General features: G+C 35.8%; 1 protein-coding gene across 1 annotated transcript; it reads right to left on the minus strand.

Annotated features, from left to right (window-relative positions):
• Positions 1–7,103: 7,103 nt before the first annotated feature.
• LOC150104272 (acyl-CoA Delta-9 desaturase-like) lies at positions 7,104–32,529 on the minus strand. The gene is made up of 5 exons (XM_090396259.1): positions 32,268–32,529; positions 24,704–24,876; positions 18,065–18,195; positions 10,948–11,153; positions 7,104–8,161 (listed from the first exon to the last, which is right to left on the minus strand). The coding sequence occupies exons 2-5, from the start codon at positions 24,873–24,875 to the stop codon at positions 7,738–7,740; spliced, it is 933 nt and encodes a 310-aa protein (XP_090252385.1). The 5' UTR covers position 24,876; positions 32,268–32,529; the 3' UTR covers positions 7,104–7,737.
• Between the last annotated feature and the right edge of the window lie 39,560 nt (positions 32,530–72,089).

The raw sequence follows: 72,089 nt of genomic DNA on the forward strand, positions 1-72,089 counted from the left end.
AAGTGACTGAATCACTTAAATGACACCTGTGTATCAGAATACGACCTTTCTCCACACACTGAATGTTTTCTGATTACTTTCAATTCCCATAATTCTTTTAAAAATATGTGACTAAAGTTAAGAGACATAATCTAATATTCCGTTAACTGGAGACTTTTATTAGGATATTATAACTGTTTTTATTCTACAAGCGAGGCTTATTTTAATTAAACCATGAATTCTAGTTTTTATCAGTATATATCGCAACTAAAATTCATTATAAACTAAAATCCTCAAATCTTTTTCAAAGTCTTTCATTTTGTATACGCAAAATCTACCTTCTTACCAAGTCTCATATACATTTCTGCATTTCACATGTAATAATCACTTCCCAGCCTGGTTTTTCAAACTTTAAAACATCTTGAAAAGAACTGGGATCATTCAGGCAATATACTTCTGTACCGTGTTTCCTCTTATCAAACAAAGAAGGAGTTTTATCCTTAATAGTTGAACTTATGTTATTAAGCAACACGAGTCCGATACTGAACCCTGGAATACCATGCTCCTAACTACTCAATCCTGGATATTGGTTGACAAGTTTTCTGGAACTTGTCAAGTAATTCTTATCTATTTCAATCACTAGCTACGAATTGTTCCATTTGAAATAATTTAATTCATAAAAAGAACACTATGAAAAACAGAACCACAACCATCTAAATTTCTCTAATTGGTATCTTCATATAAACTTCGTGAAAATCAACCGACTTTTAACGAAACTATGCTGCTCCTTTCTCAGCATGATCCATGTCAGGGACATTGTGTTTTGAAATCTACTCAGCGGTTTGATTATCACTTCTATAGCATTTATAAGAATTTCTGATCTATGAATGTAGATTTTAGTATTCAAAGTATATGATAAATTGCTGAACTGTAGCATTCCAAGAGGTCTAAGGAAGTTATCCTGTATTTTGGTTTATTTGACATGTTGATAATTGTATCTAATTTGTATATAGAGAAGACTGTATAACACCTTTGTTTCCTTGTACAACGATATAGATACGTTCAGGATATAATGCAATGAATAAACGTTCTTTTATTTTGCATTTGCAAAAAAAGAACAAATCGCAAAATTAGTCACGTACCTCTCAATGAGAGAAAAATTCAGATCTCTCCCCCTTCTTAGAAGCATTCATTTTCAGCCTCCAAGGATATTATCCTATTTTCCTTTCCCCACCCTCCCAAAATATTCCATCAACTGAAATCCTGTATGAAGCTTTCAGATGTCTGTAAGTCTCAATCATATCAACCCTTTTTCTCCTGTTTCCTAGTGTCTCTAGTCTACAAATTCTCAATCTGTCTTCATAATCAGTATGCCTCAATGCTGATATCATTCTTAAAACATCCGACATTCCGTTATATTACAATCGCAATGGAAACCAGTAAGTCTTATCAAGGCCTTGTAAAGTGACAAAATAGCATCCTTAACTTTGCATGTCAAAATTCGTTTCAGCATTGCAACTATCTTTTGAGTTGCATTTGCAATCTTTGTCACATGGCCTCTGAACTACTACTAACACTCCAACATCCCTGGCCTGATCAGTTTCTTCCAGTATAATCCCACCAATATAATACGACATTGGATAACTAATCACGCCAAAGTGCATGATATTTAGTGACATTGAGCTGATATCTATTTTACCATTTCCACAATTGCAGCGAATTGAAATCATTCCATAAGTACTGCATATCAACCGACTTCCTTATTAACCAACCTACCTATCTTTGCTTCATTAGCGAAGAGATGTCGCCAGACAAATTACTCACAATGTTATTAATTGTACATTAGTAGAGAATAACAGTGGACCAAGAACTGATCTTTGTGGTACACCACTGGTTACCACAAATCTCACATCCTCCATATACAACTTTTTGATATCTGTCCGTCAGCCATATTTTTTTATCCACATTAATATTCTATAATCCCATCACATATTCTCCAATTTATGCAACAATCTTCCATGCTGTATTCTTTTAAAAGGTCTTAGCAAAATCCTGAAAAATCATGATGTATCTATTTCCCTTGTTTAGAACAATTGGTAACATTTCTTTATTATAGAATGTGAGCAAGTTGCTGAACATGGCCTTCCCTTAGTAAACCCATGTTGTTCATTGCAAAGTAGAGATTACCTGTCAACCCATATCTGAATACGAGTCCTGACTAACTTTTCCAAAATATTCAAGAATACTTCCGAGATACTAATTGGTCGATAGTTGGATACATCTGTCTTTGCACCACCCTTGTGCAATGTGATTACTATACATTCTTTTCGCTCCTGCGGAATCTTCCCTGGTCTGAGGTTCAACTTATGTAGCATGGCCAAAGGAATACCTAGTTCAGATGAACACTGTTTTAGCAAATGTACTGATATCCTATCAGTCGTATTGCTGAAATCTTATTCAGTTTGTGCAACAGTTCCAATATCTCCTCATACACCCGAGTTTCTTTATCCAGTAAAGCGTCAACAGTGAGCTCAATGTTGCATACATCAGGTTAATAGCATTTAGCAAAATGGAGACTCATTAATTGAATACCCTCTTCTGCACATCTGTCACCATAACATCATCTGCTTCAGTATTCTTTCATATTTATGCTTTCTTTACTTGCACGCATAACAATATAATTCTTTGGGATTGTGTTTAGCTTGCAGAGTCAGTTTATTTTTAGTATGCCTAAAACTTAGCTTTCCGTTACAATTGTGACCCTTTTAGCCTGCTGCTTAAAATTTTCATAACTGTCATCATCCTTATCATTTTCTTACGAATCTTTTGATTGTTAAGATTACACATCCATTTGACTCCTATCCTATTTGTTTTTCGTACTTTCGGGACATATTATGATATTGCATCATTTAAGTATTTTTTAAATGTTTCCTATGCGCAGTTGATATTCTTCCTACCAGCAACCAATACCGGCGCGCTGAACTCAGTAAACACCTCAGTTGGTTATCATTTCCTATTTGTAGTTCAGCATGTAATTTTTCTTGTATAAAACATTCATAAACTTATCCACTTCCCAAGTGAGTACCACATGATCACAGTCACCAACAGGTCATGTTGTCAGAATAGTCACGTCTTTAACTGAAATACCCTCTGACGCTATAATGAAATCTAACACTCTTTAACTCAAGTTCCTTCTGTCACATGCTGCTTGAGAAAATTGTCTCACAACTGCTCAATAAATTTAGTTTTATTCTTCTCATGAGATTTTACTGTTATCCAATCAATATTTGGATAATTAAAGTCCCCCAATTATTATTACTCTTTTAGCGTCCATCGTCTTTATTTGGTGAACATTTCTTCCACACTAGCAAGCGATCCACCAGGTCTGTAAAAAATAGAAAAAAACCTATGTATTTGATCTTGTTAGATTCCACCTCACACCACATGGCTTCAAACTCACTGCCACATTAAAACCTGATACTTGTATTACAATCGGAGGTCTCAACTCTAACTGGATTCAAGTTATTTCATATCATAAGCAGCACGCCTCTTCCTCTCCTAACCTGACAATTCTTCCTAAAAATACTGTACTCTTTACACTCGATACATACACCAGTTATATATGTCCGATTGCGATAGCCAGGTCTCAGTAATTTCTACAATCTCAGGTCCCAACATATTGACCAAGTCAACAAACTTTACCTCATTGTTTCTGATACTCCTCGCATATCGTTACCCGCCTGGTTTTTTGTTGTTTTTTGAATGCTGTTGTCTGTAGTCTGCGTGACACAGACAACAGCATTCAACAGACCATGATCATATCCACTCCCTCATTAATACAGTTGTATAACATTGTTGAGCGTACACACACACAATCTCACCATTCCTTTCATTATAATTTAGGTTCCCTGACTCTCTGTGTTAGGTCTGATACCAATTATTAGTGTTTCAAGACTCCTGATACAAAACGGATTCAAGTGAGGTCGTTCCTTTTTTTTTTGAAATCCAATCTTCCTGAAATTCACTCCATACATCCAAAAGCTCGCGTTCATTTCTTCTGTACAGTTTACGAATTGAATCATCATTGAATCGTTTACCATGATAACCCTTCTTCTTGATTCATTTTTGTCATATGGAGATAATATACTTACGATTTTCACGCTTTCATTCTTCACTGTCGCTTCTTCCAACAACTCTTTCATATCTTCTCGTACTGAATTTATCGTTAGTTAAATCGTTACTACTACTACCTACTAAAATTACTTTCTCGTTTACTTTTATTTTCTGTTTTTGAATTGGTTACATTTTATTTTTAATTTTTGCTCCCTGAAATCTAGGAGATATATCCAGCTCATCAACAGCACATTTTATGATAGATTCACATACCAAATTATATCCTTCTTTTTGCAGTCAACGTTACTTACTAACTTACCTGTTTCTGTGCTTTGTTGTTTCTTAGTTGTTTCTTATTCTGCTGCATAATTTTCTTTTTTACACTTTGATTTCAATTTTACACGAGCGTTAAACTCACCGACCAATCATAATGTAGCCTCGAACCAAATTGCCAATTGTAAAAAATTGAAAGCAACTTTTTTACAAAAACTGAAACAAATATAATTTATAAGGATGTTAGGCCATCATTTTACTATGTAATTGATCCACGATCCTTGTAAGTCATTCAGTTCCTCATTTAAAAAGTGCATGTAATTTGTTTTCCTGTATTTTTATTTTTCATTTATTTTTTTCTCCGTGAAAGGGAAGACGTAAAATTATTATATTTTTTAATCAACATGTTAAGTTCGTGATTAATAACTTATAAATATTTAATAGCCATCCCAGAAGAATAAAAGTAAATATATCGTATAGTGAACCCATAAAACATTTCTTCACATGAAGAAGACAAAAAATACAACGCAAAAAATGCCGGTCTGGTTGGTCCCAGCGGTTAGCGTATCCGCTGTCCAGCCAAAAGGCTGCGGTTTGAATCCCGGTGTGGGCATGGATGTTTGTGATTGTCTGTGAAAATACTAGATAACGTTGGTGTAGTTGATGGATCGAGTGGTGGAGACAGAGTTATAGAGTAGGTGCCCTCCCTCGATCAGTCTGGCCTCTCTGGAGGAATCACGCAATAATAATAATAATGCTTAATCTTCAGTTAATTAAGCCCTCAGAGAGCGATTCGTCAGCGTATAGTGAGCTTCATTTTAACATTTGTTGGTAATTAACTCTTACTAAAATGAAATACTTGTTAATTATCTCGTTCTCCCTCTCTGTCTCTCTATTTCCGTAAATGGCGGAATTGACGTGTGGCGTGTGGATGAGTGTTATTTTGCTCATATTATTATTGAAGTAGGAAGAGAGAGAGAGAGAGAGAGAGAACGAGACAATCATGATGTTACTGATTTCTATAGTAAAATAATGGTTGGTTGAATATGATAAGAATAAATAACTCTTCATATTTATAATTACAAAACAGCTTAAAAATAGATAGTTTATGAATTATAATGATTATTAATTACCATATTCAATAACCATTATTTTAGTATAGAAATCAGTACAGAAATCAATTTGAGTTGAAATTAGCAAGAAAATGGAATAAGTAGTAATGTTTTTTAATCTGCTATATGCATGCAAAATTTCATCCACATCTTCTGCAAATAGTGTTCCACGCATAATCACTTCCTCCAGGTACCTGGCCTTCAGGAAGTGATTATCGATTATTCATTTCCTATAGACCAGGCGCCAATGGCTTATAGGAAATGATCTGAAGGGAAATATTCAGTTATTTATTGTTCATGGAGAATTTGGAAACGTAAATAATTAATCAAGGCGATGTACAAATCTTTCAAGGTGATTTAAATAGGCTCAGAATACGGAGAAAATATAATTGTCAGTTTAATGTGGAAAAGTGTGAAATTATGCATTTGGGATAAAAAATATCACAAGTATTGTACGGCATTAAAGGAACTGTGCTCCATGAAATGATGAAACTATGGAGTTGGAGCATGGTAGAAGTAATAGATAGGCAGTTGAAGTTCAAAGTTGGCTATTTAAGAACGCAATAAAGAACGGAGATAAGGTCGGTTATTATTCCTCTTGAATGAGGTCTTGATACGCCTATATCTATATTACAATGTTAATACCTGGTCACCTGGATTTCTTAAGGATGAGGAGGTAGGGGGACATGGTTCAGGGGCGAATAACCAAGAATATGAGTGAGCTGCGGAATTCATGCTCTTTTTGACGACGGTTTGAGAGTATGTGGGTTGTAAAATTGGTTAATAGACAAAAAATAAGGGATATGATATAAGCATTTAAGTTAATAAGAGGGTTTTATAGAATTGATGCAGAGGAAATATTTTAGCACTTGTCTAGACGAATAAGAACAAGAGGTCATCCCTAGTAATTGGATAGATGTGTGCTTAGCAAGGGTGGGAGGATTAAATTTTTCTTGGGGAGTAGAGGACGAGTGGAATGGATTACCAGAGTTAGTTTTGAGTGGGTGGTCTGTCAGTGGGTTCAGGATAGATACAATAGATATTATGTGGATAGTTTCGGTGTACGCGATAAGTTTTCAAACTCCATGGAAGTAACCACACAATGATAATAGTAATAATAATTTACTGAGCAATAATTCCATGGAATTAAAATATAAGGCGTCCATCACAATTATACTCCTCAGTAGTAAACGTGTAACACTATTTAATTTTCGCCCATAGATTTTCTTTTGTTACATTAACGAAATATTATGAATTTAGAGACTACATTTGTTGATGTGAGGACTATATTCTAAAGTTTCAGTGTTTATACTGGGATTAATTCGTATTTTCACAGATTATTTATTTCTTAATCATAATGAACACACCACTTTTGAGTTTCTTTATGCAGCGTTTATTTCAAAGTGCTATTGACATTAACCTAATGGATAAATTGCACTCGTGTATATTTTAAGCTCTAATTGACCTTCCACATCACTCTTTGTTTTGCTGAGATTATCATAAAAATGAAACAGCAGTATTCTAAGAAAAATAACATTTTTTTAAATCAGTGATAGAACTGTATGTTAATTATTCACCTCAGTGAATATATTAATTAAGCAAAAATAAATAAATTAAACAAAACTTTACAAGGTAATTTTTCTTTTCTTTTATTTTTGTTTCGAGAACAGTAATTACTGGCCTTTATTTTGACTTCCTTCAATAACAAAACCATAAAATTCCTACTGAAATATTTATTCATAAAAAATGATATTATGTAAGCAATAATATTACATTTTTCCAGTTAATAAATTACATCTATTTCATATAAAACGTATTTGAAAGAATTGCTTGAAATTAATATACATATATATACTCGTATATATATTAATAGAAATATATTCAGTGCTTATAAACATACGCATACCCTTCACCTTTAATATACATCACTAATTGCACAGGTTCTCCTTTTGTGGAAGAGAATAGCTTATTATATTACATATCGTGGTCACTTTTGTTGCACTGCAACAGAAATACACACAAGTACACACCATCGCAAATTTGCAAGAATTAACTCGGACATCTTTATGAAATACAAACTGCATGAACTATTTCTCAAATTAGAGAAACTATTTTCTTCCGTTCCCCGATCACCATGTGTACAAAACATTTTAGCATATAGTATAAGCCCACAAAAAAAAAAGGAAATGCAATTTTTCCCGAAAAATAAACATTTTCCATTTTAATATTTAAAATGACATTAAATATTCTTAATAAGTTTTTAATGGAAATGATTTCCTGTTCGCTCTTTTCGTTTCTTGATAACGTCTTGTGGTGCAGTTTTTCTGTCATATGCTAAACCCAGTAAAGCCATAAAGTCAATAAAAGCTGTTGTCAGATTGATTTTTATCCCAAATTCGCTTGTGGAATAGTCATAAGGAAAAGTGTGGTGATAGTTGTGGAATCCTTCTCCTATTGCTCCAATTGACACAAAAATATTTTCTCTGGGATTAATGAAACGATCGTAAGGTCTGCTACCCCACATATGAGCAGCACTATTCACAAGCCAAGTAACGTTTAAGGTGAAACAATAACGAAGAATCGCTGCTACAAGGAAGGCATTGGTATATGTTTCTCCCCAGTACCAAACAGGAATGACCGTAGGCATCACGAAGCAGAAGGTTATGATTAGAGGAATGTAGTAGCTAAAACATAAGAAAAAGATACTATAAACCAATGCATCAAAATTAATTGGAAATAGATCGAATAAATATTGTTATTTGAATCTGGTTAATAACAGATAAAATAGAAATTAAGCGGATAAAAATCCTATGTTGTTATATAGCCAGTAAATGAAACTGAAGATCGAGAACTAAGTTTCGGCATTGAAACTCATATACGATCTATATGAGTTTCAATGCCGAAAAACTATCGGCGAAGGCAATTCGAAGCAAAGGTGGAGCAAGCTCCCTCACTATTCTTGATATTCTCTCATAATGTAAAACACAGCTCCTAGGAGATGTAATACTGTCATTACATTATGAGGAGAGGTCACTACCCTCTCCGAATTGCTTCAAATTGCCTTCGCCGATAGTTTTTCGGCATTGAAACTCATATAGATCGTAGTTCTCGATCTTGAGTTTCATTTACTGGCTATATAACAACATAGGATTTTTATCCGCTTAATTTCTATTAAGTTGCCAGAAAACTAGCCGTTTGGCTTTTCATTTAATAACAGATAAAATATTGGGGGAAATAATTTATAAAATAAAAAACATCAGGTCATGTCCATAAACATGATTTACGGTATTCTTTAAATATTCTTTAAATAATAATGCAGCTACATTTTCTATTTACTAAAATTTTGAACTTGATTCTCTGTTCTACTGGATATTTTTGATAACGCATATCTGTGAAGAATAGGGCAATCCCTACCTCTACAAAATCATTTGTGTTCGCACCACACTAACCCCACAATATATCTTCACTACTACAGTACAGAATTCAAAAGCGTAAAGATATTGTCAAATTCTTGCTATCGGCAATCTGATATTACCGTGAGATCTGTAACAGAATATTATGGGTAATTTATTCCTGAAACTTATGTTTCGTGACGTCATTCACGCAGTCGCATCTCAAATAGAACACAGCATTCTCTGCTGTGATATCAAGAGAGCAGCTGAAGGACGCGAGAAAAGAATAGGTATGTAGGTAGAAAGAGAGAGATAGATAATGATTCGTTGTAAACGAAAAGGGAAGTTGAAAATGATTCTCTTAAGGTAAAAAAATAAAAATAAAATAAATTGTCATTTTTATGTGTTACTGTCAGCAACAACATTTGCATTTATTCTAGACCTTTTTATGTATACTAACTAAAACTAGTTTTTTAGATTAGACCTTCAGTTTTTATTGTGACTGTGTTGGATATCGAGTATATATATAATGCAAAAAAAAAATTGGTTTCATCAGCCCGTTTTTTGTTCTTATTACTTACTAAGAAGTAATAATTATTAATATAATTAACTATATTTAAAAATTATTAATTAACGTTCGTGATCAGCACAAATGCGATAAAATAAAAACATCAGTTATCTTAAAAGGATTTGCAGGTATCTTTTAAAAAGTATTGAAATTTCTCATTGGTTAAATGATATTTGTGTGAAATTTTTTTCTTATTATGTCTGTTGTTAATTTATTAACACCAGCTTACTATAGGTCTTGATTTGCATTATATCACAGAATAATTTTCCTTCAATAGATGAGGCATGCAAAGAAAATTTTATAAATATGGCCTCTTGAGAGGAGAATATGAGTTATGTGTGAATTTAAATTAGTTATTTTATTTATATATTTTTTCATTTTAAAGCAATACTAGCTATAGATTTGGCGTTATGCCACTTTCTTTTACTGGAATTTGTGAACTAGAGTTCACAAATTCCAGTAAAATTCCAGTTCACAAAAAAGCAGAACATGAAGAAATGTTCATTTATTATTTTGCCAAATTTCTGAATTTTTTATGAAATGGATAAACCATTGAAAAATGTTTGCATTTTTTATTTTAATTAGATTGTATGCCATAATGGATATCTTATAGATTCTTTTTCTGCATGATATCTCAAGAAAGCATAGAGAAAACGAACAAGCTTTTGAATTGTTTTATTACTAATAAGATACTTTTCCTAAAGTGCCCTTTATAAGTGGAAGAGAATATGTTTTAGAATTCACCTTTCATTTTTAGCTAATTTAGTTTTCCAGAAATTTTGTCATATATTTGATTTCCTGTTGATTTTAAAACAGAACGGAGTATGTCTGGTATTGTTACATGCCAAATAATCAATATAATGTGTGAAATCTCTACTATACAGAAAAAAAATTATGCATTCCGTATTTTGAACCTTTGAAAAGAATAAGGGTGGTCTCACTCTGGCTATCATCCCTCTCATTTGTCATGGTGTGTGTGTGTGGGGGGGGGGGTAGATGGCGTTGGTGTTGATGATAATTGTAGTTGTGGTTCGTTATAGTTGGTGGAGACAGAGAGCTGTAGAGTAGGTGCCCTCCCTCGATGAGTCTTTGGACTCCCTGGAGGAGCCCACCATAATAATAATAATAATAATAAAAAAATATCCTAAGAAGCAAATCATGAATTACAATGTACAGCTTTAGAACCGGAGTGTGTAGCATACAGCATTTTGAGTAAACTTGGCATCCTTTTTCTCTAAATTTTTTAGCAATTTTTTTTTAAAGAATAAAAATGAAAATCATTTTAATGTAATAACACGGCGATTCGATTTATTATTTATGTGTCTAAACCAACAAGCTTATTTTTTTTAAATGAAATAAAATTCATATATGTAATTTCAAATAGTCGTGATAATCTTTTTTCTTTGCTTTCTTTCTTTCTTTTTTAAAATAAATGTGGTTTATAACATGCATTCTTTGAATTCTTACTTTATAACCACATCTCATATATATTTGACGTTAAAGTACTCACCGTCTTTGAAATCTCACGATAGGATCTGCCAATAAGTCAGAAAGGTCAACAGTTTTCCCCTTTTCTAATACATCGGGATGCTTTCGAACAAGTAACCACCCTATGTGGGAGAAAAAGAAACCTCTCGAGGCATTGTGAGGGTCAGCATCAGTTTCAGAATATTTGTGATGAACTCGATGATCCCTTGACCAATCAAATATGTCATTCTGCAATGGAAAAATAATATATATATATATATATATTATTGGATAATAATATATCCAATATATAATAATATATTAATAATATATATTAAAAATATATAATAATAATATATCCTAATAATAATATATATATATTATTATTAGGATATATTAAAATAACCAAGCATATAAAATTGCTTGGTTATCCTAATATATCCTAATATATATATATATATATATATATATATATATATATATATATATATGGGTACATATATATATATATATGTCAACCCATATATATATATATATATATATGGGTTGACAGTGAATTTGCAATGAACAACAACATGGGGTTACTAAGGGAAAAATCATGTTTTAGCAACTTGCTCACATTCCATAACAATGTTACCATTATACTCGGCAAGGGGAATGGATACAGCATGATACGTTTGAATATTGCTAAGGCTTTTGACAGAATACAGTATAATAGACTGTTGCATAAATTGGAGAAAATGGGTTTGGGCTAGAGAATATTAGGATGGATAAGAGGATGGCTGACTGACAGATATCGAAAAGTGGTACACGGGGGATGTGAGTCTGAAAGATTTAAGGTAACAAGTGGTGTACCATAAGGATTAGTGCTTGGTCCACTGTTATTCAATCTGTACATTAATGATATTAGGAAGGATTTGTCAAGCGACATTCAGCTATTTGCTGATGATGCAAAGATATGTAGGGGTGGGGTAATCATGAATGCTGCTGATATGCAGTACTTGCAGAATGATTTGAAATAGCTTGGAATTATGGGCATGGGAAAATGGATATCAGTAAATGTAAAATCATTCACTTCGGCGTGATTAAATAGCCAATGTCGTATTATATTCATGGGATTATACTAGAAGAAACTGATGAGTCTAGGTATCTTGGAGTATTAGTAGATAAGAAGTTGAAGTTAAGGGCCAATGTGACAAAGACTGCAAATACAACTCAAACAATCTGAAACGCACGTTCACATGTAAAGATAAGGATGTCATTTTGCCTCTTTACAAGGCCTTGATAAGACCTCACTTGGACTATTGTGCGCAGGTCTGGTTTCCGTTGTGATTCTAATATATTGGAGAGAGTACAAATGAGAGTGTTAAAAATGACATCAGGATTTGGGGAATACTAATTATGAAGATAGATTAAGAATTTGTAGACTGCAGACACTAGAAACCGGAGAAAGAGGGGGGTGATATGATTGAGACTTACAAACTTCTAGAAGGTCATACAGGATTTCAATTGATGGAAGTTTTCAATTTATAGACGGTGGGGAAAAGACAAGAGGGCATCCTTAGAAGCTGAGAATGAAGGTGGTTAAGAAGGGGGTGAGGGCTAGATTTTTCTCTCAGAGGGTGGTGCGTGATTGGAATCGATTTACTCGATGCGATTTGATGTTGTGAGTGCAAGCAATTTAACAAGCAAAATAACAGATTATATATATATATATATATATATATAATCTGTAATAAGTAATAAATACCTACGAATATTAGAAGCCAGTGATATTCTCAACCACTCGAAAGTTAAAAAACAGGCAGCAGCAGAATACACCATACACCAAAAGAGTTATAAATATTCTGAAAACAAAATTAAATGGTTTAAACAGAATTAGAGCAATGAACTCTTTGGCTATACCAGTGATCCGATACATATCTGGCATAACAGATTACACAAATTACAAAAGAAGATCTGGAAAAATTAGACCACAAAACTAGAAAATTAATGAGTATGCATCATGAATTATATCCACGAAGTGATGTTTACGTTGTACTTGCCAAGGAGAATAGGTGGACGGAGTCTCTTGGAAGTGAGACAGAATGTGGAAGAAGAAGAAATTAGTTTAAAAAATTGCATTAACTATAGCGCTGAGCAAATGCTTCAAGCAATTACACAAGAGGCCCTCTAAAACAAACAGGAATCAAATCCGATTACAAAAATGAACAGGAAAAGAGCCTTCATGCGCGCTGTAAAAATAAACCCTTGCATTGCCAATTTCTTCGAGATAGTGAGGAAAACATTAACGTAAACAAGACGTGTCAATAGCTACAATATAGATATACTTCCATGTCAGTGCTTGCTGCAAGATATCTCAAACTGATTATAAATAACCCCATGATCAAGTGGCCAAAATAATACATTGGCATTTATTGTATGCAAAAGAAATGACTTTCCAGCATATAGTAGAGAAAGTATTGGAAAACGAAACAGCAAAAATTCTCTGAGACTTTAGAATACAAAATGATCGGCATTTGGAACACAATAGACCTGACATAACAATTATTGAACAGCGACAGGTTTGGATTATTGATATCGTAGTACCCAGTGATAACAACATTAACAACAAAGAACTGGAGAAAATTACTGAATAACGAGATCTGGCAATAGAGGTTGGCTGGCTGTGGCTTAAACACACCAAAGTCATCCCAATAGTTTTCCGTGCACTTGGTTCAATTTCAAAAAAGCTATCCAACTAGTTACAAGAATTAAACATCAACGAAGTGACCCCCATATGATCTATGAAAAACGGCATTACTTGGACCAGTCCATATTTTATGACTCTACCTAACAGACTATTCTTATATTTTTGGGCAGAATCTGAATTGCTCTGTATCACCAGTCAACTTGTTGTTTGAATGATACCTCGTTACTGTGTATTAATTATATGAATATAATAATAATAATAATAATAATAATAATAATAATAATAATAATAATAATAATAATAATAATAATAATAATGAAGCTCTGAATTTCATTCAGTTCACTAAAGTAAGAAGAATAAAGAAATAGAGGCAGGCTACTATAAAAAATAAATTGTGATACTCATCGAGACTACTGTGGAATACTCGTTCAGTTCTTTTAAAGCGTACGAGATTACCAGAAATCACAAACAGTGGCATTAATATTGTCCTCATTAAGAAGATAATATTGAGTACAAAATCACAATCAAAAAAAGAAACCAGTTCGAGATAAAAATAATAGCAAAATACAAGTCAAGTTCTGTAATTCATCATTAATAATAGTCTCACTTAAATTATTATTCATTATAATAACCTACAATTCCACTGTCCCTTCTTTCTTTCTTCCAAAACTAAAAACATGGGTAAGTAGAATTAATATGCATTAGTCTGTACTAGAGATTACGATGTCAAACATCGTAATCTCGAATATTAGGTCGTATCTTTTTCGGTAATAAATAAATATCAACGAAATCACACGATATCAGTAAAATATTGAATTAATCACACACGCCGAATTAAAGTAAGAATGTTAATTAAAGCACAATAGCTAACAAAAAAAAATCACATGTGCACTACTACTGTACTGTAACCAGCTTATTAAGCATGAGTAAATCCTTATGCGTATTAATGGATAGGTATATATCTTTATGCTTATCGATGAATAAGCATTGAAATATAAAACAGGTAAAGGGATTTCTATTACCAGCATGGTTGGTTAGCATATCTTTCTTTTACAAATGGACTGTGAGTTAGAATCTGACCATTACAGTTTCGCCGTCTTTAGACGGTGAAGAAATTTTGTAAACGTTTGGAGACCTGCTGCCTAGTCTAATAAACACCCAGAGTGGCATTAAACAGTTTAGTCGCTAGAGAGAGCACATTGCTTGGATTACATAATTAATATAATTAATAATGTACTATAGCCTAATTAGACAGATTAATTGAGACATTTTCCTTTTTGCGAATTTGCAGAATAAAATTTAAATTTTTCAGAACTTTGAAAATTTTCACTGATTTTCCTATTAAGGTAAAGCAATGAAGAATCTTCTTCGTTGGCGTTTTTCTCTATCATCAAACAACTTCTCTGCTAGTGTTTCCCCCCCATTCTGTTTAATGGGTTATCATACCCATCTCTTTAACCCATACCACCTATCGTATGGTATGGGCTATCATACCACCTCAGATTAACTCTGTTAACACATCCCTGAATGCTAACAATGTCAAGTTCCTCTTTAATATAATCAGTTTTACTATGATCCTTCTATTAACGTAATATTTGTTCACTTCTCTGATTTTTCTCAGAACTCTCATACTTCCTGTCTTTGATCACCGGTTTTCATCTAACCTAGATCTATAAATGGAAATTAATTTGAAGACCGTCTTGTACACAACCAATATAGTGTTTTAAATATTTTCTCTTTTATTCCATCCAAATGTATTCGATTAGTTCCTTGATATACGAGCTTTACTTATTCTGTAGTATATTTACATATTCAATTTTCCATTCACTAAAACTCTGCCTTAATATATGAAAACTTTTATTTGTTCTACAGGTTCTCTATTCAGGATATGATAATGATTTTAATGTTCGTGTATAGAGGCTTAAGTGCTGTGAAGACATAATGTTGGAGGTTTAATGGATTTTTTACAACACTCAGAAAGGATTAAAAATAATTTAATACTTCCTATATTTCGTCCTAGTCACTGGGACATCTACGGGAATTACAAAAATAACTAATGTGACATAACACAAATATCATACAATACTAAGCCCAACCACGTGGGTGACACTAAAGTCCTATCTAGGTGGAGCGCCCTCTAAGGGCGGTTGTAGGTGGCCTGGAATATAAAGTAGGATCTCTGGTGATGAGTGTTTCCCAAATTTTCGGAAGCTTAATGCAACCGTATTTATTAAGATTTGGTTGATTTCTAAGAGCTGCTGCTGCTTCCAAGAATAGTCTCTTTTTCTTGAATTTGCTGTGATGGAGCATGGGATTTTCTTCCATGATACTCTGTGGGTGGTGTCCACGACATGGTCAGCCAAGCCTGAATGACCATGGTTGTGTTTACAGACTTGTGTTCCTCTAGGCGGATGGATGCTGATCTGCCTATCTGTCCAAAGTACGCCAGCTTATAGGAACAGGGTACTTTGTAAACTCCAGGTAGAGAGAGAGGAGGGAGCTGATCTTTCGTAGAACGGATAAGGGTAGCAAGTTTGCGGTGGGGTTTATATGCTGTGTGTAGGTTGTACTTTTTTAGAATCTTGGCTATTTTTTCGGATGTGCCACGGATGTAGGGTATGGTGATGGCATTTTTAAATTCTTGTTGACGAGAAGGACCGGGAATGGGAGAGGAAGAACTGATTATTTTTTTGATACTGTGATCGCTGTAGCCATTGGAGAGGAAAGTGTTATGCATGTAGTTAAGCTCAGTAGTGAGGACGGTCCCATTGGAACAAACTTTGTTCATTTAATTAATATTTTCTTCAGAGTCTGCCACTGAATCAATCTTCATTTCTTTAGTTTTGTGTTCAAACGCTTTCATTTTTTCTTGAATAATATTTGTATATTTCAGTCTTTGTATAATTCAGTCTAGAGTTCAAATCTAAAATATTCTCGACTTTGATTCTTTTTAAATTTTGTACATTTTTTTCACCATGAAATTAATTTTTATCCTGTTCACATCTGAATGAAATCAGTTCTGATTTCAAATCCTCCGTATACTTTTACGTTCTGATCCACTGGGAATATTTGACTATCAATCAACTATAACATAGTTAATTAAATATTAAACTCCATATGAATTTATGGACATCTTTATGTTGGAACATGGTATTGCTAATGATATAGACTAGTCATTTCTGAACAGAAATCCAAACATACTTACCAGTATTATTAGATTGCTGTTTATGTTTGCCCATTGTCACTATATTACCAGACATTCAAGAATATTATCCTCACTGTGGTTGCCCCTTAATATTGCTGATCATTTTTACCAGAATATAACACCATATATTTGTCATTTTAATATAATTGTCATTATAAAATAAAATAAAATAAAATATATAATATAATATAATATAATATAATATAATATAATATAATATAATATAATATAATATAATATAATATAATATAATGTCGTTTTAAAATAATTTTTTTTTTTTTTATTGTGCAAGCTTTTTGTGACTGAAGAAAGGTGGAGTTTGGCTTCGCCAAAAAAGTGTACGCAGGGCTAAACGACCTCGCCTACTCACTTTGGGAAATAAGAGGCGTTAACGGATTTTTATATGAACATTTCATTAATATTTTCATATAATGAATATGATGGAACGGTAATCAATATTCACCAATGAAAAAGTGGGAAAATCCATAAAAGTACTTTTCTACAGAATACAAACGAAACGAAACGATTTAAATGTAATAATTTCCAAACTCCTATGACAGTTGTAATCGCAAGTCAGAGATCGGGATGACTTCCTTTCTCCAAATTGCAAATAACCAATAAAAAAAAAAACACCAGTTCCCTTAGATAGTTTCAGCATTTCTACTCAAAACTTGCAAAAAAGAAATAGGTGCTGCTCTCTCTTAAACAAATTTATATTTTGCATGAGAGAATACTCCTTTTCTAACTGAAAGATGTTCGTTGTTTTTCATCTGTTCTAGAAACGCAATAAAGCAAAGAGCGGCTTCATTTTTAATGACAATATTTAGTTTAACTGTCAGGACACCAATATTTTATGGTCTTCTGGCAGATTTCCAGAATATTCAACATGTTCCCTATTTGTACGTCCCCAAAGCGTTCACGTTTTCGTTACCTAATAACACCTTCCTACTTTCATAGGTCAAAAAATAATTTACTATCAGTTCTCTCTTTTTCACAATTCTCTTGGTTCGTGTATGACCTACTACCCGAAAGTCAAGTTTTTAAAATTAGGGTGCGATAATGTGTTGACTTGAAGACCTACTTCTTGTGTTCTCTTTTTTGTGAATTTTGTAAGTCACGTATATAGCGCGATTTTTTTTTTTTTATAATTACGGTCAGTAGGGGGCGACATTATAAAGCCATTTTAATTGGCAAATTCTTAAAGAAATTTTTATTACAAGAAATAATTTCTATATCATTTATTTCATGAGTTTATTCACTTACCTGAAAAGCAGTTGTGTTAAAAAATGCTAGCAGAAGACGTAGAGGCCATTTTGCTTTGTAAGTGCGATGCGCCCATAATCTGTGAGCACCAGCAGTTATTCCCAGGCCGGAAATTACATACATGACAAAAGCTGAAAATAAAATAATAATAATAAAAAGAACGATTGAATATTTTAAGTAATAATTTTTGTTTGCTTAAGCATTACAACGTAGTAATTGAAGATTACTGAAGTTTATTTTTCAATTGCCAGTTTGGACACACAATCAAAATTCAACATTTCTCTTTATTTCGAAATAAATTATATTAAATTATATATTAAGTTATATAATATATTATATTTAATTATAATTTAATTTAAAAAATATTTGTAGCAATAACCATTGAAACGTATCCCTAATTACACAAGATCAATATTTTAAAATTACATCTAAAATTTCTTGAGAGGAATTCTTTCTTTAATTATAAATAAATTTATAAATAAATTACAAAAAATGGATTAACATGATTTATAAGTGGATAACTTTGATTTCAAAATTAGAGAACTACTAACTTCCCTGTATAGGAAAAAAAAAGTTCCCGTAAAAGACGCATTCATTTCACTCGTGAATGGTAAGGACAATATATTATCTTGGTACTTTCTTCGTTCTAGGAGAGACATATTGCATACAAATATTGCTGTTTAAATTAGTCATATATAAACAAAACGGATGAGCCAAAAAAAAAAAAAAAACCATCAAGCTAATCTAAAAGAGAATAAGGCGATCATGATTTATTACCAGTTCAGTTTTATTATATTAAACTGATAAACATCATGTGTAATCATAATATTAGGGTAAGCATTTTAAACTTAATTGCTCAGGCAAGTAGAAATACTAAGAAAAGAATGAGGAGGATTAGTTGTATATGACATAATTCCAAAGCATTATTAATTTCATCAAGAATATAATCTTGATGAAATTAAAATTAAAACCCTTTATTTCTTTTTGAAATATTCGCAATAGCGGTAGGATATGAAACTTCATTCTTTATGTCAAGTGAATTACAATTACGATATCATGGTAAACTTTTCGACTACAGTTTACTTTATAAATAAGAATGCCACTGAACTAATGAGGATACAATAGTGGATAAATAAATAATGCTTATTCGATTATTGACTTTTAATCAGGAAACGGTAGACTTAATAAATTTTAAATTTTATTTTCTTTAAAATATCGAAAATAAAGTTAGAATATACAATAATATCCATATTGGAGGGCGTGTGCCTGCTTAGCTCAGTGGAAATGGTATCTGTCACCTACGGCGATAGATGATCCAAAAAAAAAAAGGGCATCGCAGTTAAATTATAATCGCCGACTATGGCAACTTTTATTAATCATTATTCTCGACGGGTTGCCCAGTTAGTCAATATCTGACACGAGCAAGCGATTTTTTTTCTCGGATTTTTCGTCCAGTGAACTCAAGAAAATTGACCGTAGAAGCCACACTATTTTCAGACAGTAAACAGTGTTAGGGATTAGGGACCACAAGATGGCGGCACTTGTAAGCTGCCTCTCTTCATCGGATGCCACATGTAATTAGTGACAGCATTGGACCAGCTATCTCTGATTGGCTACCGGTGGAGAATCAACTGTTTCATCTCCAAACGTTATATAGAGCTAAAGTGGCCTCGCCTACTCTCTCTACATGGAAATAAAGGCGTTAGCTGATTTTTTTTATTTTAGTTTAGATCATGGACCATAAAAAGGAAAGATGAAAAACGAATTCAAACAGCAGAAATGAAGTTCCTTAGAAAAACAGCTGGATATACCAAATGGGACCACAAAACAAATGAAGAAATCTTACAATCCCTGAAAATAAACCCAATTAATTACTACATAAGACAGTATAAACAAAAATGGCTAGAACATTTAAATCGAATGGACAACAGCAGGCTACCAAAAATATTATACAAATAAAAAATAAGTGGGAAAAGAAGAATCGGAAGACCAAGAAAGAGATGCCATGAGACCGAAACAGGCCACTTGGCCTAAATTCCATTTTAGGAAGAACAAGTTTAGGTCATATAGGCAACTAATGGTTCTTCCACTGTAAAACTTTTAGAGACGTTTTGAAAGTAGTCTAAGGAGCTTACATAACATACATAACATCGTGTATAAGTAGCTGAATAATTCGAAACTAAACTCATCATACCCACTTATTTTATTACGGCATTTGAGAAAATGTCTAGTTATATAAATTCTGAAAGCTTCTAGAAGCTATACAACAAGAATATTAATTTGCTCACTTGTTATACACATGCATACTTAACATTTATCTTGTATTCTTAGTATTTGTATGGTTTTTATTTCCATGTGTGAATAAAGCCTAAAAAGGACCACTAGACTGCTTTAATCATTTAAGTATCTTTTCACATGTATAAACGACCTGCTACAGGCGGTGTCCGGCTGAAATGACTGCGAGAGGGCAACTGACAGCATTTGAAAGAGACGTTGTAATAGGATGCAATGTTGGAGGCCTCTCTTATTGGCAAATTATTGACAAATTGGGCCATCCCAGATGAACTATAACTGATTCCATAGTGATATGGAAGTGCAGGGAGTCAAACGCAAGTTCTACCCGCAATGGGCAATCACCGAACGTGACAATATGGGTGCCAAGAAGGATAATATGTAAAAACCGCCATTCGAAGACCGACACGTTGAATGCGGAGTTCCGCGAATCGACTGGAACAGGAATCTGCACAAAACCATTCAGAACTGAGACTCACAACTTGGGTTTCCTTTATAGAACCGCAATATGCAAGCCCACATTACCAGAACCATCTTGCAGAGTCGTATTCAGTTGTGCAAAGCGCATGTTCTCCAGAACACAGCTTGGAAAGCTGTGTTCTGGAGCGACGAATCATTCTACACTTTCTACCGAGCAGATGGACGGATGTGGGTGTGGCGTATGACCGGTGAACGTCTCTTGCCAGAGTGTGTAACCCCAACTATGAGATTCGGAGGTGGCAGCGAGATGGTTTGTGCTGTTTTCTGGTTTGGCTCCAGAATTCTGTTTGTGGTGTCACCAACATTGAACTCCAAGAGGTATTTGAACATTCTGGACAATGCAATGCTTCCTACTTTGTGGCATTTCTACATAACTGACCATTGTCTCTTTCATCAAACAATGGACCATGTCATAACTCTGCTGCTGTAACTGTGGTGTTTGTAGACATGAACGTCACCACAATTGACTGGCCTCCAGAGAACCCTGATCTCAATCCCTGAATCGGATCATGGAATCATATAAAGACGCTTCTTTCAAACTTCGACAGTTCCCTTCTCGCACACACATATCACCACGAGATAGTTGCACTGTCCTGGGAGCATCATATTCCTTCAATTTATACTACCGGCTAGAAACACGTTACTCGTTACATGGTATAATACACCTTGCACGTGGGGATGTCCGTTGACTTCTTTCCAAGCAGTGTAGAAATAACATTCATGTAGTATATCGTTTATACATGTGAAACGACACTTAAATGATTAAATAGTCTAGTGACCTTTTTTAGGCTTTGTTCACTCAGAGAAGTAGAAGTCCAAGCCATAAAAATACTAAGAGTGCAAGATAAATATTAAGTATGCATGTATATATCAATTAAACAAATTAATATTCTTGCTGCATAGCTTCTAAAAGCAATAGCTTATGGAAATTATATGATGTCGACATTTTCTCAAATGCCGTAATTAAATGAGTGGGTAAGGATTCAAGAACGAGGTTTAAGTTTTGAATTACTCAGCTACTCATACACGAGTTATGTAAGTTCCTTAGACTACTGATTACTTTCAAAACTTCTGTGAAAGTTTCACTCCTCTCAATATCATCATGCTGCTATTTACAGAGCGTATAAATCGTCCCAAAACGTTGATGATAGCTATAGGTCAAAGTAATATTAATCATGCAAAAAAAAAAACGTTCGATTTCGAGCCTCCGTAGCTTAGTCAGTACTTACGATGCCTTTTAAAAAGACCGAGGTTTCAATCCCGTCCAGGACACGAAAAACCTTTAGGTGAGTGAAGATGAGTTAGCCAGTCTAATACGAGGTGGAAGGTATTTTACACTCTGAAACTGGAAAGTTTTCATCCCTCAAAACAGAAAATCACCATATGAACATACGCAATTTTTACTGACATAATACACTGGCCTTAATTGCTTTGGCCGCAAGTCCAAAACAACTAACGTTCGATTGTACACGGCATCATAGGGACAAAGTTGGATTTGATGTCACAACTAATTTTGTAGTTGTCAAGGATAAAAAAAAAAAAACGATGTAAATGATTTTAGTGTTAAATATGTTATGTCAAATGAATCTGTTGTTATTTTTTGTTTCTTACGAAAGATTCCGAACGACAATGGACGTATGAACATACGTCCGCGAAACTCTAAATCTGACGTCGCATCAAAGTCATATTCAAAAGTCTACTAGCACGCAATGCAATGAACATTTCGTGTTAAAAGTACAGGTGGAACAATTTCCGATTAGTAATGTTTCCAACATTTTATTATTTTGACAAATGGACTGTTATTTGAAGCTTTAATAGCTCCGAAATTATTATGTTTAACATACATTTTCTCATTTGATATTTAGTAATAATTGAAGTCTAAACGATATAAAAAGCGATATACTCTGAAAAGTAAATAAAAACCTACTTAAAAAGGTTTACAGTTGTTGATCAGGTCATCTCCATTATTATATATAATATAATATAAACTAGGAAGATTGCTTTAGACAAACAGGATCAACTTTTTAAAAATTTCCTTATCAAGGATGTCTGAACTTCCGAATCTACACGTTAAACAGAAAAAAAAAAAAAAAAAGCTAAATATTTACTCTCAGACTAAGCGCCTATTACTATTAAGCAAAATCAAGAATAATAAATTATTATTATTATTATTATTATTATTATTATTATTATTATTATTATTATTATTATTATCGTTCCAAAAGGGGTTATTTTTATTTTATTTTTTTTTAAAGACAATAGAAACTTTTGTCAAAATTTCTAGATGCATAAAGTATGATGTGATAAGCATTTTCTCCACCAGATGGCAGCACAAATAATTAATTTCACTTTGACATTATAACGAGTGCATGTACGTTATTATTTTCATTCTATCCAAAGTAGAACCACGATTTTATTTTATTTTGTACTTTTTTTATTATTTGGAGTAGTGCATGACAGCGACCCTCCGTAGCTCAGTCGTTATAAACGAAGCCCCTTGTTCGGAAAAACCTGGCTTCGATTCCGTGAGAAACCTTTATCTGATCTCTTTCGACTAAAGGTGAGTTAGTAGGTCTAATACGGAGGTTTTTTTCACTCTGGGAGATGAAAAACTCGGATTTTTCGTCCGAGTTTTTCATCTCCCAGAACAGGAAAACCGGCCCCATGAACACATGCATTTACAGACATAGGACACACTGGGAGGCATAGGGCCAACCACCACCTTATTCTTGAGACGGTTGTGGTTGTAAGAATATAAAACCTCGACACCATTAAAAGATAGAAGAAGACGATTAAGAAGAAGAAAAAGAAGACATGATAACCGAACAGAAGTTATTGTTTTATAGAATGTCCAAATGAAAGATAAATACATTGATATAATTGAAAGAAATCCTTGGTTTAACTAAAATTTAAATTAACAAGAGGTATTTTAAATAAGCTGGAATGCGGTTACTATTAAAAAGTAATTTCTATCTTAATTAAATAACCCGTGTTTTCTATATCTTTCTACCATGTCACATCATTGGAAATGAAATAACCTAAGGAAAAAAGGGGAATAACAACAAGCTTCTAAGAGGAACTCAAAACTCATTTCAAGCCGAGATGACTAAACGAAACTGAAAAATAAAAAAAATGAACTAACGAAAACTTAAAATGGATGAGTGCCAGTTGGTTTCTTTTTAATAAACAACTGATTTAAAGAAAGAAAGTAATAGTTATTTCCTCTTCCTAAATACATCTCAAAATGTAAGGGTATATTTTATATTAATTATATCATTAGGAAAATCCGAATCCTCTTTATATATGAAAGATTAAAATCTCTTAATATGAAATTTTTACACGATATTAGACAAAAAGAGGTGCTTGAGGGGAGGGGAAGAACCACTACAAACTCTCGGGTTTCCCTTGCCACCTCACAAGAGATTTTCTGATGACGTTAATTATAGTTCCAGCGAAACAAACTTAAAAAATCCTTTGGGTACAACGAAGTCATAACCGTCCTGTTTATTTCTTTGTTTTTTCTCATTCTTTCCTTTAGGTCAAGAACGCCCATTATTACTCCTGCGTAACCGGTTACCTGTAGGAGATATTACGTGAACACTAAGATGGAGAGATATTTCAGATTTATTTATAATGATATGTTTTATTTATAAAACGCTTTGGCGCTACTGTTAAAACAGGTTCGATATTATCAGCTATTTCATGTATCATTGAATAATGCATGAAGCTTCCTTATTGATGTATTTTAATATTTTTTAATACACAATTTTGAGTTTCTCTGTAACGTATATGAAAAAGTAAAGAATAAAATTGAAACAAAACAAAAAAGAAAAAAATAATAATTATATATGATTTAAATGTACTAACCGAAAACTGTCGTTTGTATCTTTGCCGACGTGAAGATCAGATAAACTCCATACAGTGAAGCTAGATGAAGATAGAAAAATAATATCACATTTCTCCACACTATTTTTAATGGCTGTTTTGTCTTTGTCTCTGTAACCACAGTTTCTGTCGTTGTTGTTGAATGCGGAACCATACTGAAAGGATTTTTTTTAAATATTCATGAGTTGGCTTATTTATTTAGATAATATTTATAATATTTATAACCTATAATACAGAATACAGATTTTGTTAAAATTCAAAATTTTAACAAAATCTGTTAAAATTGATGAAATTAACAAACGAATTGTACTTCTAGCTTTTGGTTTCATGCCAAACATTTCCTTAGTGAATAAACTAGAATTGGAACTAATGCTATAATGATCAAAGGAAATTACTTTCTCAAATAATGAATGAAAAATATAGTTACCTAATTACTATTACGCAGGAAATTTCAGGTACTGAAGCAACTGGCGGTGCATGTATACCACTGACGAATATATTGCTAATAAATACTGTACATATATTATTCAAATAATTGCTGTACGCTGTTGTCGTCATTGTAGAGGAAAACTAAAAAGCTTTTCCCTTAAGAAACGACTATTAGTAATTTTAGAGAAATATAGTTCGGCAATTATAGAGGAATTTCCTTGGGAAATTCCTCTATAATTGTCGGCAGCTTTTTTTTCAACTCCTCCATTTTTATAGACTAATTCAGTGAGAGTTATCTGGAAATCGGAGATCTATTATACGAATAATGATGGACTACATATGAAAGATTTCGCAAAACTGTTTCATATCATGGATTTTTGGTTCTATGCTTATAGTTTAGGGTTCTTAATGATTCAGTGACTTTGTCTACCATAATAATGAATTGATTTTGACATTGCAGACACCAGCACTGCGGATGAGTGAAGTCGAAAGGGATGAAACACATAGCTATTTGATTTGAAAATTTACAAGTCATACGAATATATTTGAAAATAAATAAGAAATTTAGCTGTAATGAAGTTGAGGTAATTAAAGAAGCTTTTATAGTTGAAATGCAATCGGTCAGAGTGTATAGAGCTGGTACATTTATCTTAGAGAAGATATGGAGGAGCACTGGGAGAATTTTTGATGCCGGTTGCAGTGTAATTTTTTTTTTTTTTTAGGAACAGCATGGTTTGTCAAATAAGAAAGACAAGAGGAATATACGGTTTACCGAAGAGCTGTAGATTAAATATGATATCACTGGAGAAGGGCGCTTATGTATATAAAAGGAAGATAGAGAGAGAGAGAAATCAAACAACAAAAATAAAAATTTAGGAAGAACCTGCACGCAGCAGAAAAACAATGCTTCTTAAAACATAACGAGATGAATCTATCTCTGAGAGGTAGCTTTTTGATTAGTCTAAGTGCTTAAGAGTTTTCTTCTGTATTCAATAAGGAATTTATTCAGCAGCTATTTGACATCACTTTTAAAAGCGCAATGCTATTAAAATTTGCTATTAATTTTATAGAATTAATAGCCAATAATAGATACATTAACTCCTGCAATGAAAAAAAAGAAAATCTAATGTTTCGGAGTGGATCGTAAAGAGATTATTATAACAACAAAGATTAGTTGATGGAGATATTCACAAGAAGAAAAATCTGTTGTTTAAAAACATGGGCTTTTTTTTTTTTTTTTTTTGCGTAGCACAGAAATGACGCTTCTCATGTCATGGCACTTAAATAATCAAGTTTATTAGACGCATTATCCGACATTGTTATTCTGGAATATTCGTTCAATTTTTTGGGCAGAGTTTCAAATTAATATCATTTGGAGAAGGGCGTTGATATACAAAATGAACAGAAGAGATTTAAGAGCGAAGCCAAGTGGTATATCCAGGATTATTTGAAAAATCAAAATTTGAATGAAAAAGATCTGCCATCAATAAATATAATATACAAATAAAGAGAAAAGTAAGAATCCAGTTCCCAAAAAGGGATGATGCTATAAAAAAGGAAGCTTCAATAATCTCCCCACTTTGTCAAACTGATCAGCAACTAAACGACGAAGTTTTCGAAACCTTTTCATGTTATTTGGCCATATGCACGTGATATTATCATGAAGATCCTTTAAAGAAAGAAACTTTCTTTACTAATGAAAAAAGGGATTTTAGGTGTGATAAGTGATTTTTTTCTTTAGGTTTCATTTTTGAGGGGGAGAATTGGGGGCTTCCACAACTTTAGAGTCTTGTGATAATTATTCATTACATGCAATGGTTAATAGAAAAAAAGAAGAATGTCTTCTGAGGACATAAACTAAATTAGGGATTTATACGCTGTAATTTACAGAGATACACATTATAAGTTAGGGCATATATTATCGCACACAGTTCTCGTAGCTCTTGTTATAAGTACCTCTTTTCATATTACGATTTAATTACAGGACGTCCTTTTATCAAACAAATTGAATGAACACCGACAAGGTATCACTATATATAAATATATATTTTTTGCAGTGAGATAGCATTCGAATGATATGTTTAATATTCACTTTAGTTACAGACATTAAATGTACAGAAATATGCGAAATGACTAGAATATTGTACAATTGAAAAATATTGTACCATCTAATTACGCTTTAGTTTTAAACGCATTCAGTTCTTTAACAGAATGTGTTTGAATATTCTCTTGTCATTTATGCACTGCTAATGTTGATATTTAATTACAGAATGAGAATACTGGAATTGATAAATGGAAGGTGTCACGCGTCTGCTAATTAAAATAAAATTAAAATAGAGTGTTTGTTGCAAAACTTTTCTGTAACACCTTATGTTGAAAATTGGTTTTATGTAAATTAGCCTTAACAAGTTAATTTAAATATTTTTACATTACATTGTAAACTAGCATTCACCAAATTTTATCAAGGAGCCGTTAACTTAGTGATTTAGTCGTTGATTTACAGCACAGTTGGAAATATTAAAGCGAGTACTCAATGTCTATCAAATTTCATGTCCTACTTTATATGTATAACTTGAATTCCGCTTTGTTACCACGAGTTAATTTGCTAATTTCCTTTTCCGAACTTTTGTCTATAGGGTGTTGGTTCAGTAACCTATGCGCAGACTGCATTCCATAGAATCAATTTTATATATCCCGGAAATATATTCCGAACATGTTAATATGGCACCCAACTCATTATTTTGATAAAAAGCAAATTATACAAATTGATTTTATTAAAAAAAATGGTGTGGTAGATTTTAATAATTTCTCAACTAATTTAATGAATCGATTTACAACTTTCCTTTAGTATTTTTATATATATTTAATATTTCTCTCTTGAATTGACCAAAACAATCAAAATCGAATCATATTAAACTTTAAACTCATCTTTATTTTAATAATTTGAGACAATATGCAGAAATTTATGCTAAATAATATGCAGAAAATTTTCGGTATATTATTAGGGAAGAATAAAAGTCTTTTCCAAGATTTAATCATACAGTTTTAATTAAAAATATAACCAAAAATGCTTTGTACTGTACAAATGAAAGGGAATTACAAAATTAGAAAGGCCAGCCTTTTGATAGGCCAGCCTTTTGTCATTAACAAAAGGCCAGCCTTTTGTTAATGACAAGTCAAAATGTCGTAAGATTTTTAAGCGATGAAGTAAAAGTAAAAATTTAAATAAATTTTACAGCTACTTCATTTCCCCCCTTGATATCTATAATGGAAACTTGCCTATACTTGTAAACGGTGTTTCCATCCACTGGAGATTGGATGGAAAAGAGCGAAACAAAATATTAAGCAAGTGTTCTGTACAGGTATTATTCATGATACGTTTAAGTTGGACAGCTGTGAAAACAAACAACTTGCTTGAGGAAATCACTGCGTTCTGACAGGAAGAAGCAAAAAAAAAAAAAAATCTGTTATTTCCTTCAGTACAAACAGTGACTGAATGAACTCCTCGTTTTAGTGAAAGTGGTCCCATCTCATGTTTAAATGCGGGACGAGGCAACATTTTTTTTCAAAGCCATCTTAGCTAATATTTACCAGTATTTAATTGTTTCATCACTAATTATCATAATTGTTTCAGATACATTTGGATTTAATGCCTTACAAATTACTAAAAACAAGGGAGAAGTAAATCATATCACGGAGCACGAAACTGCTCCATGCTCCCATTTTACACCAGGGCCCGGAAATCTGGAGAATTCCATCGAAATAAAAATTCTCAAGTAATCAAAGAATCCTAATATATTATTCGGATTCTTTGATTACTAGAATTAAGCACGCACATGAGCTAGAAAATTACAGAACACGATTTTTCACACTGAATGGAGAGCTTTAACAATCGGGAAGTGCGTGTATAAATGCGAAAAAATATAATGAATTTACTTGCATATCTAATTACTTAATATACAGTTAGCGAACAAACGAATTAAAGTATTATTATAAATGACAATCTCTTTCAGACCAGAGTGAAACTATACGTTGCTTACTGCGCATGAGCAGAACTTATTGCTACCAGAATACAATGAATGTATGTTTACTTGTGTGTGTGTGTGCGTGTGTGTGTGTGTGTGTGTGTGTGTGTGTGTGTGCAGTAGCGCACTCAGGATTTAATCTTGGAGGGGACCGAGCACTCATGATTTAATCTTTGGGGGTGGGGGGGGGGGGAACTGAGTTGATTAGACGATTTGAGAATGCACACTACATTGCATGCGACCTATGACTGAGCATCTGCAGCGATTGCCAATACATGACACCCTTGATCTCCTCTGGCCCTGCTCGGGCAAACGAAGTAGCGCTCGGTTCCGCAAGAGCATTACTTCGTTCGCCTTGCGTTCACAGCGGCCTGGATTCCCGAGAACTATAGAGTATTCCCACCTTATGTGACAGCTAATTCATAAGAGGTATAGAAATAGAAGACGCAACACAACATAAATTAAAAAAAATGAATTTTATTTAAGAAAAAATTTTTGGAAATTTTTCTAATGTTTTTGCCTTTTTCTTTTTATTTTTTTGGAGGGGGGAACCCTTCCCCTTCCCTGGGTGCGCCACTGTGTGTGTGTGTGTGTGTGTGTGTGTGTGTGTGTGTGTGTGTGTGTGTGTGTGTGTGTGTGTGTGTGTGTGTGTGTTTCCTGTTTTAAACAGGAAAAAATATAATTCTCAAGACTGTGAAGGCCGCTGAAAAGTCAAGGTGATTCTCATCTGAAACTGGCTCTGAATAGATTTCTATCAAAAAGGAAAATCTCACAAGTAATTCGGAAATATCTCTCGATGTCATTTACTTACAGGAAATAACAAAAACAAATTCCCTGTCGGTGTAAATGGGACTGAGTTAATCAACAAGTGGTGAAATATCCATTCTGAGATAAATGGGACGCAACAGCTAATAACAAATGGTAAAATGTTTATGCAAGCAAACAAATACATCGCACCTGAATAATATTTCATGGTTTAATAAGTGCAATGTTCTTATTAAATTTCGACATGTCATATCGATGATGTATCATTCTCATTAAAAATAGTTCTTTACTTGAAATAATATATCCGTATTCCATGAAATTTTATTTTACTTATACTAAGCAGATATTGTGACATTGCTTGCCTTAACCGACTAGAAATCGTACACGCTTTCAAACCTGTGGAATCAAATCTCACCCTGTGTATTAAATGGTTGTTAATGTGATTGCCAATTGGAGGTAAATTAATTTCATAGTTGAGCTTATTGGAGATCCTGAGTAGCTTGAAACAGTTCCATGTTTTGTTTTTACTAGGATTTCCGAATTACGTAAAAATAATAACAATAAAAAATCTCTTAGCCCTCCCCACGGCATTTAGCATACAGTTGGTTTACAAGCTTTGGTAGGTAAGAGTCATTCATAAAACAACAAAACTCAAAATTCTCATCTGGTAAAACGGATAGCAAAAACATGATACCAGCTACCAGCTTACTGGTGGCCTGATGTAGCTTAAAAAATGCCATGTTTGGTTTCTGAAGCAGGCTTTCCTAATTATCTGACCTCTATCCCACCACTGTAGTAATGCACTATAGGTTTACAGCCTTTTGTTGGTAGAAGTACCATCGAAAAATAAATAAATAAATAAAATAATATTTTCCATTTTATGAACCATCATATAAGTAAACAAATTTATCCGCTCTGTAATATCCATGGTAAGTTTATATTTATTATCCCTCTTTATTAAGTAATTAAAAAAAAATCCACTTATTCATTCTGCAATTTTTAACCAAGACTAAGATTCTCATCCAGTGAGTGTTAGTAAGCAGATCTTTCTTGGTTGAAAATCCCTAGTATCCTATTCAGTTACTGTTTTGTTCTAGGCCTTTTTAATCGCGGTTTAGTTATCCAATCTCAAACAGAAGTGGAAAAAAAAAAAACATGAGTACTACACAAAACTGATAGATTGCGAAATGGCTTCATGGTCTTAGTTTCTTCATCAGTGTTCTAACAAAACACAATTATTGAAGAGCCAAATTTGGGTATTCACACAAATTAGATTCATAATTCCTTCAAACTATCCATCATTCAATTTTACAGTGAAGAAAATTTCTGTCTAAAGTGAAGGTGGGTAGATCTAGAGGAAATTCCGACTAACGACACCTTTTACTTCCTACAAAACAACAGCAACAACGATAAAAAAAAATTTAAAAATGGTTTCTGTATTGCAGCCTTACTCATCATATGTTTAGAGACTATTTCATTTTTATGATCATTAAAACGCCCATTCACACAAGCACTCCTAATGAAACCGTCTCATAAATAACTTACTTTTATTATTTTGTGTTATATCACACAGCTATTGCATCGTGTATAATTATGGTGGTGAATATATCACACACAGCTGCTATACCATTTATAATTATAGTTTTTGTTTCAGTGGTATTTCCTAAGTGTTTGTCTAACATACTTTGAGTGACAAAGATAAATATATATATATATGCTTTCAGATATGGACATTGGTATGTCTTAATTAATATATTCATGTTTTCAATTTAAATTAGCATCGAATTTATTCCAACCGCTAAATTCCAAACTTATTAAACAATTGCCATGAAATTATTTTCTGGAATCAGGTTCGAGTATTGCATAATTTATTTCTCCCATCCCTTTTTTTTTTGTTAAGAGAAGGGCTTAATTTACTGCAGTCTAAACGAACATTTACTGTGTTTCACCTACGACGTAGAACTCTGTCCTTGACTCACATCCTGAACTGCGACTATCTATAAATGTTATTTAATTTATGACAATAATGCCATTCTACAATTAATGTCGACAAGAACAGATCACTACAACACGAACGGACGCTTGTAATATAAATAGTTTACTCAAAACTTCATGGATATCAACGGTAATTTGACTGACAAAAAAAGCGAATTCTAATTTAATTTAAAACTGAATTTTTAATTAAAAAATTAAAATATCGAATAACTCAAATATCATATATTTCTAATATAAGAAACCAATATATAGACAGATTCTACGACGTAACCAGTCTATTTAAGCCATAAGAAAATATAAACTTAATTTTATATGTATAAAAGAAAACTTACTTTGATCTGGTCTTGGTTCAGATACCTTTTTTTTTCTCTAAATGATTTCTTCGTTTTAATGCAGTAGTCAGCAATACACTCTGTCAGACTATAAAGTACTAAGTCAGTAGTGCTGATTACCCAACTTTAATAAACTTGTCGCTTGTTATTATTCACGAAATCGGCAAACAGAAAACTCCATCAGCTGTTCCGTGCAAATAAAAGCTGTTGCTGATCTTTCGATGTGAAAGGAATTAAATGAATTCAAATTCGCTGTTTTTATAGTTTTCCTCCCAGGTGACTGTCGTAACAATAAACGGAAAAAGATGCAAGTCCACGGTAGCTAAAACTAGATAACACCATCTTCACTTTCTCGTGACGAAAGATCCGCTGTCTACCACGTGCAGTTTTAAGTGCACTTAGCTGTCACATTCTGATCAGAGATCTTCGGAGCACGAGCCGTGCGGGAACAGTGGCGTGATATATAACGGCGTAGCGTTGGGTGGCGTGATAGCGTGAATCAGCTCAGCCACGTTAGCGGATGAACTCTTTGTTGGATGATGAAAGTCTGCGCAACCGAGACATTCTGGCTTTTATAATGCTGTCCATACATCTAGCACATGATCGGGTGAACTGCAAACACGACAGGATAATAACAGTTTGGCCTGATGTAACCTGCATAGATGGTGATGCAAGAAAATTATTTTAATTTTCTTTCGCAATGCAGTAAAGTAATACAAGTTTGTTCAGCATCGGTCCAATTTAATTCTTTCCATAGAACAAGTCATTTCGTTGACCCACTTACCTGCTCAACTCATGACCCTTTTGTTGTTGATAAGGTGAAAGGGAGAGGAAGTTTTTTTCTTCTTCTTTACAATGCACTTATGTACGTGATTATTTTTATTTTTCACTTTTAATCGAAAGTGAAATTATTAACAAAAAAGGAAAAAGATTTCTAATTTAATATGATATCAGAACATAAATGCTATTAGCGAAGTCCGACAATCTAACGTCATTGTGTGCAACGACGTTTACGAGTAGGTAGACGGTGTTTCTATTCTTGTAACCGCCACGAGAAGTTCAAGGTCACGGAGACGCAGTAATGGCAGTAAAGATTTTTCTGTCATCCTACCAAAGAAAATTTACAATATTCTGGACTTCTCTGTAGAGGCAATACTGTTTATTTCATATTGTAAGCTTGTATTATAATTCGAAATTTATATCGAGATTGGTTTCTGTTACGCATCTAAAATTTCTGAACAGTTTTTCGCTTTCGTTTCATGGGCAAAAGGAAGGCCTAGAACCATTGATACGCCTATTACGTGTAATTCATCGATACGTGAATTACATGTTTATTCACCATCTCGTCCTCCCACACACAACTAATACATGCCTATATATTATTACGAAATATTATTTTGACAGCATTACCTTCATGAAATCCACAATGAAACGTGAACATATAGTATTTCTTTCCGGAACTCTGTTGTGGCCAGTTTAAACTACTTAATTCTCATTTCCTCAAAACCACTTCCCTATAACCTTGCAATATAACACGGATTATTTCATAGAATTGTCTCAGAATAGCCATCGCAGAATCGTTTAGAATGTTATATAACATTCGAACGCCATCAATAATGTATAATCCAGTAATATTTCAATACCATAAAAAAAAAAAAACCCGCTGTCATATCTAACAGACATGATAATATAATTACTCTCTCTCCAAAAATCTGCCATATGGAAATATGATCAAACTGTATTGTGAATTATCACTGCTTTCCATCAGCAGTGACACACACACACACACACACACACACACACACACACACACACACACACACACACACACACACACACACACACACACACACACACACACACACACACACACACACACACACTTGGGCCACCACCCACTGTACTAAAATAGTATAGGGTTACATTTCATAGTTGACATTTTCCCTGTAATCATTGCTGTAATTTTTATTAAACGGTAAATGGCAGTTGTATCCAACAAGGAAATGAATAAGAAATTCAGTTAGAACGTAGAAAATGATTTTTCATATATCGATCCCATAAAACCCTGGTAGAAGAACGTCTAGCGCATCAGTGAAGTCTGTAGGATGCAGGTGCGGTTGTGAAAAGGACAGCTATTGACATTTTTCTGAAAGAGTTGGAAGTTGTGGTTGCTGGGAAACACTCTAAGGAAGATTGTTCTATATGACAGAAGAATAAAAAATGGATTCAAATAAAGAATTGAAACAGTGCATCTATGAGACAATGGTTGAAGTGAATGACATACGCAAGCATGCACCCACCACCCACCTACTACAAGTAATACGTGACACAACACACACACACACACACACACACACACACACACACACACACACACACACACACACACACACACACACACACACACACACACACACACAAAGAAAAAAAAAAAGATTTTGAGAGAAGTTCATCTATTCAGTCGAAATGACTCTTCTCTGGACAGCTTAATGAATTTTTAGGGATGCTCCACCCGAAAATTGGAAAAAGTAAGCTAAGCGTGAACAAATATTTGAGATTTGTACAAAGTAATATCTAGATGAGAAGAAAGTAGTGCTTTGAGCAGAATATAAAGCTTATTTTTAGTTGCTCAGGAAGCTACTAATGTGGTTTCTATATGCCAAAAGAAGCTAGAGGTAGAATCAATCCGTTGTTCAGAATCTGATCTTAATTTGTGATTTTTGTATCACTGATGGTAAGGGTAGCTAGCTGAGATCCCTTTTGTGAAAATAACATAAAGGTAAAAACTGCCTTTTGGTAGCACTGACTATGATCAGTTATCCTCGTCACGCTATAGGATGGTAAGGTACTACCTGGGGAAGACCTTGAAGCTTGCGATATCTCAGTACTATAAGGTCTGTTGAATGAGTGAGATGAATGAAAAGTACTATTATCAATAAAGTTGTGGATTAGTGATTATTCGCTATAGGGATAATTTATGTATAGGAGGAAGAGAGAGTATGGGATAGAACAGAGCCCTCAACCACTTCTACATCGGTGGAGCTTGCAGAGGAGCCATCCACTATGCATGCACTGAACGACCAGAGGTTGCTGTCTGGTAAAATACGGTGGCAGGAAATGTTATTATAGATTAACTTCAATCAGGAGTTAAGAGTAATACGCATAATCAAGGCAGTTAATTATGTTATGCTTGGAGTACAGAAAATAAAAATTAATAACCTAATTCTGAATTTAGTGGTAAATAAAAACACCTGAATATTCACCATAAGATAAGCTATAAAAATTTTTCAAGTAAGATCGGAGGAGGGGTGGAACTATAATCTGTCCACAAGGATAGTATTAAATAGTGGACTCCTTAAGAGGTGTGAAAGAATATGTAATCACTCAATTTGGAAGAAATGACTTAGCAAAGAAAGAAACCAACTGTTAAACTGATTATAGCTTTACAAGTTATAACCAACTTACTGAAAGAATACAGACATTGGTCGGAATGTTGTCAAATTCTCCAGTATTTGCTCAGTTATGATTTTAAGCCTTCATAATTCAATAGGTACTAGCGATGCTCCTTGGCTGGAAAGATCTAGATTCGACCTCTGACTAGGGCGTGAAGGAACTTTATATTGGCGTTTCAGTCGAACGTGAGTTAGCCCGACTCGTTACGGTTGTGGCCGTAACGAGACGGGCTAACTCACGTTTAGTTTATTGCTACTGCAAGTTTAGGTTCTTTATCCCTTCCCTTCCCTGAAACTGACCAGATAAACACATGCAGTTTACAGACATATTAAACTAGTGTCTTATCTCTACTTGCTTCGGTCACAATTCGACAACACAAGCAAATCCAGTTATGAATGCAAAGATAAATGGTAAACATTTTTGTTTAACTTTTAAGACCGGTGTGATTCTGATTTTTCAAGTCTATCATCTCTCATTTCTAATCTAGCGTTTAGATATACAATATATTGGTTTTGGAATCGAAAGAAGATGGACATTAAAGAATATAGAAATAATCTTTAGGAATTAGGAGATTTTAGTTCGTATCCCATATTAATGAACTTAATAATTATAAACTAACGACCATCTATATCCTTCTGCTTTTTGGTTAGAACTACAGGAAAATTTAATATCAGTAGAAAGACTTTCATTAATATTAAATTCAAAAGACACGTGAAAGTTATCGCAGTCGATTGGTAAACTACCAGCTATTAAGATGGTAAAAACTTGATATCAGTTGAAAATACTTCAACTGATATTAAATTCGAAAGTCACATACGAGTTGTAACAGCTGATTTCTAATCTACCAGCTATTAAGATGGTAGCTTAACTATCAAATCTTATATCTTAAGTGTTGATAGCTATGCTATGAATTTTTTAGAGTAGCATGACTTTTTTCACTACAGCAAAATTCCAACTTTTTAAAGTTATTTCTGGATATAAACTATATGGGCGAGTGGCCAGGGAGAAAGCAGGAATCTTTTGATGGCGGTCTTGAACAGGTGGAAGTAACAGTCCGTACGGAAAATGATATTCGGAAGATTTCCAAGAACAAATGATTGCAATTGGAATTAAAGAGAAGTTAATTCGATATTTTAAGCTGAATTAAAGTGTAGGCATGCGACTGCCAGTATTGAACCTCTTCAATTCCTTGCGCACAGTTCGGTGAGATATGAAAGAAACAGCCTTCATTAAATGCTTTGGTCGACTGCTGCGTACAGGGAATTCTGTTTGTCTGGACAGTCCTTCTCAGATGACAGCGGTATCGTCCCTGAGCGATTGTTTTAGGACCATAGTTACGTTTTTAAGGCAAGGAATGTGTCATCACCAATTGTGATCAACACTGTTAACAATTACTGACCAGCAACATTCTTAAATTGTTGCCTAGAACACGAGGTGACGCACGTGACCAAGTAATTTGAATATATGCTGTGAAGTGACGATTACATACAGCTGCATAAAGGTTTCTAATTCAATGGCCGGCATGTGTACAAATGCTATATGTATATTAAAAAAAATCGTGAATTTCAGTCATAAACCTCACAGAAGGAGGTTTGGGAAAAGATCATGAAACTGTGGCTTAAATCCATTCACAGTTTCTGCACTCATCAAACGCTCAGGCTATGCACATTCCATTCACCAACTAACAGCCATGCAAAGAACCTGCTTTTTATTCCCATGTCACATCCTCCTTATAGAGCTTCAATGAATGGTCTCTAGTTCTACCCGTGCTTCCTTCTACATGAGATAATTCATGTCTCTTTAATCATGACTGTATATAGAGCAGATCAAAGTGTACTACTAGTTTAACTGTCGTCTTCTTGTGCTTTAAAGATCTGATTTTGTGGCAAGCCGAAGCACTGTTCTCATCATGGACTAATATCTTTTAAAGCACAATAGAAGATGAGTCTAAAAGAAATTCAATGTCATAGGTATAAACAAGAAGCGTTTTTATTTATGTAACCTCTACAATGAGGTACGTTTTCTTTCTTTCTTTCTTTCTTTTTTTTTTTTTTGGCTACAGTTTCTTTAAAATTAAGTTACTGAAAAGAAGGCATTACAGGCAGTCCCCTGGTTACGAACGAGATACGTTCCTGAGAACGTCTTTAAGTCGGTGTTGTATGTACACTCGGATCCCTAATGAACAGCGCTCATGAGGTAATAATAATAATAATAATAATAATAATAATAATAATAATAATCCTGTACTGTAATAACAACTTACAGAAACTATTGTGCTCTTTCTTTTAATTCAAACAAAAAGGACATAAAAACAAACTCATACAAAAATTTTAGATTGGCGATCGGAGAAATTTCAGAAAAGAATATTGAAGGTTGCATCAATGTCCTGCTTATTGGAAGGGGCATTACTGAGGTAGGCTAACATTATTCTGAAGATGATGATGATGATGTGGATAATCAGTATTTTATTCTGTTTCTAGAGGAGGGGAGCTTACCACTGAAGTCGATTTCTTGAAAAAAGTATCTAGGATTGTTTTCACAGCCTTTTTTTCTTTCTGAAGACGAAAGGCTTCAGCTAATTCTTTTGTCGTGAATTTTCTTGGCTCTGGATCTTCCGATTCTTCGTGTTTCTATCAGCTGCTTCTCCATCTCCATAAGGTCTTCATTGGTTAATTCTTGTGAAAGGGACTCTAGTAAGTCAATGCCATCATTTCATTGATGTCCAATTACAACGCATTGCCACTATCCACACAACTTTTCCGGCTTCGGCGATGTCTTTTGTGAAGCTACGAAAATCATCACAGAATTGAGGACGCAGTTTGTTCCACGCTCCTTTAATTGTTGATTGCTTCACTTCTTCCAAGAATCAGCAATGTTTTTGATGACATCATAGATGTTATAATTCTTTCAGAACTCTCTCAAGGTCATCACATAATCTTTAGTAGCCCTGACTGCTTGCGGAAATGTACGCCGTAAGTAATAAGCTTTAAATGCAGAAATGACTCCCCCTGGTCCATTGGCTGTAGTAACGATGCAGTGTTGAGTGGTAAAAATACGACTTTTACATTAAGGTGAAGGTCATCTAATGATGTTTGATGTCCAGGAGCATTGTCCAGCACAAGCAGAATTTAAAGGGAATTTTCTTTCTGCGAACAATAACGTTGCACAGCAAGAATAAAACAGTTCAAGAACCAATCTTCAAACATGGTAAGTGTGACCCTGGCCCTTAAGTGACTTCCAATTAATAGGAATAGCTGCTTTAATAATGCGGCGAAGTGCGGGTTTGTTTAAATGCGCGTAAGAAACTAGTTCCCGAATTACTAATTTAATTATTTAATTATTAATTATCCTTATGGGGGAGCCTTGGGAGCCCATTCGTAAGTACGGAACGCTGCAAGTCGGATCGTTCGTAACCTGGGGCCCGCCTGCATTATGTTATTTAATGCGAAAATAATAATGTTCGCCTACCTTTGTAGTATTCAATCTTCAGAACCAAGGTATGATTAGAAGTATATTAATTTATAGTCGTTTCACGGAGAAAGTCGTTAGAAATGTGAAATTTAAAAGTATATAAAGATTACAGAATAAATATGTTAAAATTGTGGGATGAAGAGAAAAGAACTTTGAGGTTGGAGTGTATTAAAACCATGGAATAAATATGAGATAAAAACTGAATTTGGAAATAATACTTGATAATAATAAAAAATAGCGTAAATTATAAGATATGAAATGACATATAATAATAATACAGAAAACATGATGAAACCAAAAATAAAACTGCAATTGAACGAGATTTTTAAAAACACGCAGAAACTTAAAAAAAAAATTAAATTAAAAAAAACGTAGTAAAAGGTAAAAGTATAAATGTGTACAATCTAAAAGTAATGTTAATTATTAACGTTACTTACAGGGTAAAAGATCCTTTTGAGGATTGGCTCTCTTCAGAAATATACCCATCTTAACATTTAAATTGTATTCACTAACATTTTAGTATCTCTTTAACTTTCTATATCTTTATTATTTTTTGTGTGTTTTATTGCAATTTTAGTACGGTATTCTTGATTATTGATTTTCTGTATTCAATAATCAGGAATACCTGATTATTACTTGTATTGTTACTTTTTCCTTCAGATAGATAAAAAGTCTATGTGACAGAGACGAAATATAGGAACTTTTAAACATGAGTTTAATTATTTCTCTGTTCTGCATTCATTCCATTAAACCTTATTAATTGTATATATCCTCCAAACATAAAAAATTCAATTATTAAATTGCAATAAATGCAAATATTATTTATAGTATAAATTTAATTGAATATAATACTTTCATTCATATCAATATGCTGTTCATGATTATATACAGAATTAAAAAATTTATAATGAATATTATAATGGGCAGTAAGGTTTTTTTTTATTCCACTGTCATTACGAAAGGTTCAAACCAGTAGTACTGTCGGTGGGCTAAAGATATGATATTTTGTTTTAATGTTTTTTGCATTTTATTCATTTTTATCTGGTCTAGAAACCCTCCTCTAGAGATACAACATTGAACTCTTTAAGCCACTTCAGTTCTCCAGTAAGCACGAAGGTCGTCTCATTTGCGATGAAGTTCACCTTCTACCTAAAGACAATCAACATCCCTGTCCATTGCAGTATTCAAATTCGCATCCTGATTGCAGAGTAGTTATCCAGTCACTAACCAACAGGATGCGAATTTGAATACTGCAATGGACAGGGATGTTGATTGTCTTTAGGTAGAAGGTGAACTTCATCGCAAATGAGACGACCTTCGTGCTTACTGGAGAACTGAAGTGGCTTAAAGAGTTCAATGTTGTATCTCTAGAGGAGGGTTTCTAGACCAGATAAAAATGAATAAAATGCAAAAAAACATTAAGTTTCAACAGAGGGCATAAGATGAAAATAAAAAAATAGAACATTAGTACCGATGGAAATAATGTGTGTGTGTGTGTGTGTGTGTGTGTGTGTGTGTGTGTGTGTGTGTGTGTGTGTGTGTGTGTGTGTGTGTGTGTGTGCGTGCGTGCGTGCGGCGTGCGCGCGCGCGCGCGCGTGCTTGGAAGCAGAGAATAGGACAAAAGGTCACATGCTATGACATTTCTACTTTCTACTCTCGTCTTTCACTTTAAGTCAAGATAAATTTGGAGAGATGGGGAAATAGAGAGAGAGAGAGAGAGAGAGAGAGAAGAATGTCCACATAAGCGAACTAACCTATTACAAGCAGGCGTTGTTGTTTCCCCTCCAAATTTCAGCTAGCTACGCAGTGTTCAATTACATGCCACAATATTTAACTAAAATGTACTTTATTTTCTCACGAAAGGGAAATCTTCGTATATTCATATTCTTGTAGGCGTTTTACTAATGGAAAAAAACACGTAATTTTTCTTATAAATAAAAAGCCATTGATCTACAGCAAAGTCACCGATATGTTATAATATTATTCTGCCAAAATCAGAAAAAAAAATCTTTTATTGGTTTCCTGTATTCTATTATTGTGAATTTTTCCTTCAATATGTGCATTTTCATGATGAGGCTGATTTTGTTTATTTTTTTCTTGTATACAGGGTAATCCATAAGTCACGAAGGAGTTTAAACATTGAATAACTTTTTATTTATTATTATTTTTTATTTCTTATTATAATGAAATACAGCACTCGAAGATTTTTTTATTACCTATGAAAAACCACATCTCGTAAATGCCTTCCACTTTCGGCCTCACAATAACTGGCCTTTCTATGGCATATTCCATGACAGCTGTTAATATTTCTGACTTGCACCACTCTAATACACCTTTCTACGGCATATTCCATGACAGCTGTTAATGTTTCTGGTTGCTTCACCCTAATTTCTGCACGAATGTTCTCCTTTAGCTGTTGGATTGTCTGAGGCCCAGCTAAATGGAGACCTGCAGGTCTGCAATTCCCTGAAGGTCACCATTTAGCGGGGACCTGCAGGAACTTGATGAAGTTTCATGTTTGGTCTACAGAGCAGATTTTCAGTATTATGCAAATATTAAATAAATTTAAAAAAAATGGATATGGAATTCTTGGTCCGTCCACGGTAGTACTTAAGTACCGCAGATTTAAAACCTTTTTTGCACAGTATTAATACGTGCACGCAGGAACTACATCAGTAAGTGAGAGTGAACATGAGAATAAAAATATTGGAAACAATTAGTAGAGTTATTTAGTTATTATATCCTCTACGTTGGTAATTTCTTTAAAAAACATCACGAGGGATTTTTCGCAAATAAACCTTTCACATCCGTATGATATCAGATAACTCGCTTTCTTGAAAATCCCGTATAAAGGTGCTTTGTCCAGGGATGAGATTTTAACCTATGGTCTTTCCATATAAGCTGAGTTAAAATACTGATGCTCAGAACATACGTACATTATTTACATATCTGCATACAAAAGCTATCTGCATCGAGATTTCATATATGTTGTATATATGATTTTTAAAATTTAAGGATAACTGAAATAATTCTGTTTAGAATTCAGTACTAAATTGCTCTTTGCGTGATATATATATTATGTTGTACAATAATATTTACAGATGTGCATGTATGTATAGTGAGATACATAAGTTATCCATCCTAGTATGAATTATTGAAAACGAAAATTAAGCAAAATGCATCCACACGATGCATTTTTCTTACTATTCAACTCGGATTTTTGCATTTTTATCAGTCATCAGTTATTGATAACTAAGATGAACCATCAGGATGCATATCTGCCTAAATCATTGGTGCAAATGTGCAGCTTGAGGGTTCATTGACTGGTATTACTGACTTCGGTTCGTATTGCTACAGTAAAACAAAGTCTTCGTGTTATACTGTAAGTCTCTCTTGCAAATCTTAAAGCAAAAATATTCTCCTTATTACTATTTTATACAACTTTGAGGGATAGCTGCTTGTTTTTCACACCCCCCTCCATCTATGTTATGCTGTAGGCATGAGTCTTGCGATATGTATGCGCCATACATATACTCAGCATCACATTCTACCTTATCATATGCTTCATTCTACTTGAATAGCATATTACACACCTATTTTTCTGTACAAATGTGTATGAGTTATTGTAGTCCATATGTGTAGCATTTCATCCAGATGTTTGAAAACATCTGGATGAAATGCTACACATATGGACTACAGTATAAGTAGGTTTCTAAACTGAATAACAACCAGGAATTAAAATAAGACCTTTCAGATTTGCGCAGTACTTTTACACTAACACTTTTTGTTCAAAATACTTTTTAAGGGTATTTTGAACAAAATACAGTTTCAAAATCTGTTTATGCATTGTCAGGTGGTTCACTATAAAGGTAGCGGTACTTTAAATGTAAGAATAAGCGTTCGTATACCTAAGAAAACCCTTGATTTTAATTTTAATGATCTTATTACTATTTTTGTCTATTTTTAAATTTTATTTTATATTGTCTATTTATTCATTTTTGTGAAATAGTGTGATTTTCCCTCGTTTCGTTTCATTAACTATTTTGCTCAAAATCTAATCGTTACGTTAGTGAAATAGAATCAATTCTATTTAGCTTTTTTTTGTGGATATTTTCACATTTAATTGTTAATTTGTTAATTTGAAAGAAAAAAAAAACGGAAAAAGATTCTCAAAGTTTCATAATATATAAATTAACCTTACTGAATTTTAAATATAAAAGAATTTAAAGTTATCCAACGACTAATTTCTAAATCAAACCAGAAAGCATATCTTTTTTTTTTTCATTTTAGTTTTGACGACATGTTTGATGCCATGAGTTGCAGAAAGTAAAAAAAAAAAAAAAAGAAAAAAAGTTGTCTCTTTATTTAGATATAAGTTGTCTGATTTTTTCCGCTAATATGATATTATATTATATTACTGTGTATCATTGTCATCACAGTGTTCCAATAATAAATAACAATTAGTATATTAATAAAATGCTTCTTTCTCTAGTAAGAGAAAGAAGCATTTTATTGCTTCTAACTTAGTTCTCTTATAACCTCGTTTAAAATTATATAATAACTAAAATTATTCTCGAATTTTAAATTCAAATACCATATCTGTATTTAGTTCCTTTTCTTATCTTAGAAGAAAGATTTCTTTCCTCTGTTTTTTTTTTTTTTTTTTGCAGCAGCTGTCAGTACAGGTGATTAAAAGAATTTGCCACCACCACCACCTTATCGTAATAAGGAGGTTTGAGTGCCACTCTAGCACTCAAACCCTAGGAATTACACTGGATGCGGCTCAGACTTCTCAAGGGTACGGCCAAGACGAAGTAGTTCACACACACACACACACACACACACACACACACACACACACACACACACACACACACACACACACACACACATGGGCTGACTCACCATTGGATAGTAGACTCAACCTTTCCGTATGAACTTCAGCTGTTTTCTCACACCGGCTCGACCATCCTCTGGGATAACAACGGTGGCGTGGAAGGTTAGGCAAAGGGCCAGTTATGAAAAATATACTACAACTTTCAAACTCAATTTGCATAAAGAGAAAAACAATTTTATTTAAAATTCTCAAAGTAAAATCCTCGAAAGCTGTTTCAATCCTTAATGAAAAGCAAACTACAAAACTTTGGGAAAGAACCAGAAACAATGAAATAGGATATACTAGGCATTGCAGAAATAACAAGAAACTTAAAGCAAATAATCGACTTCGAGAGTGGAAACTTGTTTATTGAGACATCCAGGTTGAGTATGACGTGAGATTCTTGATCAAAGCGAGATATAACTAAATATAATAGAACCTAATGGTTACTCTGAACACTTTGCCTCTTTGAAAATGAAAACATCTTAAGACGCAATCATTACAGTAATTCAGGTGTATGTACGAACATGGCGTCATAGTATACTGAAAGTGATGATTTTTACAACATAACAGATATTCAAATAAGTAAAGGCAATCAAATTAAATTAGTGGTTATTGGAGAGAGACTTTAGCGTCTCAATAGGCAAGACGCTTCCACTCGAAGTGGTACTGACTGGATAATATGGATTTGCATCTCAAAATCTCAGAGGAGAAATGTTAGTTTAGTTTAAACTAAGCATAATCCTCTGGCAGTGGCAAATTTCTCCCTCAAGCAAAACCTAAATAATAAATAAGTTTATCTTTAATATAGATCATGGTTTAGTCAAAAGTACTTCTGAAATATACCTTCACAAAAAAAAAAATAATAAATCGTTCATACAAAAATCGATCCGAAAGGAATTCAGGATAATATTAATAAATACGAAACTTATTTATCTACGAAACTTTATTTATACGATACTTATTTTTCGGAGAAGACAGATAACTGCCTACTCTTGCAGCCAAAGGAAAACTGTAATAAAAACTAAAACAATCAGTAACTTGTACTCAAGGAAAAAAAGACAAGGTTCTCATTAGAAATAGACGACTTGCTAAGAAATAAAACACTTGTAAAAAAGGATTGGAAGGTCAGAAAGGAAAAATAGCTGGAAAATAGTAAAAGTATATATATATATATATATATATATATACACACACACTATACACTGTAATATATTCTAACTCCCATCGAACTTCCTTGTATTATCCCAGACCCTGAGACTTGATAATATAGTAACTGTCACACTGGTCACAAACTCAAAAATTCAGAATGCCATATGAGAGATGAAAAATAGAAAACTCCTGTAAAAGAAGATATAAATGTCGAATTCAAATTTGGAATAGAACTCTTGACCTGTTATTGTGAAACTCTACAAGAATATTATTATTAGCGCCAATCCATATCAGATTAGTGTTGAAAATCAAAGATGATTATCTTACAAATAAGATTATCCTCTTTGATTACGTAAGGGGATTAAGATAATCCTCTTAGAAAAGCAGATTATTGTAAAGCATCTGCTTTACAATAATCACTTTACAATAATCACTCAAGACACCCACTTGAGAACAATAAAAGAAACTACTGAAAAATATAACGAACCATTACATTGCGTTAGTCATCTGTAATAATATAGACCAGTTATTCCTATTGCCATAGATACAATCAAAAGTTATATTATTATTATTAAAACAGAATCTAGAAGTAAACGAAAAATATGAGTAAGCAGGATTTAGGGAAAACTTTTCGACGATAGATCATTTACATACAATAAAACAAATTATTTAAAAATATAATAAATATAACAAACCTCTTCACATCGTTTTCATAAATACGTTTAAAATTCATCAATGGGCAATTAATAGCCAATTTTCACCATAAGATATCGAAGAGTTTAAGAAAACATTCCTTTTCCCATCTAACCCGAAAAGTAACATGTTCCTACCGTCTCTGGGTAAAAATAATTATTCTGTGCTATTTTTAATAGGCCATAGTGTAAGCTGCATAACTTTTCTAAATTAATAATAAATAATAATTCTTTTGCAATGAGAAGGTTTAATTCACAGAAAATGCAACATTTAAACCTTGTGACCAACTATTGTCATCTTTATACTCCAATATATATATAAACAATTAACATCGAATAAATTAATTTACCAAAGTTTAGAAATGAAAGTTCGTACAGGTACTGTTTAGTGGTACACAGTTGGAGAATATTCACAACTTGAGATCATTGTTGTACTTTCTAATATTTAACGGAAATTAGTTATACAAAGATTCAATATGCATGAACTTTAGTTCAGCTCAATTTTTATTTTTATTTATTTATTTCTCAAAGTTTGTTATATAAAATTTATACATTTTAGTTGGTTTCTTAATTATTATATATGGCTATAAAGGCAATAAAGTGGAGAAGAATTCACACACACACACACACACACACACACACACACACACACACACACACACACACACACACACACACACACACACACACACACACACACACACACACACACACACACACACACACACACACACACACACACACGCATACGCACGCACGCACGCACACACACACACACACGTGATGTGACTTTGACAGTGATTTAAAAAGTATGCTTTCCTTATATAGCAATGTAGAATTCGAAGAATATGCAAGCCTTACCGCGATGGAGGAACTTTCATCGTGGTAATGCGTTTTAAATCATATGACTGAACTTCGAGCTCTGCTTGAAGTTCAGTCACATGATTTAAAACAGTTGGTATAACTCCAAAGATATTTTTTCCTTTAAGGGTTTAAGAAAAATAGTCGCTCTATTAGTCATCGGATATCACGTGACTGTTTTCATATACATATGCACTTTAATAAACCGAAATTTATGTCACGCATGGATGACTAAAAGGCAGGTGCATAAAATAAATTAAACGCAGCATTATCAACTCAACTACTGTTCTCCTTCACTATTAATACCAATCGAATAACATGGCTTATAGTAACTTCCATAAAGAGCACATAAGTAACATAAAATAATTTAAATACAAATAGCGCCTACAGAAAATGCCACTATGTCTCACAGAATTTTTTTTAAAAAAATATTGAATAAAATATCTTATCAATATAAGAATTCGATTGATGATCATATTTTTCACTAACTGAATTTCGAAGTCTAGGATTTCAAGCAATAATTTTGGACTTCAAACCTCGATGAAATGATATTGTTGTTGATAGTATACTCTTATTATAATATCCAGTTTTTTCCTTTTAAACTAGTACTTAGAGCCTCCGTAGTTCACTCGGTATAGACGAAGCCCTTTGGTTGGAAAGACATGAGTTCAAATCCCGTCTAGGAGGAAAAGAACATTCATTGGCCTTTTCAACTGAAGGTGAATTAGGGAGTTTCATAAGGAGGTGGAAGGAACTTTCTTTCGGATTTTCTTTTGATTTCATCCCGATAACAAACAGGATAATTGGCCCCTTGAGTACATGTATCTACAGACATAAAATATACTTTGAGGGATGAAGAAAAAAAAAAAGTCGACCTCCCATCACTTACTTTGGGAAAGGCGATTTTATAAATAATCCTAAAGTTGGACGCTAAGGGAAATTTAAATGCGCATGCAGTAAACAAATAAATAAGCAACAACTTGCTCAATTCTGAAGCCTTTTTTGCATTAGGTCGATGTATGGAATAGATTCCGATCTGGGATCTTTCCCCCAGAGGCAAAGCTGCATGCCACCGGACGTGTCCCTTGGTTGCGGATCGGGCAGTGGCCACTAGAGATGATGGCTAGCAGCGAATAGCCAATAAGCAGTCCCGGACAAGAAGCGGCAATACTAACAGGACGTGGTGGGTTAGTGGACAACTCCAGTAACTCTATAAAATGCAACAGAAGTCCAATGACGGTACTACGTCAAGGCGAACTTAGGCCGCCCTGAGCCTAAATCTACATGCTCCTTCTTGCATCTGTCCCAAGCTCTTCAAGGAAGCCTAAGGGTTTGTCAGATAAGTGTTGATGTGCTCACAGTAAAAAAAAAATACGATTGAAACTGATGCCGAAGAACAAGAGAAAAGACTCATGCCGGCTCGGACGTCGCCCGATCAAACAAGATCCACGTCCCCAATCGAGTAATCAGGGTTGGATCGAAAAATCAGTTACTGAAAACAAAGACAAAAAATCAAACACAGGCCTGTAAAGGGTGGAATATCAATTGGTACATGGAATGTCCGTACACTCTGGGCAACTGAAAAATTGCCAGTTGCTTTAAGAAGAAATAAAGAAAAACAGATGTGATATATTGGGTATTTCAGAAATGAGATGGACATTGGCAGGAGAATCAAATGGTGGAAAAGTCCTCTGGCCAGGAAATGAAAGTAAGCATGAAGCAGGCGTAGGTTTCCTGCTAGATAACAAGGCCTGTCATGCAATGATAGGATACACACCAGTTAGTGAAAGAATAATGGTTGCAAGATTCAGTGTCCATCCATTTAATATCACGACCATTCAAGTATATGTGCCCACTGTAGAGCGTGTAGATGAAAACAGTGAGAGATTTTACAGGGATCTACAGCTAGAAATTGATGAGGTGCCGAAGCAGAATATACTCATCATTGGAGGAGATTGAAATGTTGGCAAAAGATTGGCAAAAATAACACAGTATGGGTAAAGGTTATGGGAAAATATGGATATGGAGAAAGAAATGAACGTGAAGAGATGCTCTGGAATTTGCCACTGATAACAACCTGATAATTTGCAATACCAAATTCCAACAAAAAGATTGTCGTAAATGGACATGGCGCTCCTTCGATGGCAAACGCAGGAATATGTTCGACCTGATATTAATAGACCAGAAATGGAGAACCTCAGTTCAACAGTGCAAATCATTCCAAGGAGCTGATATTGATTCGGACTACAGCTTAGTGATTGCGAATATAACTGAAACTGAAACAGAAATACAAAGGAAAGTTCCAGAAAACAAAGTATAAATACAAGAGAATAACAGCTGACTACAGTGCTAAAAAAAGCAGTAGAAGAAGTAATTCCTGAAAGAGAAAAGATCAACAAGAAATGAATAACTCAGCAAACACTAAAATTGGTACGAGAGAAAAGAGAACTGAAACTTAAAAGAGATAATTCAGAGCCAGCACATCAGTTATACCGTCAAACACGCAATGAAGTACGGAAAGCAGCAAGATCTGATAAAGCCAAATGGTTGGAGGACCAGTGCAAAGATATTCAACAGTACTATGGAGAACACAAAACCAAAACTAGAGAGAGGCTTAGAAAAGTATATGAAATTTCAATAGGAAGTGGCAAACAAGATCAGTAGCAGTCAAAGATGAAGTTGGTAAAGTATTGATGGACAAGACCAAAATCATACACAGATGGACAAGATATTGCAGCGAACTATATAAAAATCAGCTAAATAATACTGCAACAGAATTAATCAAAGAACTGAAAGCAATCTCTCCACCAGCAGAGATCTTTGAAAATGACATCTTGAAAGAGGAGGTGAATAAAACATCTCAAGAACAACAAGAGTCCTGGAGATGACAACATAATAGGCGAGATGCTAAAATATGGGGGAGAATCACTAGTAAAAAAGTGCATAAGCTATGTAATGAAATATGGAGATCAGGGTATGCCCCCGAAGAGTGGAAAAAATCGGATTTAGTTGTTCTTTATAAGAAAGACAGTGCTTTAGAATGCACCAAGTATACAGAACTATTGCATTAACGAGTCATCTTTGCAAAGTGCTGACGAAAATACTAACAGAACCTGAAGAGTCATATGGAGACACATCTTCCTGATGAGCAAGCCGGATTTCGAAAAGATCGAAGTACAGTGCAACAAATACTCGCACTAAGACTAATAGCAGAGAAAGCTCGAAGAAAGAACAAAAAGATATACTGCTGTTTCGTGGACTTCCAAAAAGCATTTGATAATTTTATTGACCAAAATATAACATGGGATGTCTTGGAATCCTATGGTGCGGACAATAAATTGATCCGCCTGCTGAAAGATATAAACAGCCAAGCACAAGCAAAAATCAGAAAAGCAGGTGAGACTGGAGATTGGTTTTCCACTAGTCAAGTCACAAGACGAGGGGGCTCAATATCACCAATCATCTTCATCACACATCTGGGAAGAATACTAAATAAGATTAAAGTATTAGGTGGAGGCATTTCAATAAATGGCATGAGAATAAACTACCTCTGCTTTGCAGATGACATCGTCCTGATTGAAGAAGACGCAGCAAGGCTGGAACGGATATTGCAAACACTATACATAGAAGGAAAATAGATATGGACTAAATGTCAACTTTGAAAAAACTAAAGCAATGATATTTGGACAACAGCAGTTACTGACCAGAGTTACCATAGACAGATTTCAACTGTAAAATGTGGAACACTTCACATATCTTGGATGCCACATGACGCATGACTTGGACCCAAAAAAAGAGAGATAAAAATTAGAATAGCCAGAGCAAGAACTATTTTAAAAGCCATGGACAAAATATGGAGGAGCTGAGCTATAAAGATGCAAACTAAACTGCGCATTGTAGAAACCTGTTTCTTCAGCAGCATACTCTATGGATGTGATTCCTGGGTACTCCTGAGAGAATCTGAAAGGAGGATATTGGCATTTGAGAGGAAGTGCTAGAGAAAGATCTTGAGAATAAGCTGGATCCAGAAAATGCAATGAGGAAATCTATAGACGAATACAACCAAAAGAAAACCTGATCCAGAAAATAATCAAAAGGAAACTACATCTTTTTGGCCAGTTTTCCTAATATGTATGCATCTATTCCATGTAAGTGGGGCTTGTAATTAATCTTAATATAATTAATTAAGTACTACGTGGTCAATTTCGAGGCTATATACTGTACTTTTAGAAATCGATATGAAACTGTGGTTCTCTGCAGATATGGACAGATATTGTCACACTGCTGAAATTGGCAACTTCCATTTTGTGCTGAAAAATATCATTTTTAGTATTACTTATTTCATTTTACCCATGCTTGTGTAAGGTATGAAATTTCTGGATTCTTTTGGACAAGCCAATGAAAATAGTCTAATAGCAAGACAATAATCATTGTTATAATTTCAAATCATACATACCACTAATACAGAACTATAGCGCGAAAAAAGACTCTCTTTTTAAGGTAGTGTTTAACTTCGTTGTCGGTTTCACAACGTTGTATTTTAGCTTAAGAATATGACCAAATAAACATTTTGGGTTTTTTACTAAAATAAAGAGCCAAAAGGCTTCACTTCGGCGATGCAAAATTATATAAATTAAGTGGATATTAAATCCAACATCATTTAAAAGCCGAATATAGAAACTATGAAAGTTTAGTGTGAAGATTGACCAGCGTGCTTTCGGGAATACACTCGCCGCCATATTACGAGTTGCCCAAGCCGAACCTAATAGGAAGCACGCACACTCAAAGCGCTGTATCTTCGCCTCCTATTGGTCCATTGGTAGCGAGTGTATTTCCAAAAGCTCTCTGGTCATTCTTCACACGAAACTTTCATAGTTTCTATATTCGGCTTTGAAATGATGTTGGATTTAATATCCACTTAATTTAAATAATTTTGCATTGCCAGAGTGAAGCTTTTTTCTCTTTATATGAGTAAATACTTTACGCACCAATGGGGAGTTCGCTTACGGAAAATACACCTCTCCGACGCTTCGAGTTTTTTAGTACATATGGCAGTGAAAAGAAGAGCGTCAAGATACTGGAAGGAATAAAAATAAAGGTGTTCTGCATTTTGTGAAATATCAAGGTAAGACTTTGTTTAGATGCAATTTATTTGCTATTGCTTTCTTTAGCCTGCGCTTGATATTGCTGGCAGTCCTTTGCGGCTGCGGGATATTCTACAAAAATTTCTGCTGGCAGGTCTTCAGACCTGCGGGATTTTTTAACGCTCATACGCAGTTAAAACGATACGAGCGTACCTGACCTAGATGTATTTACTGATTTGCTCGATAAAGAGCTATTGATAAACTCCAAAAAATTCAAGCTGACAACATGGCCTACTAGCATGATTGACCCCGACGTCATTATCGAGTCACTCGATAAAAGGCTAGCACTCACTTTTATTAAAAAGCTTCTCAAAAAGTTTGAACGGGATTGGCCCGGCTACTTAAACTTATATTCCTCATTTGAAGTCGACGTTGAGAAAAATGAAGACTCTCCTCAAATGGAGGAAAAAGTCAATCTAGTTATTACCTCTAATCCTTCTGAATCGAGGAGAAATTCACGCTCTTAAGAAGAGAAAAACTCTCGCTGCTGAGCCAACAAATGATGTTGGTATGGACGAGGATGTTCCCATTTCAGATCCCTCTGCTTCCTCCAATGAAAAGGTGACACCGATTATCCTAAGGGAAAAGCAGAGATGGACAACACTAAGAACCATCATGGCTAACTTAGAAATAAGTTATAGATCTGCTAAAAATGTAGACGAAGGTATAGAAATTCAGCCCACCACGGTGGCTGATTATAGAAATCTTACAAAGGAATTGGACGCAAGTGGAACTCAATATCACACATTTTCACTTGCCTCAGAAAATAATCTGAAAGTAGTCCTACGAGGAGTCTCCGAGGATATTGACACTGATGAAATAGTTACTGACCTTAACTTACAGGGTCTACCTCCCATAAAGGTCACTAGAATGTTTAGATCAAATAAGACACCTATGCCTTTAGTTTTAGTAGAAATTCATAACATTTACAAAGACATCTATAATTTAAAATCAATCTGGGGACTCAAAATCATCCCAGAACCATTGAGAAAGAAAGCATCTTCTGGCAGTGCCACCGATGCCAAAAATTTGGCCATGCTCAGTTCAGATGCCTAAAATGTGGCGAGAATCACCCACAAACATCTGTGCCAAGCCAAAATCCACCCCGGCTAAGTGCGCTAATTGTGGGGGTCCTCACCCTGCTAATTATAGAGGGTATATAATCAGCCCAAAAACAGATGGAATGATCCAAATCATCAATCTACGTCATCATCTAATGAGAGAGTTCTGAAGCTCAGGCTCCTCAGTTCTTCAAGAGTGAGATCATGACAACAGCTGCTCGTCCATCATTAACTGAGCCCCTTAAGCGAGAACATGTGCTGATGTGGTCCGCTCCAAACAGATAGTACAAACCCAGAAGCTGAATAATCCACATTCAAATCTATCAGCTATTATCATATCTTCTCTTGCAAACATGCTGCAGGATTTCAGCAACGAAAATCCATCCTGAATATAGCCATCCTGCAATACATTAAACTACAGTACAGCCTTATATCACTAAACGAGCTGTCGTCGGATCACAACCAAATTCTACTGCAATCGGGAGAATAAGAATGCCTGCTTCCTCCCTCTCATTCAGGCATATCGTGGGAGAGATTGTCTAAAGCACTTAGGGATCAAATTGGACCCGTCCCTCACATATGCACACCAGAAGATGTGGAATCTGTAATGACTAGCTTCACCCAACAGATTAAGTCCGCAATAATGGTTGCAACCTTCCAGAAACCTGTTCCTAAGCCTGGTCGTTTGTCTGAGGACATTATGGACCTGATCAGAGAGAAGAGCAGAGCTAGGAAGAGATTTCATAACACTTGCACTCCTCAGGACAAGACAGTGCTTAATAGATTAAATGGAGCAGTAAGAGATGCACCTAAAACTCATAGAAACCAAGTTTGGGATAAAACGTTAGCCTCTATCTCACCTATTGATCACTCTATCCAGGAACTACTGAGATACATCAAAAATAAAAACAGATCCCTTCCCAATAATCTGAAACCAGGGTCTAGTCCACACAGATGCACATAAGGCAGAAGTAATACTAAAAATCTTGAGGATCAGTGCAAACCTTCTTATAACAACTTAGATTTCAATCACCTGTACAGATCCACAGACAGCTGAGGCATGCAATAAACCTCCCAGATACTAGTGCTGACCATATTGCACCTGCATCACCTGTTGAATTATATGATATCATTAAAAAACTAAAGAAGAATAAAGCTCCTGGACCAGACAGCATCTCAAACAGGGTGATCAAGCTGCTGCCTTGAAAAGCTATAGTGCACCTGACCAGTATAATAAATGCAATCTTAAGACTTCACTATTTTCCTTCCACCTGGAAATTGGCTGATGTGATTCCTATACATAAGCCAGGCAAAGACCCACACTTACGTCAGAATTATCGTCCAGTCAGTCTCATCTCCAATCTGGGTAAGGTTGCAGAGAAGGTCATCCTCTCACGACTCCAAACCTCAGTAAATGACCTAAACATCCTCCCTAAAGAACAGTTTGGTTTTCCGCAACACCATAGTACTATCCAGCAAATCCACAGATTTGTCGAATACATCACCACCAGTTACAACTGGCGCCAGTGCACAGGAGCTGTTTTCCTAGACCTATCCAAAGCATTTGACAAAATCTGACATTTTGGACTCCTGCACAAACTTATCTCAGCCGGTACCTCACTAAAAATGGTTCATTTAATCCATTCATATCTTCAGAATAGATCGATGCAAGTTAAAATCAACGGTTCTACATCGTCCCAGCGCCATATCTTTGTTGGAGTGCCGCAGGGATCTCGATTGGATCCATTGCTGTTTTCTGTATACATGTCAGACATCCCACACAATCCGATGACTTCCATTTTGGCCCTATATGCGGACGATACAGCAATACTAACCAGATCTCTCCGACTCCATTTCATTACCAGAAAGCTTCAAGAAAACCTTCTAAAGCTGGAGGGTTGGTTCTCAAAGTGGAGATTGGAAGTCAACCCCTGAAAAGCTCAGCGGTTCTTTTCTCAAAAAGGCCAATGTCTCCTGCAGGAGATGTGTTGCTATTCAATACTAAAATTCCCTGGCAGACAGAAACAAATTAGCTGGGTGTGATTCTCGACAAAAAGCTATCTTTCAACCAACATATGAAGTCTACGTGCGCAAAAGCATCTAAAGCCTTAGCTCAAATCTATCCGCTAATTAACATAAATAGCAAGCTCAGCAACAGAATGAAATTGCAGCTATACCAGATGGCGACTCGTCCTATAATCACTTATGCCTCTCCAGCCTGGAGCCACACCTCTAATACTAGCATTATCAAGATACAACGAGTGCAGAACAAGTGCTTGTGAAATGATTCTGAACGTCCCGTGGTATGTTAGAAACAATCAACTTCATAGAGATACAAATATTCCTTATATTTTCCCTTTTCTAAAATCCTTAGCATTCAAGTTTTTCTTAAAGACGTCCACACACCCCAACGATCTGGTTCAGCAAGCTGCAGCATACAAGGCAACGGACACGTTGCCTTGTATGTAGAATATAGAAGACCAAATATAGAAGACCAAAAGCTATATTAGCCTCCTATAGCGATGCATAATCTCCATGCCATTCAGGGCTAGCAAACTGCTCAAAAATTTTCCCCTCACTGTAACCACAACAGATAGCGGGGAATATGAAAAGCATCTTGCTTCACCCCTAAAGACATAAATATCAATTGTCAATTGTCAATTTTTACTGTATAGAATTAGAAGATAAGGACAGGCATGATGGTTGTTGTTGCAAAGAATGTTTTTGATTTCAGTGGTGATTAGTGAGTTTTAGAATTTGTGAATCTTTTTTGATAGCGGAGTATAAGGTAAGACTCTGACTTTTGATGCAATTTTCCGGCCCTTGCCTCTTCTCTTCGCCATTATATATATTTCTCAGGTAAGCATATTTTAATACTTTTAAACATGAGCAGTTTAAGTTCCGACGACTTTATCCAATCTCTGGATAAGAGGCTGGCGTTTGACCTCCTCAAAAAAACTATTGAAGAAATTTGAGGTAGAGTAGCCAGAGTTTCTAATTCTATATTCAGCGACAGATGACTCCACAGAAGGGGACAACTCAACACAGGGGAAAGAAAGAAAGATGAACCTGATAATCTCTGCTCCCACACCAAAAGATCATACAGAAACCCATGCTCGAAAAAAACGTACAGCGGAGACTCAGGTAAAAGAGGGGATGGAAGAAGATGCCCTCAACACTGACCTCCCCACACCCAACAATGAAAACGTCCTGCCAATTGTACTACGGGGAAAAGAACCATGGACGGCCCTCAGGCCTATTATGCAAAACCAACAAATTGCCTATTCATGGGCAAAAAACGATGACGGAGTCATCGTTTTTTGTCCATAAATAGGTGTAGGTATCTGTAGGTGTCTGTAGTCGCCTACTGTGGCAGCCTGCCACAGTAGGCGACTACAGACACCTCACAAAAACCATGGATGAGTTAGATATCAAATATCATACTTACTCACTGAAGTCAGAGAAAAACCTAAAAGTCATACTCAGCGGAGTAACAGAAAACATCTGCACAGATGAAATAACTGAAGACCGCCTCCTCCACGATCTCCCATCTGTCAAGGTCAGCAGAATGTTGCAGGCCGACACGAGTCCAATGCCCCTGTACTCGTAGAGATACCTAACACACACAAGAACATATACAACATAACAACGATCTGTGGTCTGAAAATCAAAACTGAACCACTAAGGAAAAGAGCCTCGTCAGGCCAGTGCCACGGATGTCAGAAATACGGACACGCACAGAAATTCTGCAGAGCAAACTACAAATGCCTCAAATGTGGACAAAACCACGCCACAACAACCTGCTCAAAACCCAGGACCTCACCAACCAAATGCGCGAACTGCGGGGGTCCCCACCCGGCAAACTACAGAGGCTTCAGTCACTACTCTAAGAACAAAACAGACAACTAAAGGAAACAGATCTCTCAACCCTGCCCACAGGCACCAGAGTCGATGGCTCACCAGTTGCCTGACACTCAACAAAAGACAACAAAACACCAGCTCTCACAAATGGAAAATACCAACAGTCTGGAAAGCCACCGCGAAGCAGGACATACGCCGAAGTAGCCCGCCCATCCAAAGATATCCAGCAGGACCAAATTCTTCCAAACATGACACCAGTCATCACAGTCTCATTGGCAAACATGCTTCAAGACTTCAGTAAGTCAAACCCTTCACCAAACTCCACAAAAAGATTTCTGAAAGAAACTCAAATCATCTTATCAATGCTTGTTAATGAACAAAACTAGATTACTCCCAGACTCACTACAGATCGCCGCTTGGAACCCCAGTGGCCTAAAAAACAAAACACTGGAGCTTCAAGAATTCTCTCACAGATAACCCTGACATCCTAATTAATGAAACTCATCTAAGACCTGCAGATAATCCAAAACTGAGAGGCTATACACTGTATAGAAATGACCGGATGGACTACAGAGGTGGTTGTACAGCCATATTTATCAGGAACTGCATCAGGCACAATGGAATACCAAACCCCCCAAACTCCAACCTAGAACTCACCGATGTCGAAGTCCACACAACTGGGAGGCTTAAAATGTATGCTACCTGCAACTCCCCCCTCTAAGACCCTGCTATTTTCTGACTTGGATGCTGTACTAGGCATGAATAAATCCATCATCGTCGCTGGGGACTTAAACTCCAAACATCCCTTCTGGAACAGCAGAATCACAAATAAAAATGGCCGTATACTCTTCAGCTACACAGGACTAAACAATGCTGTCGTAACAGGACCCACCGAACCAACCCATCACAGCCCAACTGCCACATCCGATATCCTAGACATCGCCATCCTACACAACATCAAATACCAGTGCAGCATTCAAGCACTGAACGAATTATCATCAGATCACAATCCAATCCTACTTCACTTAGGGAACAAAGACCAGCACCTTCCCCCCCCCCCAAACCTCCATTGTCTGGGAGAAACTTAGGAAAGTGCTACCAGAACACATTGGTCCGGTTCCCCATATAAAAGCCAAGGAAGAAATAGACACGGCAATAAAGAACCTCACCAATCAAATCAATAAAGCTACAGTATCCACGATTACCCACAAAGAAAACCGCGTCCCGGAAGAAATCATGGATTTAATAAGGGAAAAAACAGACAAAGAAAAAGATACCACAACACGCGTACTCCCTATGACAAAACAGCCCTCAACAGACTAAATAAATCTGTCCGAGAAGCTCTTCAGAACTACAGGAATCAACAATGGGACAACAAGCTCACCTCCATCTCCACAGCAGATCATTCCATATGGAAATTCCTAAACAACCACAGAAACAAGTGTAAATCCGTTCCTCCCTCTCCAAGCAGAACAGCACGTTGCATACACAGATGCTGACAAACCTGGGGTCATAGCTAGAAACATAGAGAAACAATGCAGTCCTGCACATGAGAACCTAAACATCAGCCATATATACAAGATCCATCGTAAAGTCAGCTTCAAAGTAAATCGTCCCGATGACAATCCAAGCCCTATAATGCCTACCTCACCTACCGAAATAATCGGCATCATTAACCACCTCAAGATCAAAAAAGTCCCGAAAGCATCACTAACAAAGTCATCAAGGCACTTCCACGCAAAGCCATAGCACATCTGGCAAACATCATAAATTCCATCCTCAAATGGCAGCACTTCCCTCAGTCATGGAAAATAGCTGACATTATTCCAATTCACAAACCAGGCAAAGACCCACACCTACTTGAAAATTACCGTCCCATCAGCCTGCTATCCAACTTAGGAAAAATAGCAGAGAAAATCAGCCTCATCAGATTCCAAGATCATGTCAACCAACTAAATATCATTCCACAAGAACAATTTGGCTTCCGTCAAAATCACAGCACCACCCAACAGATCCATAGACTAGTAGAATACATCACCACAGGATTTAATTGGAGTCAGCACACCAGAGCCGTCTTCCTAGACATCTCAAAGGCCTGCAATAAGATCTGCCACCAAGGCCTCCTCTACAAACTTATCATCACAAACCTTCCACTAAACATGATATACCTGATTAAATGATGCCTCTCAAACTGGAGGATGCAAGTCAAAATCAATGAAACAGTCTCAACCCAAAGGAAAATCCTCTGGAGTTCCTCAAGGATCACTGCTATCCCCGATCCTGTTCAACATCTACATGGTAGACATCCCTCAAAATCCTCTCACATCCACCATCGCCCTTTATGCAGATGACACAGCTATACTAGACAGATCCCGCTAACCACAACTTGTAACCAAAAAACTACAAGACACCATCCTGAATCTAGAAAAATGGTTTACAGACTGGCGAGTTCAATTAAACCCCCAAGAAAACCACATCGACACTTTTCACAAGAAGACGAGCATCCCCCCAAAGGAGACATCACCCTGTTAAACTCAAAAATTCCCTGGAAAACTGAAACCAAATACCTCGGAATATTTCTCGACAAACGATTTTGCTTCAACAGCCACATCAAGAGCACATGCACCAAAGCTTCAAAAGTTATCGCCCAGCTGTACCCCTTGATCAACAGACACAGCAAACTACGCACAAGAAACAAAATGCTACTCTACAAGACAGTGATCTGTCCCACAATTATATACGCCTCCCCAGCCTGGAGCCATACCTCCGAGACAAACATCCTCAAGCTACAAGTGCCTTAACAAGTGCCTGAGAATGATCCTGGACGTCCCGTGGTTCATCAGGAACGCCCAGATCCACCGAGACATAAATATCCCCCACATCTCTCCACTACTACGCTCCCTAGCAGAAAAATTCTTTATGAAGACATCTACACATTCATATCAACTAATACCACAAGCCGGAAACTATGACGATAATGACCACTGGAAACATAAAAAACCGAAAGTCATTCTAACACTCAACGACGTGTAACCACTTCTGCCCACTCAGAGCGACCTAAAATAGCTCAAACATCTCTCCCATCACTGCTCCCGAAACAGACAACAGGGAATATAAAAAGCGTCAAGCTTCACCCTTTGCGCCATATATGTCCTGCGTCCTTTTTTGTACATACAGCCGTGCTGATGTTTTGGACATAGCTGTCCTACAAAATGTAAGACTACAGTACAGTATAATGACACTCGATGATTTATCTTCCGATCACAATCTCATTCTATTACAGGTGGGAAACCAAAACAATTCCCCCCCCCTCCACATTCTTACATACCCTGGGATAAACTATCCAAGGTACTTCCAAAATATATGGGTCCCGTGCCGATTATAAAATCAACAGATGAAATTGAAATAGCCGTAAAGGATCTAACTAAACAAATTAATACAGCCGTTGCAGCAGTTACTACTTCCACAACTACCCACAGACCAAATCACTTGCCAGAAGACATCATGAACTTGATCAGAGAGAAGAACAGGGCAAGAAAGAGATATCATAACACCCGAGCACCTCAAGATAAACGAATCTTGAATAGATTTAACTCCGCAGTAGAGATGCCTTCACAGTGTATAGAAGTCAACTTTGGGTGGAAAAATTGACTTCTATCTCTCCTGATAACTACTCCATATGAAATCTAATCAGAAAGATTAAGAAAAAAAAACAAACCTCTTCAAACAGATGTTGGCCTCATCCATACCGACGCAAAAAAAAAACCGAGACAATAGCAAGAAATCTAGAGAGTCAATGTAAACCCACTTATGGCCACCTCGACCTCAATCACATATACATTACAAGATCCACCATCATGTCAGATCTACGCTTAAATCTTCTATCATATACTCTAGTCAAATGGCACTCACATCACCTGCAGAAATATACAACATAATCAAGAAGTTAAAGACCAAAAAGGCTCCTGGAGCTGATGGAATCACCAGCAAGGTGATAAAACTACTTCCCAGCACAGCTATTTTGCATCTGACTAACATAATAAATTCCATCTTTCACTACAAATATTTCCCTTCCCACTGGAAGTTAGCAGACATAATCCCAATACATAAACCTGGAAAAGACCCGAAATTACCTCGAATTTATAGACCAATTAGTCTCATCTCAAACCTGGGCAAAATTGCCGAGAAAGTTATTCTCACAAGACTCCAAGAATTAATGCACAGGCTAAACATTATTCCTGAGGAGCAGTTTGGGCCGCCAATCTCACAGTATCACACAACAGATATATAGATTGATGGAATATGTTACCACAGGATTTAATTGGCGTCAATGCACTGGGGCTGTTTTTTTGGATATAGCCAGTGCATTTGACAAAGTTTGGCATTATGGCTTACTAGACAAAATGATATCTTTTGGTACACCATTGGGAATGGTTCAACTGATCAGATCATACCTCTACGATAGGCGCATGCGAGTTAAGTTGAATGGCGCACTCTCAATACAAAGGTACATCCTAGCTGGAGTCCCACAAAGATCTCTACTGGCACCAACTCTTTTTTCCATATATATGTGTGATACCCCGCACAACCCACTGTCATCTATCAAGGCCTTATATGCAGATGATTCTGCGATACCGTCCAGATCTTTAAAACCGCATCTAGCAATCAAGTAACTGCAGGAAAATCTACTGCTAATCAAACAATATTTCGCCAAATGGCGACTCCAAGTAAATCCTCAAAAGAGCATAGCAGTGCTATTCGCCAAAAGACCAATGCTTCCTACTGGAGACATCCTCCTGTTTAACACAAAAATCCCATAGTTTACTGAGATCAAATATCTTGGCGTATTGCTGGATAAAAACTGACTTTCAGCTCCCTTGTCAAGACTATCTGTCTAAAGTCATCAAAAATCAAAAATTGCCCAGCTCTATCCTTTAATTAATAGTAACAGTAAATTGAGCACCAGAATGAAGTTACTTATATACAAAATGATGATTCGTCCTATACTCACCTGTGCTTCTCCGGCCTGGAACCATACTGTCAATACCAATATACTCAAATTACGTGTGCAAAATAAATATCTCAGAATGATCTGCAACACTCCATAGTTCGTACCATGGAGTGTTGCAGATCATTCTAGATATTTCCGACATCCGCTGAGACATTCGCCCCCCACTCAGGGCGAGCAACAGGCTCATAAATCTTTTCCCACTCACAGTTTTCCTCATCCGATAGCGGGGAATATGAAAAGCATCTGCTTCACCGTTTAGGTCAGTAATGTCAAAAGTCAAAGTTTTTAGCACTGAAAAATAGAGGGAGTTTTTGACTTTGACGAGAACGGACGCATTTTAGATTGCTCCTGATTAGATTGCGTATACGGTTTTTCTGGACCTCACATTGCACTGGCGCTTATACAATTTGATTCCTACTGTCTCCCTCTCTGCATGAAACATGAAAGAGGTCTAATGGCCAGCAGACCCCACCTTCTATGAGGACCAGTGGTGGATTTATATTATAGGGAGGTAGGATCTGTAGCCAAGTAGATTCGTGACACTCATTTTCCCTATTTTAGGGTAGTTATCTATAATATTTTGTTGCTGGTAGAACCTGTGTTTACAGGATTTGCTAGTGGACCCTCAAAAGTCCACTGGATTATCTGTAACCTTCTCGGGACACCTGAGCAATCTCAATTCTTTCTCTATCTGTGCTTATATACATTTTCCACCTATTGTTGCCATGGAAAAACCTCTGAATGAGGCCATATTTGAGGAGGTGTACAAGGAATTCCTCAGATTGGGAAAGCTGCTGAGTGACAACTGGCAGGAGAAGGTCAAGCTTTTTAATCTCCCCCCCCCCACACACACACAGCAGTCACAGAAGACAAAATGGATGTTTTAAGTGACGAACACACTACTCAGACGCAATAAAACTTTGTACACTCCCCAAATTTAGAAGAAGATACATCCCAAGACATCATCTATCAGGCCTTGGAAACAAATACAGAATTCCAAACAGCCAAGAAGAGGAAAATCTCCAACAACACCGAAGAACCCGAAATATCAGAGATAGAAGCACCCAATGTACCCAAAGAAAAGGCACCACCAGTTATCTTAAGAGATAAGGATAAATTGATTTCTGTCTCATCAGCCCTCAGGGAACAAAATATCACATTCTTATGGGCCAAAATTTCTGATGAGGGAGTTAAAATTCAACCTGCTAGAGTCATGGATTATAGACGGATGACTGGATTTACGGACAATACCAATCTTCCATACCACATCTTCACTTTACCCAGCGAAAAGAACCTGAAGGTGGTTCTTCGTGGGGTAGCAGAAGGTATCACTCCTGAAGAAGTGATCACTGACCTCACAAGACAGAGCCTGTTCCCGATTAAAGTCAGCAGGATGCTCAGGTCAGATAAAAGACTAATGCCTTTGGTGCTGGTGGAAATCAGCAATACACAAAAACAGATCAATGAACTGACAGTAGCATGCGGACTCAAAATATCAACTGAGCCGCTTAGGAAAAGACCATCTGCAGGACAGTGTCATAGATGCCAAAGGTTTGGGCATGCCCAAAAGTTATATAAGGCAGCCTTCAGGTGCTTGAAGTGCAGCGAGGGACACCAGACCATCACATGCTCAACTCCAGCATGCTATGCAAACCGCAGAGGACCTCACCCCGCCAACTACAAGGGATGCCTTTCCAATCCAAAAAATAGAGGATCAGCAAAAGTCAATCTTGCTCCTTCACGTAACAACGTATTAAGCAACCAAGCAGGTCGTCCCCAGTTCGAAACACCTCATCTTCAACCGCACAGGAGGAACAACCATGACCAAAACATATGCTGAGGCTGCAAGAACTAAGCCTCCTACATCTCTCGAGCTAGAAAGCTCCAACATAAACATCAGTTTTAACAGCCTCGCATGCACCATGCTGCAGGAATTCAGCAAGACATGCCGTCACCATCTTCCAGAAAGGCACTCAAATCATTATAACAGCCATCTATCATGAGTAAAAAATTCAAACCAAAAGCTGTTAAGATAATGGCATGGAATGCAAATGGATTGATGAACAAGGTCTTGGAACTTCAAGAATTTGTGACTCGTCTCAATGCTGATATCATCTTGATTGGTGAAACGCACCTAAGACCAGCTAATGACCCAAAAATCCGTGGATACACTATGTACAGAAACGACATAATTGGCACAAGAGGTGGAGGTGCAGCCATATATATTAAGAGTTACTTGAATCATAATACAATAGCCAAGCCCCAAACAGTAAACCTGGAGGTGACTGGTGTGGAGGTACATACCTGCAATGCTGGCAGTCTCAAGATCTATGCTGCTTATAATCCTCCGAGCATTCCTCTTCTGACAACAGATCTGGACTCCATACTTGGTCCAAATGACTATAATAATAGCAGAAGACCTCAACTCAAAACACACAGCTTGGTACAGCTCTTCAACTAAGACCAAAGGCCACACACACACACACACACATACACACACTATTCAACTTTGCAATGCTCAACTCTGCTGTTGTGGCCCGTCCTACCGAGCCAACCCACTTCAATCCTTCAGGTAGCTCGGGTGTACTAGACATCGTCATCTTTAAAAATATAAGATACCAATTCAAATTGGAATCAGTTAACGAATTATCTTCCGACCACAGTCCCATCGTGCTTAATATCGGTTCGTCAGATCAATTTACTCCTCCGCACACATTCATACCATGGGACAAGTTAGCCAAGGTTCTTCCCGATCATATTCGTCCGGAGCACAACATCAGTAAAAAGGAAGAGATAGACTCAGCAGTAAATAACCTAACTCTACAAATTCAGAAAGCAATAGAATCAGTCAGACAATCCACTGTCTTCCACCCAACCAACCGTATCTCAGAAGAAATCATGAAGTTAATCAGAGCAAAAAATAGAGCCAGAAAGAGCCCCACAAGACAGAACAGTAATGAACAACCTAAACAGACAGGTCTTCAAAACCACAGAAGCCATCAACGGGAAACCAAAGTGGCTAACATCAATACTGAAGATCATTCTGTATGGAAATTCTTAAGAGCGATCCGCACCAAAAAGCAACTCATACCCCCTATACAAACCAAGAAAGGGACAATTCACAAAGATGAATAGAAATCTGAAGCACTAGTAGATAACCTTGAATCTCATTGCAATTCATCTTATACAAATCTAAAATCAACCTTATATACAAGATTCACCGTCATGTTAGGACAATCTTACAACAGAACACTATTAACTCTGAACATATCACCCCTACATATCCGGCAGAAATGATAAATATCATCACTCATCTAAACAGTAAAAAAGCTCCAGGACCAGATGGCATAACTAACGGAATAATAAAACTACTCGCAAGAAAGGCCATAGTCCATCTCGTCAACATTACAAATGCCAATTTTAGATTCCAGCATTTCCCTACTATGGAAAACAGCCACCATCATGCCATTGAAGAAGCTAGGAAAAACTTCTCACCTTCCAGAAAGCTACAGATCCATAAGACATGAAGTAGAATCTACGGTTATGAACCTCACCCAGCAAATTAAGTCTGCTATATCAGTAGCCACCTCCTACAAATCTGCCCGCAAGCCAGGTCGTTTACCCGAAGACATTATGAACTTGATCAGAGAAAAAACAGAGCCAGGAAAAGATTTCGTAACACTCTTGCACCACAAGACAAAACAGCTCTAAATTGACTAAATGGGGCAGTGAGAGATGCACTCAAAGCTCATCGAGACTATGTATGAGAAGAAACGTTAGCCTCGATTTCACCTACTGAGAAATATCAGAAGCAAAGATTAGATCCCTTCCCCAATATTCTCTGACCAGGGCCTTGCTCACACAGACGCAGAAGTCGTAGCAAACAATTTAGAAGAGCAATGCAAACCTTCGTATGAAAACCTAGATTTTGATAACTTGTATAAAATTCACGGACAGGTCAGACACTCACTCAAACTTGCAGATATCAGTGCTGTCCATACTGCACCTACATCACCTGCTGAAATATATGAAATTATTAAAAATTTAAGAATAAAAAAGCTCCGGGCCAGACGGCATTACAAATCAGGTGATAAAACTACTTCCCCGAAAAGCTGTAGTGCACCTGACCATAACAATAAATGAAATCTTAAGACTTTACTATTTTCCTTCCACCTGGAAACTGGCTGATGTAACTTCTAAACACAAGCCAGGCAAGGACCTACACCTGCCTCAAAGTTATCATACAATCACTCTCATCTCCAACCTGGGTAAGGTTGCAGAGAAGGTCATCCTTTCACGATTTCAAGCTTCAGTAAATTAACTAGACATCTTCCTAAAGAACAGTTAGGTTTTCGACAACACCATAGTACTACCCAGCAGATCCACAGAATTGTAAAATATATTACCACCAGCTAGCACTGGCGCCAATATACGGGAGCTGTTATTCTAGATATATCCAAAGCATTTGACAAAATATGACACTTCGGTTTGCTACATAAACTCATCACAGTTGGCATCTCAATGAAAATGGTACACCTAGTTAGATCATACCTACAAAACAGAGCCATGCAAATCAAGATCAATGGCATCACCTCATCTCTGCGCCACGTCTTGGGTGGAGTACCGCAGGGATCCTTAATGGCTCCATTGCTGTTCTCTGTATACATGTCAGATATCCCGCACATCCCAATGTCATCCATTATGGCTCTGTATGCGGATGACTCAGCATTGTTAGCCAGATTTCTCCGACCACACTTTGTTTCCAGAAAGCTTCAAGAAAATCTTCTAAAGTTAGAAATGGATATCTTCTCCAAATGGAGACTGGAAGTAAATCCCCAAAAAAGCACAGCCATACTCTTCACGAAAAGGTCAATATCTCCTGCAAGAGACGTCTTACTATTCAATACCAAAATTCCCTGGCAGACAGAAATAAAATACCTTGGTGTCGTCCTCGACAAAAAATTAACTTTTAACCAGCATATCAAGGCAACTTGTGCAAAGGCAGCTAAAGCCATCGCCCAGATCTACCCCCTAACTATTAGAAACAGATAGCTAAATATCAAAATCAAATTGCTTTCATACCAGCTGACGATTCGTCCTATAGTCACTTAAGCTTCTCCAGCCTGGAGTCACACCTCCGCTACAAATATTATCAAACTTCAACATGTACAAAACAAGTACTTGCGAATGATACTAAACGCCCCATAGTTCGTCAGAAATAATCAACTCCATCGAGACACAAATATTCCTCATATCTTCTCTTTCCTACAATCTCTAGCAACAAAATTCTACCTAAAGACGTCAACATATCCCAATAATCTAGTTCAGCAAGCTGTAGCGTACGATGCGGCGGATGTATTCAATCATAGAACACCAAAGCTATTTTAACTTCCTGTAGCGATGCATAATATCCATGCACATTCAGAGCAAACTGCTCATAAAATTCTACCCTCACTGTAGCTGTAACAGATAGATGAAATATGAAAAGCTTTTCGCTTCACCCCTAATGACATTAATGTCAATTGTCAATTTCTTAGTACTGAGAGTTTTGCTCTCTTAGGTTTCTGCTGAGTCTGGCCCCGCTGAGGGGACTTAAGATTTCGGCGTTCAAAATGCCTGAGAGAGCATTTTGAACGCCTCAAAGCACGGGAGAAGTGCTTTCCGGTGTGGTCCGAGTGGGGCCGTGTCGGTGGGTGCTTTTCTTTGGAATATTAGCGGTTCTTATCACTGGTAGGGTGAGTCTGTCAATGAGTGGAACCAGTGCTGAGTTGGACGAACTTTCTGTCACTCGTACGGAGTTCTCAAGCGGATCGCCTAAGTTTTAGAGAGGTTGTTTACTTAAACATTGAGAGAGCATTTTGAGTCTCTGGGAGAAGGTGTGGGGCTTTGTCGGTGGATGCTTTTCCCTGAAATATGAGCAGTTCTGCACGGTGGTGGGGTTGAACATGTCACTGAGTGGAACCAAAGCTTAGTTGGACGATCTTTCGGTCACAGTTTGAAACAGCTCTCAGATCGGTGAAACCCTATTAAAATTGACCAATATGAGGCGATATACGGGCGCTTTAGGCGTGTGTACTTCCTGTTAGGTTCGTCTAGGGCAACTCGTAGTGTGGCGGCGAGTGTATTCCCGAAAGCTCTCTAGTCAATCTTCACACGAAATTTCATAGTTTCTGTATTCGGCTTTGAAATGATGTTAGATTTAATATCCACTTAATTTATATAATTTTAGGTTTATTTAGTTTATTCATGGAATATTCACAGGAAAAACTTGCAAGCTGAATTGTATAGGTGTGTTCACGTTTTGAGAACGCATGTAATAACAATTGGGTTTCATGAACTACACTTTGAGCATATTTATCATTCTTTTTATAAATGTATCATATTCCCTAGCCTTCTTTCATTGATCTGTTCATTGGACATCAACAGATGCCGTATGGTCACTCAGATGCTCGGTGATGTGCCATGTGTTTCTTTTGTATACTTTTCTGCATTTTCAACTCTTTGAAGATCAGTCTTTCCAAGACATACACCATCCATCCATCTCCTTGACAGTCTAGCCCTTCCTCTTTTTCCAGGAATTTTACCTTCTGTTACTATTTTGAGACGTCCTCCTTCCATCTTGTCAATGTGTCCAAAGTATTTCAAGTTTTTTTTCTTAATATCCTTAAGGAGCCTTAATATTCTACTGATCCTTTCTAGCAGTGATCCATATGTCTGCCGTTCAGTATATGATAACCTCAACAGCCTTCTATAACACTACATCTCAAATGCAGCTATCTTTTTCCTATCGGACTTCTTAAGGTTCCAAGTCTCACATCCCTAAGTCGCTGTTGGAAAAAACAACCGCATTAAAAATCTTCAAACTTTGTTCCAGTGGAGATAGATCATCCTTAGTCATTCCTAATCTTCTTCTCAACATTAATACTTTTTCAATTAATAATGGAGCCCAAGTACTCGAAAGGCTCCATTACTGGAACTTGCTGTTCGAGTAATGGAGTACTCGAACTTTCCGACTTCCTCTATTTCCCATTAAGATACACTTCTTTCTCAAAAGCTTCCCTGTCTGCATTTCCTTTGAGAACCATAATCTTTGTGTTTCTAGGATTAAGATGAAGTCAGTCCTCCGTTTTCTTACTGATCCGTTAACTTTGTCAAGAATTTGTCCTAGTTGTTCTTCTTTGTCATTACAAAGGAGTACTGTATCATGCATACCTCAGCTTACGGATCAATTAATCACAATCCTAATTCTTGTCATGAGTCCATCCAATGCTTCACGCACGATGTCCTTAGCGTAAATATTAAACACATAAAGAGAAAGTGGACATCCTTGCCTAACTCCCTTTCCAACCTGAAGTCAATCAGCTAATCCAACACTCGTTCTTATCGTGGCTTGTTGTTCCCTATACAAGTCAGCTTGTAGTATGATGTTGTGTGTTGGGGAAAACCCATTTTTTTCGTTATTTCCCACAGTTTCACATGCTGAACACAGTCAAAAACTTTAGAGAAGTCTATGAAACACATTAGTATAGGGAGTCTAAATTATTTATACTTTTCTACGATCTGTCTAAGGCAAAAGGATCTGATCTCTGATAGTCTTACTTTTCCTAAAACCTGCTTGATCCTCGGGTTTCTCTACCTCAACTTTGGTCTCAATCCTATTTAGAATGATCTTTAATAAAATCTTGCTAGTATGAGAGATTTAACTAATAGTTCTATAGTTCTTGCAATCCCTCATATCTTCCTTCTTATGTAGTGGTATGAAAACCGACTTCTTCCAGTCTCTAGGCCATGAACCTGTCTCCCATATCATCGTAATCAATCTACGAAAGACTTTTGTCCCTCCCTCCCATGTGACCTAATTAACTCTGCTGGGATTCCATCTGCATCCGGAGCCTTGTTGCTGTTAAGCTATTTATCTGATCAGCAATAAGCTGCTTAAATCTCCAGTAATGGACCCGACATTAGATCAGATGAAACCATCTAGGAATGAACTAACGTAAGATAGAATCTCGGTGTCCGCTCCATAAGGGAAAGTCCAAACCTCTCTGGTACTATTCCACTAGATGGCAGAAGGGTTTCACTGCTCGGTGTGGAAATACTACTTTGCTCACTGGAAACTTCAAATAGACAAAGAAATGTTTGAATTCTAGAGCAAAGACCACGGTTTAATTTCTTGGAATTTCTTCAGTCATACCGTTATCACTAACAAATTCAAATTTATATCAGACAACATGACGAGACACGGCTGAAAACGGTTATTCGGTACATCGCTGCTAATAGAACCTAATAATTACATTTTAGGAGGCTTTTAGATTAGCTTGGAAATAGTCTTGCTGCTACTGTTCTGTCAGATGTGTCTGGAATGGGTTCAGCTAGGTGGTATGGGGAGGAATACTACGAAGGCCACGATTTGCAGAAGGGGTATAGCTTATTAAAAAATCCATTACTCTATTCCCAGATTCAGTTTAAATATGTAGTCTTAATTTCAGCTTCAGTAAAATTCATATCGATCTACATTCTTTAAAATTGCGTTTGTGTATATCTTCTCTCTGATATTCTATGACAATGTTTCCACAATTTAGTGTTGATCCCACCCCCTTTCCCAGAAAAAAAAGAAAAACACTCACACAGTTTCTGTCAATGATGTATTGTCTGTTATGAGAAGTATTCCATATGAGGTATTTGTAACCTTTCTTCATTTCCTTGGTTGGATTATTGCTTTCGGTCTTCTGGTCCAAATATTTGCAATGAACAAATCAATGAAGCAATTCTTTTTGATATGGAAACATTTATCGCTAGTTCCACTTTAACTTCTCCTCTCTTATCTAAATCAGTGAAGAAATGAGCATATTCTCCGATGTGCTGCTTCATCCCTAATATGGCTTGGCACATTTCTTGGATCTATCTTCATTTTCTGTTTATACATAAGACCAAAATGGCTACAACAAGAAACGGCCAACGAATCCAGAACTGATTTAAAAAGTGCCGAAAGCAATAATCCTATACATGTTAAAATGAGTCATATTGTCTGGCCTCTTGCTACGCTATTGGCTGTAAGATGTGTTCGATTCAGCTGCCCTGTTTTCTGTATTCGAGTGGCTCTACTGCATCGACAAGGACAGAAAAGCAATTATCTTAGCTTCTTACTTCTCCCAAATTCTTACTTAGACGATCTATTTAAATGTCCTCCTATCAGTCTAAACACAAGACATTCCTGGAAATTTCATTTACACAGTTCTTTGCGTTACTGCTCTAACTCCGTGGAGCTACTACTTCTGCGTCGTCATCATCATCCCTTGGCCATCTTGATCTCATAGAACGCGTCCGAAACCCAGAGAACACGTCCTTTGAGTACGTTGCTGTATTATAGTATAAATATTTAAAAATATATATCTGGATGAAAGACTAAAAAAAAAAAAAAATCGGAGAAAATAAAAAGAGTGAAATGAGCAATATAGAGAACAAATGGATTCGTAATACGAGTACGTTATCTACAGATGAAATTCTTATGTATAGCAATTATGTTGAATGAAGTAGACATCGCAATGCATTCTAGGAATAACTAACAAAATTCACTTTCCTCAAAGCTTTTTCTCTTAGAATAAGAATAGAATTATAAAGAATCTTCATAACACTTGACTCTTTGTATTAAAGGAATGTTAGGTCTGGGAAGGGGTTTTTAGAGTATGATACGAAGGTTTCATAACATATATTCAGATATACGCATTTTTGTCCTTTTACATGTTCTGAATATATGTATACATGTATACATATAATAATAAATTATTATTATTATTATTATTATTATTATTATTCTCTGCACAAAACAACATGAAACAAACCTGGCATCTGATCAATGACATGCTAAATTGTGTTCCCAACACCACCGCCTCTGAAACCATAAAACACAGCTTAATGAAAGACGAAAAACCTATCCAACAACCAGAAAATGACTTTAACCAATACTTTGCAGACTCCATCCAAGAACTGCACAGAAATATTCCCCCAATCACAAAACGTGATCCTCCACTTAGACCACAATCAAAACAGACATTATGGTTCCGAACCATAAAAGGAACAGAATTTCTCTCTGTAATACATCAAATCAAACCAAACAAAGGCCCAGGAATTGATGGTATAAGACATAAGGATATCAAGCAATATGCAACTAGCTTAGGCATTATCCTACTAAAATCAATAAATAAAATATTTAAAACAGGACAGATACAAAGTATGCTAA

Source organism: Typopeltis vanoorti, chromosome 8 (assembly GCF_054136105.1).
Source record: "Typopeltis vanoorti isolate ZY-2024b chromosome 8, IOZ_Tvanoo_1.0, whole genome shotgun sequence".
Lineage (NCBI taxonomy): Eukaryota > Metazoa > Arthropoda > Arachnida > Uropygi > Thelyphonidae > Typopeltis > Typopeltis vanoorti.

Bases quoted from the DNA above. Each gene is read 5' to 3' on its own strand.
- LOC150104272 (XM_090396259.1), bottom strand. From the start codon at position 24,875: ATGGTTCCGCATTCAACAACAACGACAGAAACTGTGGTTACAGAGACA. The intron at 18,196-24,703 runs GTTAGTACATTT...TTTTATTTTCAG, and splicing joins GATACAAACGACAGTTTTCG to CTTTTGTCATGTATGTAATT. The intron at 8,162-10,947 runs GTGAGTACTTTA...CTTATGTTTTAG, and splicing joins ATCGTGAGATTTCAAAGACG to CTACTACATTCCTCTAATCA.